Source organism: Pan paniscus, chromosome 20 (genome assembly GCF_029289425.2).
Source record: "Pan paniscus chromosome 20, NHGRI_mPanPan1-v2.0_pri, whole genome shotgun sequence".
Taxonomy (NCBI): domain Eukaryota; kingdom Metazoa; phylum Chordata; class Mammalia; order Primates; family Hominidae; genus Pan; species Pan paniscus.
This window is the reverse complement of record NC_073269.2, coordinates 33906100-33978188: the sequence shown is the minus strand read 5'-3', so window position 1 is coordinate 33978188 and position 72089 is coordinate 33906100. Positions and strand designations below refer to the sequence as shown.

At 38.7% G+C, this 72089-nt stretch overlaps 1 protein-coding gene across 1 annotated transcript; it reads right to left on the bottom strand.

The window, feature by feature from the left end:
• Positions 1-19435: 19435 nt before the first annotated feature.
• Positions 19436-67398, bottom strand: LOC100989696 (cyclin-Y-like protein 2). The gene is given in 12 exon segments (XM_008969296.3): positions 19436-19546; positions 20615-20777; positions 29332-29478; positions 29480-29496; positions 33753-33872; positions 34668-34719; positions 38078-38113; positions 40885-40909; positions 40912-40984; positions 45713-45747; positions 47973-48047; positions 67188-67398. Coding segments are annotated over 12 exon segments (1065 nt in total).
• Positions 67399-72089: the final 4691 nt, after the last annotated feature.

The following is a 72089-nucleotide window of genomic DNA, read 5'->3' as shown; positions in this document are numbered from 1 at the left end:
TCCCCAACAGACCAGGAGCTTAACTCTAAAATCCAGGAAGCTTTCTGCAGAGCCATTCAGCCCAGCCCATACTGATTAAGAACAAGCACTCATTAATATTTCCCATAATGATGCCTTTTCAAATTAGAGCCTGAGTATTTGCTGCTACCGTATATCCAGCATAATCTCATTTGAAAGACTGCATCAACAGACCCTAATTTGGGCATTTTAAAGTAAACACAAAGTAGCAATGTCACATCAACTAATAACTCTGCAGAAATTACAGAGATACTAGCATTGCAGTGGGAAAGAAGAGCCATACACACTCTTTACCCTCCCTCTCCATTCTCCCTATCCCACAAGTGACCAACAGAGTCTGTGGAGAGTGGCAGCTCTGGTCTCCTGCCCTGTCTTGCCCACAACTGGCATGTTGGTGCCCATGGTGGGCCCTCAGCATGAGTGGCAACAAGACAGAGCCAGCAAGTACCCTACAGGCCATTGAGTTGCTGCTGAATTAATAGGCTGGCAACAGGTAGTTGCAAAAAGATTTGCCACTGAGTTTGATGAGACAGCTTTCTATGCCTAAGAGAGCCATGGCACAAGGAAGCCTTTCTGCCAAGAGACCATGACCTCCCTTGGTGTCTTGGCTACTTATGTCCAACACATTAAGAAGCTGTTTCCAAGAGTAAAATAAAGCAGTCAAGCCCAGCGGGGACCTGGTGAGAGCATCGTCTGTGTCTTGGGTGGGAGGGTCTTGGACAAGGCTGCAGGAGGCCAGCCTCTGCTCTCAAGTGCTTGAGATCCTGGGTGAGAGGCAGGTGAGCATTGGGTCCTCCGTAATGCAGGTGGCAGGGAGAGTGACAGGGGGTGTCAGCAGGAACACAGAAGCGCACAGGCAGGAGTCAATGCAGTGGAACTTGGTCCAGGGAACAAAGCTTCCTGCAGCTGAGTCTTGAGAAGTGAGTAGGATTTCCACAGGCCAGGAGGCTATGCCAGGCAGGGGCAATGATGCCAGCAATGACGAGGGACCTCTGTCTGGGGTGTGTTCCCAGGTGAAGCAACCAAGCTTCATTTCTGTAGGCAGGAAGAGCCTACAGTGACTGATCAGAGGCATGGCTGTGAGAAGAGCATTTGCGAGGGCTCTGAGAGCAGCGCTTTCTATTAATCACTTTTTCAATTCATCACTTAACTTCACTGCCTCTTCCAGACCAACGCGTGTGCTAAGCTGTCATTTATTTACTCACAACTTCCACTGAGCACCCGTCTGTGCCTGTGCTGTGCTCTGTCCATGAGGCGAGCACGGGCTCTTTCCAAGGTCATGTGGGTGTGAATGACCTTTGGGCCTCACGCACCTTGCTCAGCTCCTGGTCCAGAGTAGACACCTACAATTATGTGCTGAAAAAATATCTTCATATCAGGTCTTCAGATCATCAGTCAGACAATCTGACCCATCACTTAAGGTTCTCTTCCTCATCTTGTTACCCACATGGCAGGTGGGTTCAATGGCTTGGCAGGTGACGTCCAATGACCACAGCCAAGGCGGGTTCAACAAGGGGATTTTATGTGGCAAGTAAGGAGGACATCATGGATAGTTTTTAAGCAGCGCCTCCCAGAACAAAGGTGAAAGCTGGGCTTTTACTGGGCTGGCGAGCTGAGTCATTAATCGTAGAGATGGAGTAAAGGGTGTCACTGGTCATGTTCCACATACCTCGCATGTATAAAAAATGGTAAATGGGCTGGGTGTGGTGACTCACGCCTGTAATCTCAGCACTTTGGGAGGCTGAGGCAGGCAGATCATGAGGTCAGGAATTGTAGAGACCAGCCTGGCCAACATAGTGCAACCCCGTATTTACTAAAAATACAAAAATTAGCTGGGTGTGGTGGCATGTGCCTGTAGTCCTGGCTACTTGGGAGGCTGAGGCAGGAGAATCATTTGAACCGGGGAGGCGTAGATTGCAGTGAACCGAGACCACACCATTGCGCTCCAGCCTGTGTTACAGAGCAAGACCCCATCTCAAAAAAAAAAAAAAAAAAAAAAAAGTGAATGAGCTCCTCCCTCCCTGGGTGGGGATTTTAGTACGCTAACAAGGGGAGTTCTCCAAAGTTTATCTCCAATGCAGGCAACTCTGGGTCAAACCCATTCTTGTTTTCCAGGGCTGAGATTCCTCTTGGAAATTTTTGAAACAACTCTGGATGCAGTCGTTACCAGTGGGTGCTTGTTCACAGTGCATGCACAGAAACCTGTGGACCATGGGTTAGGCTCTTGCAAGACTTCCCTGAAAGATTAGACCTGGTCACTAACAACATTTGTCTGCATTTCCCCTTGACAAGAAAGTCAACTGTGTGACCAAGCCAGGCTCTCCAACCAGTCTAGATTCAGAATGGTTCCTGGAAGAGAAAGCTTAGGAGTCGCAGCTTGAAAGGTACTTCAGAGATGTTGTATTTGTCTTCCAGCCATCTATTCTCCCTTCTGCTGGTGCCAGCACCTCGATTTGCCTTGATGAATCGTCCTCCTGTTGGTCTCAGACAATGTGGGTCTGGTGCCCAGCTCCTTCCTGTACACACCAGCTTGAGCAGTTGACAGCTGACTCAAGATGACAACTTTGCCATCCCATGACCCTCGAGGCTGCTTCAGGACCATGCATATTAAATAGGTCAGTCTACTATGGACCAATCCCACACATTTTTCTAGAACTGGGAAACGGGACATTGTCTTGTCTTAGGAATTGAAGCCAGTAAGGCCTCTGTGGTGGACTCCCCAAGAATTTGGCCAAGCAGCAAAAATAGAACCAGGAGATGGAGATGGCCAGGGTCTGATTAGAGTTGGGGAAAGGCTTTAGGTGGCTCTCCTGATGTGGCAGTTTCTAAAGAATAAGGATAGTTTTAGGTAATAAGAAAGAGACCTCTGGCTAAGCTGTAGTGCCAAGCATGCTGTCTGGTTACCAGAAGCATGGCTGACCAAAACTTTCTTCCAGAGTGGCCCTGGGAAATATTAGTGGGGGATTTACTGAAGGAAGAACTACACTGAGAGACTTCCATCCCAAAGTTGCAGCAATGGCAGATTTGGGCAAAAATAATAGAAAAAAAAAAGAAAAGAAAAAACAGTGTAGTGTGTCTCAAATTATTCCACCTCTCTCCATCTCTATCACCACTACAAGCGTTTAGTCCACTGTTGCCTCGCCCTGAAAGACCTCCTCAGTTTTCATCCACATCCTCCTGTCTTCCATTCTCCACAGTGCATCCAGAATCATCTTTTTAAAATACACATTCCGTTAAGTCACTTTCCTGCTTAAAATCCTCTGATGACTTCTCATTCAAATGAGACTAAAATCCAAATTCCTTACCAAGGCCTGTTTGGCCCTAAAAGACTTGTTCCCAATCTCCTCCTCTACCTCATCTCATGTGACTAAAACCCAGCCCCGATGGCCTTTATTTTGTTTTTCAAAGACATCAAGCTCCTTCTGACCCTATGGCTTTGTTCTTGTGGTCCCTGTCACCTGGAATATACTCTCTCATACTTTCCTCATAGCTGAATTCTCAACCTTCTGTCCCAGCTAAAACGCCACCTCCTCAAAGAGTTCTTCTCCACCTCAATTAGTTTTTAACCTGGGTAACTCTGATAAATTGTTTTGTGACATTCAAAAATGTAACCATAGTGGCTCTAAATAATTGAAAGTCAGCTATGCAAAAATAGAGATTTTGTCTTTCCTTGTCAACAGCAGTTTTTTGAGGTCTTAGAAAGAGTTCCATATTCAGTTAGTATTTGTTAGATAAGTGGCTGGAGGCTGACTGGATGGCTAAATGGTGATTGGACAAACAATGGTGATTGTCTACGCAATGTAGTTCCTACACGCTACTGAAAGCAGCCACCCTCAACCAGAATCACTGGACTTAGGAAAGTTTGAAACCAAAGAATCTCCAGCTCTTAGAGCCACAGAGCACTTGGCAAGAAACAGGCTTCTCAGCAGACTACCATCAAGTGTAGAAGCAGACAATTCAGGTGAGAGCCAGCACCTTCCATTGCAATGACATTAAATCTGCTGGTAGGTGCTGCAATAAACATATGTGTGCATGTGTCTTTATAGGAGCATGATTTATAATCCTTTGGGTATATACCCAGTAATGGGATGGCTAGGTCAAATAGTATTTCTAGTTCTAGATCCTTGAGGAATCCCCACACTGTCTTCCACAATGGTTGAACTAGTTTACAGTCCCACCAACAGCGTAAAAGTGTTCCTATTTCTCCACATCCTCCCCAGCACCTGTTGTTTCCTGACTTTTTAATGATCGCCATTCTAACTGGTGTGAGATGGTACCCTAGAACTTAAAGTATAAAAAAAAATCTGGTAGGAACAAGTGCAAGGCGCCTTAGTTACTCATACCTACTTGCATTGAGATGATGACTAACTTCCAAATTGCCATGTTATGCAACATGTCTTATTTTCCTTCACATGGGATGGGTGATGTGCTGATGGCATGACAACTGCTACCAGCAAAAACCTTTGCATTTTGCTAAACTAAGCTTCATAAATGAAGGAGAAATGCTAAGAAAAGCAAATGCTAAGGGAATTTGTCACCATTAGACTGGACTTACAAGAAATACTAAAAAGAGTTCTAAAGATAAATATGAAAGAACAAAATTTGCCATCATAAAAGCACACGTAAGTAAAAAGTTCACAGATCCTATAAAGCAATTCTACAACTGTTGCTACAAAACAACCAGGTAACATTACAACAACAACAGAATCTCACATATCAATATTACCTTTTAATGTAAATGGCCTAAATGTTCCAATTAAAATATACAGAGTGGCAAATTGTATAGAAAAAGTAAGATTCAAACATTTGCTGCATACAGGAGATGCATCTTAGAGGTAAAGACAACCAAGCCTCAAAGAAAACTGATGGGAAAAGATATATCATACAAATGGAAAACCAAAATGAGCAGAAATAGCCATACTTATATGACATAAAACAGACTTTAAATCAACAGCAGTAAAAAAAGACAAAGGAGATTATTATATAATGATAAAGGGCTCAATTCAACAATAAGATATAACTATCTAAATATGAACCCAACACTGAAACATTCATATTTATTAAACAAATGCTGATAGAAAAGAGATAGACAGTAATACAATAAGAGACTAACGCCCTTCTGACAACACTGACAACAGAATATCTGAAATTAACAACATAATGTTGCACTGCAACAAGTTTAAAAAACAAAAACAAACAAAGCCTAAACGTAGTGGATGAAAAGAAAGAACAAAGATCAGAGCAAAACCAATGGGATTGAGAACAAAAAAAGATAAAAGGATCAACAAAATGACAAGTTTGTTTCTTGAAAAGATAAACAAAATTGACAGATTGCTAGCTACACTAAACAAGAAAGAGAAAATTCAAATAAACACAACCAGGAAAGATAAAGGTGACAATACACCTGATATCACAGAAATACACAAGATCACTAAAGACTACTGTGAGCATCTCTAAGCACACAAACTAGGAAACCTAAAGGAAGTGAATAAATTCTGGAAGCATACAACCTCAAAAATAAACCAGGAAGAAACAAATCCTAAACAGACCAATAACATTTAATGAAATTTAATCAGTAGAAAAAAAATCTCCCAACAACAAAAAACAAGACCAGGCAGATTCATAAATTTTTCCAGATATACAGAGAAGAGCTGAAACTATTTTGCAGAAACTATTCCAGAAAATTGAGGAAGAGAGATTCTTCCTCAACTCATTCTATGCAACCAGTATTGCTGTAATATCAACATCAGGCAAGAACACAACAACAAAAACTACAGACCAGTATCTTTGATGAACAAAAATCCAAAGATCCTCAACAAAATTAGCAAACCAAATTCAACAGCACATCAAAAATATAATATATTATAATCAAGTGGGTTTTATCTCAGGGATTCAAGATGGCTTACCATATCCAAATCAATAAATGTGATTCACCACATAAACAAAATTAAAAACAAAATCATATGATTATCCCAATAGCTGTAGAAAAAGTATTTGATAAAATCTAATATCCCTTCATGATTAAAAATAATCTTAACAAATTAGCATAGAAGAAATATATCTCCAAATAATAAAAGACACATATAACACACCATAGCCAACATCATACTGAATGGGAATAAGGTGAAAGAATTTCCGTGAAGAGGTGGAACTGGTCAACCATTCTATTTAACTTAGTATGTCAATTCCTGACCAGAGCAATTAGGCAATAAAAAGAATTAAATAGCAAAAAACTGGAAAGGAAGAAGTAAAATTTTCTCTGTTTGCAGATGTCATAATAATAAACATAGAAAAATGTTACAGCTCCACCAAAAACTATTAAGACTAATAAATAAGTTCAATAAACTTACAGAATAATCACATAAAACATTAATGTAAACATGATTAACAAACATAACTTGTTTTTCTATACACAAATAACAAACTATCCAAAATAAATTAAGAAAACAATCCAAAGACAATAGCATCAGAAAGAATACATATGAATAAATTTATCCGAGGAGGTGAAAGATTTGTACATTGAAAACTATAAAACAGAGATAAAAATCTTAAGAAAAACATAAATAAATGGTGTGTATCTTATGTTTACAAATTTGAAAACTTGTTAGTGTTAAAATGTCTATACCACCCAAAGTGATCTACAGATTGAATCTAATCTTTACCAAAATTCCAATGGAATTTTTCACAAATATAGAAAAACAATCTTTGTATGAGGTCACAAAAGACTCCAAATAGGGCAAACTTGAGGAAGAGAAGAAAGCAGAAGGCAGCACACTTCTTGATTTCAAGCTTTACTATAAGGTTATAGTTAACAAAACGGTATGCTACTGGAATTTTAAAAAGACACAAGGACCAATGGAACAGAATAGAGAACCCAGAATACAGAGTCATCTGCAAACAGAAATAATTTGACTTCCCCTTTTTCACTTTGGATGCCTTTTATTTATTTCTCTTGATGACTGCTCTAGCTTAGACTTTTAGCACTATGTTTAAAAGAAGTTGTGAGAGTATGAATTCTTGTTCCAGTTATCAAAAGAAATAATTTGAGCTTTTGCCCATCAGTACGATGTTAGCTGTGGGTTTGCCATAGAAAGTTCATATTAGTTTGAGTCATATTTCTTTGACGCCTAGTTTGTTGAAGGTTTTTATCATAAGGGATGTTGAAATTTATCAAAAGTTCTTGCTGCATCTATCAAAACGATCATTTTTTTTGTTTTCAATTCTGTTTATGTGGCAAATTCTGTTTATTTATTTGCATATGTTGAGCCAGTCCTGTATCCAAGATATAAAGCCTACATAATCATGGTGAATTAACTTTTGAATTTGGTGCTGGATTTTGTTTGCTAGTATTTTGTTGAGGATTTTTGCATCTATGTTAATCAGAACATTGAATTTTATGTGTGTGTGTGTGTATGTCTTTGGCAGATTTTTATTACCAAAATGATGCTGGCTTCATAGAATAAGAATGATTTGAGTAAACTAGGTAGAGTTGGTCAAATATGATGGGAGAAAGACCACGACAACAAACAAACCCAACAATATGATTACTGAGCACTCTAATGGTAAGGAGAAATTAAGGCCAGCTGGTTGTTAATCTTTTCCTAGAAGCAGGAAGAAACAACTCACCTTCTTGGTTGAAAGCGAGCTGAAATTCCAGGAAGTAGTTGCCTGCACTATTTTGTCACAGAAGCAGAAAACTTGTCTTCCCTTTTTGGAAGCAAGTAAAACTCCAGGAAGAAGTTGTACAGCAAAATAAACTTCAGATCTTGACCAAATTTTGGGAAATCAAAAATTCTCTGGAGTGGGGAGATAGCTCAAACTGGTACCAAGCATTGATTTGTCAAAGGTCAGGGACACCTCCACTCAGAATCCTCTATGGTTACCAACTTGTAAAGCAAAAAGTATCTGAGACAGGTCTCAATCAATTGAGAAACTTTATTTTGCCAAAGTTAAGGATGTGCACCAAGGAGCCTCTCTCATTGCTAGCACAGCAGTCTGAGATCCAACTGCAAGGCGGCAGGGAGCCTGGGGGAGGGGAACCTGCCATTGCTGAGCCTTGAGTAGGTAAACAAAGCTGCCTGGGAGCTTGAACTGGGTGTATCCCACCACAACTCAAGGAGGCCTGCCTGCCTCTGTAGACTCCACCTCTGGGGGCAGGGCATAGCCGAACAAAAGGCAGCAGAAACCTCTGCAGACTTAAAGGATGCATCCATGAAACAACTTCGGGAGGGCCTGATAAACAGTCTTGCTCTGTCGCCCAGGCTTGAGTGTAGTTGTGCCATCTCGGTTCACTGCAAGCTCCGGCCTCCTGGGTTCATGCCATTCTCCTGCTTCAGCCTCCTGAGTAGCTGGCTACAGGCGCCTGCCACCACACCTGGCTATTTTTTGTATTTTTAGTAGAGACGGGGGTTTCACCGTGTTAGCCAGGATGGTCTCGATTTCCTGACCTCGTGATCTGCCTGCCTCGGCCTCCCAAAGTGCTGGGATTACAGGCGTGAGCCACTGTGCCGGGCCATAGCTTGCTTTTATACATGGCATAATACATCCATCAATACATGTAAGATTAACATTGATTCAATCTGGAAGGATGGGATGAGTCAAAGTGGTGGGGGAGGGGGTGCTTTTAGGTCCTAGGTAGATTTAAAAATTTTCTGATTGGCAATTTGTTGAAAGAGGTATTATTAGTAGTAAGGAATGTCTGAGTTCCAATAAGGGATTGCAGAGACCAAGGTTTTATTAGGCAGAGGAAGCCTCAATAAGCAGGCCTCAGAGAGAATACATTGTAAATGTTTCTTATCAGACTTAAGGTCTGTGTTTATGTTAATGCTGCAAAGGTAGTGTAGTGCTACCTCTAGCACTACACTGTTTCTTTCCTTCTGAGAAAGCCTGTGTTTTGATGAACACACACATACACACACACACATACACACACACACACACACACACAGAGAGAACTTCTTTGCTATTAGATAATTTGGTTTGCTTTACTAAACTGTTCAACCATTCCTTCATTCATATTTGAAAGCCTATATAATGATACACACACACACATAGACACAAACAGAGATTTCTTTGCTATTAGAATTTTTTAAAAAATTTGTTTAAGCATTCATTCATGAAGGATTTGAGGTGATTACTGGACAAGAGAGTGGCAGTGCATCAGCAAGCAAAATACCAATGACCAAGATTGAGTGAGTGCTAAATTTAGAAAGATAAAATTGCTACTGCAATTAACATTTGAGGAAACCTACCTGGAAAAACACCTGGAGTCTAGGCATTTGGATTTAATTTACACCAAAATTGGAAAAGTAATGTTTAAGCCTAGGTCAATTTGTACTTCGTGGATATTGAGTAGATAAATGTATACTTTCCACAGGCAATTTGAACATTTTTTATGGGGAACAGCGGGGGTTGAGGGAAAAAGTTAGCACTATAGTTTTAAGGACTCTCAAAAGCTCTTAACATTTATATATATATATGTATATATATGCCTGCTCTTACACAACTCATCCTCTGAATCATAATTAAAATTTCAGTGGCCACAACAAAACCTACTACACATAGCTACAGAACTTTAGCCTATCTTATTTATTCTTCGAGGAAGAAGCCCCTTACTCGTATTTTGAAACAGATTGCCTGTCTGGGCAACAGTTCCTCTTCTATTTTTCAGATGAGAATCTCTGGTCACCTTGAACTTTCCACTCATCTAGTATGTATTCCCACAATGTATGTAGACTGCCCTGCCTCCTTCAGTTATGCTGCCTAATTTGGGTGTTCCCCCTTTTCTTTGTGGAGAAATCTAGAAATGATGCACGGTTACCTAATACTGTGGAATGAAGTAGATAAAACTGATTTATTTATTTTTAGATTTTTAAAAAAAATTTTGGCAACATGCTAAACCTAAGAACAATTAATTCACTCAGAAATAAGACAGTTTTAGAAAACATGCTAACCCCAAGGGCAGGCAGTACAAATCATGGTCTTTGGGATCTAGTTCCAGACTAACTTTCAGAGGCACTTAAAGAAAATTCTCATCCCTGCTATCCCTCTATTCCCTCATTCCCTGAAAGACACAAAGATAAAGGCCATCTGCTTCCCTGAAGTCTACCATCAGCCTCCCTAGGGAAGAGAAGCTGGATTTACAGCCACCCCCTATTTCCATCCATATAATTTGCATTTGATTATGAAAACAAGTTTTACTCATAAAAATATTTGTAAAATAAAAGGTTATGGGGTGGTACAGCAACTCCTTTACAGCTAGCTTTGTAAAAGTGGGGACAGACTTAGACACAGTGGAGTTTCATATGGACAGCTTGAGGGCTGTCACTTTCACAGCGTGATTTTCAGCAATGTCTCACTTCGTAGACAAGGGGATGAGAATTCAAATAGGTTATCTAAAGAAAGTAATGGGAACTCTCAGTGAATCAGTTGACCAGATTTTCAGGAGTCTTTTTTTTTTTTTAATTTCACCCATTGTAATCGGGAACCTGTTCTAAAAATACTTTTTAATCATCCTCTTATTTTTCTTCCTTTTCTCCCTCTCACCCCTCTATTCCTTCACTCTCTAGACTACCCTCCAAGCTTATCTAATTATGTTCTTGCTTAAGAAATGTCAGAAGGTAATCTTAGAACAAGTAAGGCATGGAGTCCCTGTGAAATTCTCCTGCTTAGGGGGAGTCACAATTAGTCCACCATATTAAGGCCAAAGTCAAGATAACACCAACCAGGCCTCCAGTTGGGTGATTACCCCTGACAGCCATCGCAACAAAGACACAGATGCTGCACTCCACATGGCTCCCACATGTCTCCCATGGCAAGTTTTTCTTTAAAAACCCTATGGTAATATTTAAAAATCTGTGATGGTATTTTAGAAAGCTAGTTTGCCATCCTTGGGGTTTGCTGGCTCTGATTAAACCTGCTTTTCCTTCCACCAACCCTCACTTCTCATGTCTGGCTTTTAAGTGGTAAGCAGCTGAACCTGAGTCTGGTACAACCTCATATTTTGAAGTTAACTGGGAAATAACCGAAATTAACTGGAAATATTTTTTCTTGGTGCCTTATTGGTATGTGTTTGCAAACTTTTGTCATATTTTCACGTGATCATTGCCAGTGAACTGGTCCTGGGTGTGTGGTGTAACTGATGCATGTACAAGCTTTAAATAACAAGCCCACAGCACTATTTCAAAGTTAGCATTCTTTAGGCTGTTTTGTCCTGTTTTGTCACACACCAAACCTCAATAACAGCATCCATGACCTGCACTCTCCAGTAGAGAATGGAAACCTTAGAGCTAGGACATGCAGTTGCATTTTAATAAAACGGTTATTCTTGCCAAAGGAGCTTCTTTCACTTTTGTGCTCTACAGAAAGACCAAAGGGAGTAGCAGACACAGAACTTTGAATAACTGCTTTCTAACCCAAATGTGTCCAATGAGACAGAAAACAGCACTCATCTCAGCAGGTGTGAGGGAAAGTGGCTGAGAGATGCCTGCCTCTTCTGCATGACCCCTTTTTTCTCCAAAACCCAATCAAGTCATCCTGGAAAATAAATCTTAACTGCATTAAGGGGAAATGGCTTTGTATGAACAGACTACCAAGACATTACAGAAGCATGAGGGTAGGCAGGTGGGAAGTAACTCACCTGACTCAAAACTCCCAAAAGTTTCTAGTAGCTTGATGACAATTACAATATTTATTTTAGCCAGATTAATGTTCATCTGTGGTATATCATTTTACAACAATGTGACTTCATAGCCTAAGCAACATAGCAAAACTCTGTCTCTACTAAAAATAAAAAAATTAGCTGGGCATGGTGGTGTGCACCTGTAGTCAAAGCTACTTGGGACGCTGAGATAAGAGGATTGTTTGACCCTGGGAGGTCAAGGCTGCAGTGAGCCATGATCATGCCACTGCACTCCAGCCTGGGTGACAGAGCAAGACCCTGTCTCAAAAACAAAACAAAACAAAATAAAACAAAACCATAAAACAATATGACTTCATGTTTCTAAAAACTGAATGTATAGTATATATGCTTTGTAGATGGGTGTGTATCTACAGAGTATATATGATATAGATGAAATATTTTGTGACTTTTGATATGAGGTTGGTACAGGTGGATTTATTAGTGAGCCAAATGAAGCACATACCAAGTCAACGGTTCAAGTCCAGGCATCCAATGCTCTTTATGATTTCTATACATGTATCGTACCCATCCCATGCAGTGTAGTCACTGTCATGCTAACTCCAGAACTTACATGTCAGAGTCAGTGATGTATTTGTAGATAATCAACTTTGAACACTTAAATTTTTACTGGCAGATGATAATTATAAATCTGAATACTAACAATAACAATAACAACAAAACCCAGAGCATCTTGATTAGGAATTTTTTGTTTTGTTCCTCGGAGTCAGTGGAATGACGATGTGGTTATGTTAGTCTCAAAATGTTTAATTAGTTGATACTGTTATTGCAAAAATTTTTGTATGTATTCTGTCTGTAGCAAGGAAAAAATAAGTTTGAGCTTTTTTAAAAATCAAATATAAAGACTAGTTATGACAAAAAGTGTTTTTGTTCCTTTATTCTCAATTAATATAGATTAATTTTAAAATGCATTAAAGCAATAGTGAAGAAAATAAAAAGATGCCATGGAAGTCTTTTTCTCTTCATGTTTCTATGAAGAAATACACTGCTTTTTAAGAATATCTGGGGAGAGATGTAGATTTTAACTTTATAATCAGATTTTTCAGATGTACTTAAATATAAGCAGAAAAATTTTATAAACAAGTAAAATTAAGCAAATTCTAATCACCAGAAGCAGAACTAATTAAAACATGTTTTAATCGAAAATACTTCCTAGGTTTCTCCTGCCAATCTTAATTATTCACTTGAAGAAATAAAGAGAGACATGAAAAAAAGTTATTTCCTGAGATTGCCTTCTATTTTATGAGCCCTTCATTTACACTGAAATCATCTGAATAGACATGGTGCTCTTTTGTGTGTCTGGCTGGAGGACAGAAACTTCTACAACTTTTTAATTCAGCAGTTGTATCCGTAATTTGCTGTCAACCTCTAAAGTCAGGGAGCCCAGATGAGAACGTAGAAACTGATTGAAAGTTGGTTTCTCCCTTAAAATCTAGAAGGATGCTTAGTGAGCCTGAGAGTACTGTCAGACCACCTTCTGCTGATTGCTGCTTTGGCAAAATAAAGATTAGCCACCAATCTACCAAATGCCACCTCATTTTAATGCCTGGTATATCCACATTCTCCATCAATGATCCCAGACATAAGTGTGTGGGAGACACAACTGTGTGAGTAATTAGGAGATTAAAATGTTTGGGGGAGGCAACATAAATCCAGGAAGAGGTGAATTAGCAATATGGGAGCATGGAATTCTATGTCAAGGTGGGTGACATGGGTGGGTGCTGTCACTTCATTCAATTGGTACATAAGGCAGTTGGGAGAGGCAGATTAGAAAATATAATAGTTGAGCTGAATCCTCAGAGAAGAGCAACTGTCCCTTCCATGTTCAGGACTTTACAGTCAGCACATCTTCCCCATGCTTTCTCATTGCTCATTCATCCCCAGTGGAAAAGCAGGGGAGGCAAAGTCCGTATGCTGAAGCAGAAAGACTGTTTGTTGGACTTAGAAAGTTAAAGAAATAGGTAGGCCTAGGATAATATTATTGGCAATAATGCTGCTTTTAACGCTTTACCTGCAGAGCTTTTTAGCTCACCGTGGATAGAAATAGGGTTGATGGAGAGTGGTTATGAGCATAGACTTGGGAGCCAGGCTGATTAGGAATTCAAGTCCCAGCTCCACCTTTTCTGAGCAGTGTGATCCTGGACGCCTCAGCTCCTACTATTTCAGCTTTCTCATCAGGGAAAAAGCAGATAATAATAGTACTTACATGATAGAATTCAGAAGGTTTAACAGATTAACTCAGGTTAAGTTAGGTAGGTGAAACAAGGGAGAAGCAACTGTTCAGACATGGAATTAAAGGGAATTGACAAGAGGAGGATTTAAAATTTGAGGCTGTATAAGAATCATTTAGGTTGCCTCTTAAAAATTTAGATTCCCAGGCCTCAGGCCCAGGCATTGAGACTCAGTAGTTCTGGGGCCCAAGAGGCCATTTTATAAAAGTAAATTTACAAAAAGTCGCCAAAATAACTCAGAGTTTCTGAATACCATTGCCAGTTTTCCCCTGATGTGAACATCTTATTAACATGGCACATTTGTTAAAACTAAAGTCAGTGTTGACACATTACTAGTAACTCCAGACGTCATCAGATTTCCCACTCAAGTTCTTTATCTGTTCCAGGATCAAATCCAGGATACCACACTGGACTTAGAAAATCTTCATTTTTCATAAGCTCTTTCAGTGGAAGAGAGGCAGGGGAGATGAGGACCACATTTTGAGAAAACACTCAGACATTCAGAGAACCAAACCAAAATTGCTACCTCCTCAAGTTGGGGAGGTAAGTGCAATTTTAAGGAAGATAATTGATGGAGCAGGTGTAAATAAAAGGTTAATTTTAGAGTTAGAAGTGGAATGCTTTCCATTAGATGGGAGGGGGTTACCTTCAGAACAAGGAATTTAATGCCAGAGGAAATAGTAGGTTTTGGAAGGTGGGGGTGCAACCTCAACCTCAGTCTAGATTGAGAATACATGACGAGGGTTGTGAGTAGGACAGGAGAATAGGTAAGTGCAGCAAGTTGGGAAGAGCTGCTTTGGAGAACACAGGATTCACATAAGTGATGTTACAAGGGGTCAGTTAGTCTGTAAGCCACATACAGCCTCCATGCTCTGGAACCTGGTGCTAATAATGCTTTGGCAGTGGGTCATAATGACCAACATCAAACATTGCAGAAAAAGCAAGGATAATGCTGGAAGAATTTTGTTTAAAGAGGGTCCTAAGGGTCTTGGGTGAAGCAGCTGGTGAAAGAGAAGGTGGAAAAACACTTGAAGCTCTACCTGTGGAAGAGTCAGTTATCACACCAAGGAGGCACAGGAGCCACCAGCTCGGGCTGACAGGTAAGAGTTTGTAGAATAGACAAGGTGGAGAAGACAAAGCGATTTTTCTTACAAGAAGGTAGCAGCCTAATTTGAGAGTCAGTGGAGGTCTTTTGAAGAAGATACTACTGGTATTTTATTAAAGACCTTAAATTCTAGTACTATCACTGAATTTTCCTAATCACATTAAAATTGCTTAGCTCCCTTACAGCAGTTGTAAGAATCACCTAACCTGTTCCTCTTTAAAGAATATTAACGTTATTTCATTGGACTCAAGATTCTCATAATTTTTATTCTATTTCACTTTCCCAGTTAGTTTTTCTTCTTGTACCCTGGAGATCCTAAACCACAAGCTGATATTCTTAAAATTTATTTCACATTAAGTGCATGTTCTGACACTTGCCGAACACATTTAAAATAGTTGAATGGAAATTGCCTTAGAAACTTGTGTTATAGGGGTGCAGACTTCACTGAAGGGCTCCTACATCTTTTGCCTTGCCTGCTGGCACAATGTCAGGCCCAATCAGGTCTGGAAGTGGCTGTTGAGTAGATTTAAGTTTAATCCTTAACTTGATAGATTCTGGGCGTACTCTACAGATCCTTCGTAGAAACTAGCACTTACCTGGGAGATTTCTCTGCCATCTGTGAAATGATTTTCCAAGTAGTTTCATACTCAACAATGCTGTGTGAAGGAACAGTCAGGCCACAGTCATCTTAAATGTGCTTAGGGAGAAGCCTTTGCTGATGAAAAATTCAAGCTAACTTGCATACTGCAGCTAAACTAGTTTCCAGAAACACTGCATGAGCTGAATACAGTTCATGCAGGAACAAAGAATGATTTGATTTTTGGTTAAAATTGGCTTTGGCATTTTTTTTTAAAATCAAGAAATAGAGTATTTAGAAATGTAAAAAAACTAGGTCAAAAATGAACCTTGAATTGTGATAAAATTGGGATTTAGTGTTGTTGGATTTTAATAACATGTGGGCATATAGGTTACATAAAGAGGAAATGTGAAGGAAAGGGCCGGGATAAGATTTCTCCAGAAACACTGAGCTCTAAGCAGTCACCTTAGGGTGAACCACATGAAATTGCCATTAGACAACCATTTTTGACTTATAAGAGTGGCAATTTCACTTGGTTCAAATGTATATTTCAAATCTTTGTCTTTTCCTTGTAATGATATAAAAGTTCAGTTCACAATATACTGGAGTTAAAATTTCACTGGTGGCTATATTACAACAGTTGAAATATTTCCTAGATATCAAACTCTAAGAAAACTGCCATAGTTGCCACTGTACTAGCAGCTTGGTTTCCATGCTCAGCACGGATGATAAGCCACACATGCAGACTCTTTTAGATAGTTCACAGTTCCAGCTACTTTGGCTGAGGTTCACACTGCGAGGTTCTGGGGATGCTACTCCCTGCCACCTCACATTCTCACATAACATTTGTCAGAAAACCTACCCACTTTCAGTGACATTTATATTCTTATCCTAAGTTGACCCAATTTCCCAATTATCAAAATGACTGTGTTGCCTTCTAGAATTCAAGCCAAAGGGGAGAGCAATGTTACTGATTTTTATTCTACTGACTTACTCCTGAAGTCACAAATTCATGTCCAGTGCTTCTCTCCCAAACTGTTTTTGAACCTTTGACCACTCATATATGTCAGGATTTCTGCTTATTGTCATATTATATGCTGCAAACTTTCTTATAAACAGTAATTTATAAATATTTTCTTTTAAGTTAAATGAGATCATTGATTTTAGTCAGCACTTTATCAAGATAAGGTGATAAGTTATTTAAAGATTTTACCTTAGGTACTAAAGAATTAAAAATTTAGTGAGAATCACTGAAGCTGAGTGGCTAGACTCTTAGTTCTAAAAAACAACCTAACTGATTTGATATATTTTTAACTAAAATGTAAGCTTGAAAACAGTGTGCGAAAGTCAAATTATGTGGTTTGTCACCCTCTGTACAGCAACGCTAATTCTACTTTTTATACTTCCAATTTTTTTTCTGTGTAACTGAATACCTCCAACACCTCTTGTTCTAATTCTGTACTATTTCTGGAAATCCTTTCTCTTTTGTATATTTACATAATTTTATATCCTAATAAGCATATTATGCTTTTTTCTCACAGGCACAATAACCATTTATTCAAAGATGCCATCTAATGCACTATGCCACTAAGTACTGTGGATGGACAGTGATTTTAAGTGTAACAAATTATCTTCACTTTGAAAAGAGCTTAAGAGAGAGAAAACAAATATTACATCTTAAACAGAGGCATGAATCAAACCAACTTATGAACGGCGAAAGCAACTTATCAAAATGTCTTCAGACATATCAAGACTGACTTAAACCATGTAAGTTAGGCAGATATGTAACATAATGTAAATACAAGTGTTATGAACACATTGGTCACATTTTAATTAAAACAGTTTATCAGGTTTTATTTTAATGTAAACATGAGAAATAAAAACCACATAAATTATAGATAGCATTTATCATTTGAAAATAAAACTGCAATAAATACTTAAATCTCCAAGCTCTAAACTCCATAAATAATAATTTCTGAGGAAGTAAGATTTCTAAGGTTTATGGAAGTTCTTTTTTCTAAACAGCAGGACATGAAATATAATACCTGTAGCCAGGCTAACAGGTGGGATAATAAAATGTTTAATCACCTGCTACTATTAGGGTCCAATTCCTTCTAATCTGTTACATGTAAATTAACACTGATCATATTCTTCCTTTACCACATGTAGGGAAAATAATTTTAGGTGACCAACGTAGATAACAGCCCTGCTAAGAACTACTTTAAAAGAGAAGAGGGCACTTTATAAAAATACAAGAATTCCAAAAGTCTTAGTGTAATTTTAAGCCTTGATACTTGTAAAAGTATCAATGCTACAAACATTTACAAAACATCATTGGAAAGTTTATTATATTGCTTATACATGTATTTAGTTTTGCAATTCTTTAAAGGCATAGGGTCTCACTATGTTGCCAAGGCTGGAGCGCAATGGCTATTTACAGGCACAATCATAGAGCACTGCTGCCTCCAATGCTAGGCCTCAAGTGATTCTCCCACTTAAGACTCATGAGTAGCTGGAAATACAGGCATGCCCAGCTCCTAAATATTAAGCTTTTAATTTTTTGTTTCAGTATTTCTTGGAGACAGCAGATATTGACTGAAACAAAAAGTTAAAAGCTTAATATTCAATTTTTGCAAAATAAAACCAGAGGCGGTGGTACTACACCTATAGTCCTAGCTACTTGGTAGGCTGACATGGGAGGATTGCTTGAGGCCAGAATTTCCAGGCTGTGGAGTCATGATTGTGCCTCTGAATAGCCATTGCACTCTAGCCTGGGCAACATAGTAAGACCCCATCTTTTATAAAAAAGAAAAAATAAATACTGTGAAACTTTTGAATGGTATTTTATAAAGGTTTATAGCATATATACATAAGCTGCAGTGCACTGGAGGGTCTAAGCACACTACATTAAAACTAGAATCTGCCCTGAAACTTTCAGATCACATCACGTATTATTATTTTTATATCACCACTGGATCGTCATGTGGTTTGGCATTATGAAAATATCTCTCAATACATTTATTTAACAAATAAGAAAACTTATCAGCAAATAAAAAATAAGTAAATAAATAAATAAAATTCACACACACACACAAAAGGATCATTATAGTTTATAAGAAACATACCATGGACCCTAATACAAGTAGGTAACCAATAACTAATAGTTTTTCTTTTGTGACCCCAAACATGCTAAAATGCTAGCAAGTAATGCTTACAAAAGATATGAATGGCAAATGTCCTCCATCAGCTTTTGTTTAAAATGATTGCCAGTGACTAGCAGCTCCGATGGTAAAAGTAGGCAGGTAGAACCCTTCAACACCTGAAAATGAGCGCTCTGCTTCTAGTGGCTTCATGAGTTGTTACAGTCCCATGTTTTAATAGTAATACTGCATTTATTTTAAATGCGTCTGCAGCAATATTGGGGGAAAAGAAAAATAGAAAAGAAACAGAAAATTATGTCTGAAATCTAAAAATTTAAACTATTGTTTTAAAACCCTTACATAGTTCACAGCTATTAGTCCACACACAAAAAAAGATATCTGTGTGTGGGCAAGAAGTCTTCACTTTGGAGTAGTTTTTATACCTGTTTACGTTTAAAAAGACAGAAGAGTGTACGAGAGTTGTTGCACTGCAAAGATCCCATTTTTTTCCTGTGGAGTGCAATCCTAGTTGTCCACAAGCCTCTCAACTTTGAGATCTTTCTTCTTTTGAAAATACTAACTTTTCTAGTTGTTGAGCAGGAGAGGTAATATTTTCCGGTCTTTTTTGATGAGGGGTTCACATGATATAGCCCCTCATTTCTTCCTTCAAGAGATAATGGCTTTAGAGCGCTGAAGATTAATGAAATTATCAGCGCTGAAGGACCTTCTCATGGTAGCACTATAAAAGATTTTGGCGTCTTCCATCCTTGAAATAGCCTAAGAAAGTAAATGAAACAGAAAAGAGGTACAACTTTAAAAAGGGCTCCAGCCTTTTAACAAGCACCATTGATGATAAGCCACACATGCAGATGCTCCTTTAGATAGTTCACAGTTACAGCTCCTTTGGCTGAGGTTCGCACTGCCAGGTTCCGGGGATGCTACTCCCTGCCACCTCACTAAGGTAATCTCCTTTAAGGGCTATGATTAGATTGCTGGAGCAAAGGGAAATTTATAGTTTATTAATCTATTCAGAGTCTACCCCATCTGCAGTAGTTATTATATCCTCAAAGCAAATTTGAATGAAGCAGATGTGTGCAGGAGTGCACTGGAACATCAAAGAGGTCGAACGACTAAAGCAGCAAAAGGCAGAACCTGGCACATTAATTATGGTAGAAGGTATGTTATTCTAAAGTACTTCTAAGGTACCACAGAAAGTACTAATTATAAATATGCATCCATTTCAGTTGTAACTTTGCTCACAACTGAAACCAGAAGTCACAAACCATAAATATTGCTTTGCCCCCCAAAAGTTACCATTTGCAGTAAAACACATGTACTTCTTGCATCAGTACCTGAGACGCTCATACCTTATACAGACTACGTGTAGGTCTCTTGGCTTAAGCACTAATGCTTTGCCTAACAAACATATGGAACTGGCTGCACTGTAATATATACAATAAAAAATGACATAAATTTGCAAACTAAGTAATAAAAAACAGGCAAAAGTGGTAAGTGCATTACATATGCAGATATCATTTAAAATAGAATTGCAAGAAATTATTCATGTATGCTTACTTGAAAGGGCAAAGATTCAAAAAGAATACCACTAAGACTGAATTAAATTTGGTTAAAAATATTCTGAATTATGGTCACAGAAGAGATCTATAATATTTAAATAATGTGGATTCTTGTATAAACCATAAATGATACAGGAAATAAGCTCTTCAGTATGTAAGTTAATTTTGGAGCTTTTCATTTTTCTCATCACTACTTAATCTAATCTAGTCACAGATGTTGGCTTTGGTGGTTGACAGAAAACCCCCCTTAGTGACTTTATCGCCTTACTTCCAGGTTCTGTGCCCTTTCTTTGTTGAGAAGATAAACTGGCAAATGCAAGCTATTGTCCTTTGCCAAGGATCGAAGATCAAAATAGTACTTGGCATAAACACTTCCAGAAACTTCGACGTTATAGTCAGTTAGCTGCAAAAACTGTCTTTCAAGCTCATTCCTGTGGGAGGAGAAACACAAGAAAACCAACATGGGACAATGTTAGTCCACTGGGCTATCTTCAAAAACATTATTCTGATGTAAGAAATGTGATAAAGCAATTATAAGTTCTAGTTCTTTAAGAACACATGAAAAAGCACACACTGGAGAGAAACCCTATATATGTAATAAATATGGGAAAGCCTGGAATTTTCTCAGTTCTCTTTGAAAACTTAGAAAAACTCATACTGGGGAAAAAGCATAAATGTAAAACATGTGATAATAAACTTGATTTTCCCACTTGCTTTTAAAGACATTTTAGGATTTAAAATGGAGAAAAACCACAAAATTTTAAGAAACATGGTAAAGCCTTCAGTTTTTGTCATTTCTCTTTGAAAACATAAAACGATTCAATGAAGAAAAGCCTTATAAATACAAACATATGGTAGTGTTTTACTCGTTCCAGTTCCACCTGAAGACAAGAAAAAACTCATTTCTGAGGTAAAACCTATGAATGTACAGAATGTCAGAATGCCTTTAGTTGATATTCACTCAAAGACCCATGATATTACATGCTGTAGATGGACCTTATAAATATAAAAAAGCACCCTGAATTGGAACCCCAGTAGTTTACAAAATACAAGAAAGTTTTCAGTTTTAACATATTTTTCAAAAGCTGTGTGAAAACTCCCACTAGAAAATAATTTTATAAATGTTGCAAAAATGAAAAGTCTGATGCCAACTGATTATTTTATAATCCTCAAAAATGCACATAAATTTTATACGACTTTTAAATATTTTGTGTTTCTCAGTGGTTCCTTGTTACAGAATCTCTCTGCACTTTATATTTTCACTTCTTTTGCAAGAAAACATTAGGGTGAGAATTTTGTAGATACCCTTCAAACAATACTACATAAGTTTAGTTCATGTCCTAAACATGTAGTGTTTTTTTTCTGTTGTCATTTAATAAAATTTATTTCTATTCATTTAAAAATATAATTCTGAGCTACTAGGATGTCTCTAAATTCTGTTTTGAAACAAATAAAGGCTACCCAGTTGGATTCCTATGCTAATGTCCAAACAAGGCACAGTTGCTTGCAGTCCCTTCTGCATCCAGCACCCTGACTCTGGGATGAGGAGAAAGGTGACCACCTCTTATGCATATGTGCTGCTGACTCGGGGCTCATTCTTGAGAGTTCCCTTAGTGCAGGTGCACAGCTCAGACTCCATGCTCACTCACAAGGCCCCACAATAGTGATCAGATGACAGGAATGATGAATGCCATTTATTAGCTCTGAAGAACTTGCAGACTTTTTCACAAGGATAACAAAAAGAGCTTACTGAAGTCAAAAAACACCAACAAAAGCCATGGGTACATCACCATGGCAACAAATGGATCCATGGAGAGCCACCCTGTTATTTCTGAGGAGGAAAAACTCCCAAACAACAAGGATTGGTCCCAAATACATAAATAAGCTACATTTGATGGGAAAGGGAATCCCCTCCCTCTGCCTCAGTGCATGAGGCTATGTCAAAGGGCATAACGCCAGTTTCTACTCACCTTGAAATTATGAAGGTGAGAAACTGTCACTAGACAGGACAGGAATACTCTTTAAACATTGGAAGGCAGAGAGATTAAAGAAAGACATCTTGGCTAGACTAAACTCACTTTATGATATGACTTCTGGCAGAGCACTGGACTTACACACTCAGTGTTTCTCCTGAGCTGGAAATAAAACCCCAAGGTACTCAGCTTCTGTCACCCACAGACAGAACAGAATGTGGGGGATGAGTTGAAGGCAGTGGGAGAGATAAAGGCTGAGAGCAGCCTTCTGTCACATGATCATAGAGCTGCCCTTGCCTTTTTTTTTTTTTTTTTTTTTTTAAGAAACAGGGTCTCAGTCTGTCACTTAGGCTAAAGTGCAGTGACATGATCCTAGCTAACACCAGCCTCAAACTCCTGGGCTCAAGCAATCCATTTACCTAAGCCTTTCAAGTCACTGGGACTACAGGCTCATGCCACTGAGCTGGGCTAATTTAAAGGAAAAATTCAATTAAAGACAGGGTCTTTGTTGCCCAAGCTGGTCTCAAACTTCTGTGCTCAAGTGATCCTCTTACCTTGGCCTCCAAAAGTGCTGGAATTATAGGTGTGAGCCAGTGTACCTGGCTTCTTGTTAAATGTTTAAACAAATGAATATAAAATAATATAGAACCACTTTCACAGTAATCCCTGTAAAGACTTAATTGTATAAAAACAATCAATACCTGAAAAACATATTTAGTTTCTCGGTTTTAAAGTTTTAATATCTTATCCACTGGCTAAGTCAACAAATGTTTGATGTTCTCTGGAAGAGCAGTTAAAATATGAGCAGAGATGTAGTTTTCTCATTTGTTTGATTGAAAACCCATCTGAAACTATTTCCAACATCAATTTCCTGTTCATATGACCATAAGGCTATAGAAATGTAAATCAGACAATGTTTTAATAATCAGCTAATCAGGACTTTTGTATTTATTTATTTTATATTATCTCACATTTTTCCATGAACACACTTTGACTGTGTAGAAATACAATATTTTATTAAATTATTACACCTATTAATAGAGGTTTAGTTACTGAAGATAAGCATATGCCTACAGGATATGGATCTTCTTAGTTTTTTCTGTTTATTTTTTTTAAATGACTGAACAGCATACCCTTTACAGGCACAGCAAATTTTCTTAAGAGCAGCTGCTCAGTTTAACTGATATTTTGAAGGAAAATATATTCCAAAAAGACATGAAGATGTTGAAGAGTTTTAAGAAAAACCCAATAGACACTCATTTTTAAATGGTCCAATTTACAGTCAAAACAAGATTATTATGCATAATCAACAGCAGGGAGACAAGGTAAATGTATATTCAACACTTTGTTGTAATGCTTTCCAGTTTCCAAAGATCATAAACAAAAGCAGCCTTTTCAGAGCATAGCTTCTGATGCTTCCACATTCACAAACAGCATTGTGTAGAACTGGTTTTCCTACAGCAGGCCTCTGACACCACTGCTCCTGGAGCTCACATCTGTGAGAACTTGCACATTCCCTGACCTTGTAACTACAACTAGAGCCCAGCCAGCTTAGTTGCAAGTTTTGAGAATAACTTAGCTGCAATTATAGCAAAGCTGTGTTCATAATGACAAATTTTGTCTCCTTTGAGAAATCAGTCTGAAGACTGATGACAGTAGTGATCAAAGTCAGTTTAGTGTCTGGAACTTTCAAAGTACTTCTGTTTCAAATTAATTTTCTGCCACATCTTTTGCTAAAATGGCTACTAGCAACATCACCATCATCACTCTTTTATACTATCAGCAAAGTGGTCATTTTCACCAACAGCCATTTCAACAGCAACCAACAGTCACTAGCCTTTTGTTAGTCACAACATCCTCACTTCAGTTGTATATACATAGTGTAGTAATTCTGAATGATAGCCTTTTTTGGGGGGGGGGCGGGGGATGAAGTCTCGCTCTGTCACCCAGGCTGGAGCGCAGTGGTGAGATCTTGGCTCACTGCAAGCTCCGCCTCCTGGGTTCACGGCATTCTCTTTCCTCAGCCTCCCAAGTAGCTGGGACTACAGGTGCCCACCACCATGCCCGGCTAATTTTTTGTATTTTTAGTAGAGATGGGATTTGACTGTGTTAGCCAGGATGGTCTCGATCTCCTGACCCCATGATCCGTCTGCCTCGGCCTCCCAAAGTGCTGGGATTACAGGCGTAAGCCACCGAGCCTGGCCGAATGATAGTCTTTTTTAAAAATTGTGCATACATGATAGCTTTATATATTCATAGGTTATATAGGATATTTTGATACAGGCCAACGATGTGTACTAATCCTACCAAGGTAAATGAAGTATCCATCACACATTTATCCTTTGTGTTACAAATAATCTAATTATAATCTTTTCATTATTGTTAAATGTACAATTAAATAATTACTGACTATAGTCACCCTGTTGTGCTATCAAATACTAGATCTTATTCTAAATACATTTTTGTACCCACTAACAATTACTTCTTATTCCCCATCCCCTATACTACCTTTACCAGCCTCTGGTAACAATTCTTCTACTCTCTATCTGCACAAGTAAAATTGTTTCAACATTTAGCTCCCATAAAAAGTGATAACATGGGAAGTTTGTCTTTCTGTGCCTGGGTTATTTCACTTAACATAATACGTTAATACTCCATTTCATTATACTCCATTTCCATCCATGTTGTTATTGCAAATAACAGAATCTCATTATTTTTTAAGACTGAATAGTATTCCATTGTGTACATGTACCTTTTCTTTATCCACTCATCTGTTGATGGACACTCGGGATGCTTCTAAATCTTAGCTATTGTAAATAGTGCTGCAACATACATGAGAGTGCAGGTATCTCTTATCTCTGATATACTGATTTCCTTTCTTTTGTGTATATAGCCAGCAGTGGGATTGCTGGATCATATTGTAGCTTTATTTTTAGTTTTGAGGACCCCCAAACTGTTCTCCATAGGGGTTGTACTAACTTACATTCCCACTAACAGTGTACGAGGGTTCCCTTTTCCCCATATCCTTGCCAGCGTTTGTTATTGCGTGTCTTTTGGATAAAAGTAATTCTGAGTGAGGTGAGATGGATCTCTCACTGTAGTGTTGGTTTGAATTTCTCTGATGATTAATAACGTTGAGTATCTTTTCATATATCTGTTTGCCATTTGCATGTATTTTTTAAAGTTTTGAAACAGAGTCTCACCCTATTACCCAGGTTGGAGAGTGGCACAATCACAGCTCACCACAGCCTTGACCTCCTGAGCTCAGGTAATTTTCCCATCTAGGCCTCCCTTGTAGCAGGAACCAGAAGCATTTGCCATCAGCAGCTAATGTGTCTTCTTTTGAGAAATGTCTATTCAGATCTTTTGCCCATTTTTAAATCAGATTATTAGTTTTTTTCCTACAGAGTTGCTTGCACTTCTCATATATTCTGGTAATTAATCCCTTGACAGATAGTTTGCAAATATCTTTTCCCAGTCTGTGGGTTGTCTCTTCACTTTGTTGTTTCCTTTGCTGTGCATAAGCTTTTTAACTTGATGTGACTTCATTTGCCTATTTTTGTTTTGGCTGCCTGTGCTTACGGAGTATTAAAAAATCTTTTTCCAGTCCAATGTCTTCAAGAATATTCCTAATCTCTTATTTTAGTTTCATAGTTTGAGGTCTTAAATTTAAATCTTCAATGTGTTTTGATTTGATTTTTGTATAAGATGAGAAAAACTAGTTTCATTCTTCTGCATATGGATATCCAGTTTCCCCAGCACCATTTATTGAAGAGACCATCCTTTCCCCATTGTGTATTACTGGCATCTTTGTTGAAAGTGAGTTCACTGTGGACTTATGGATTTGTTTCTGCGTTCTCTCTTCTATCTCATTGGTCTATGTGTCTGTTCTCATGCCAGTGCCATGCTGTTCTGGTTACTATAGTTGTAGAGTATCATTTGAAGTCAAACAATGTGACTCCTTCTGTTTTGTTTTTTTCGTTTTTTCCTGAGAATAGCTTTGAATATTCTGTGTCTTTTGTGGTTCCATATAAATTTTAGGATTGTCTTTTCTATTTCTATGTCTATGAAGAATGTCATTGGTTCTTGCAGATATGTAGAGGTAGCACATTAGTGATCTTGGATTTGATCTGGAAGAATTCTCTGCATTAGCAGCCAGAGACTCATTTCTTCTCTTACTTTCCCCCAAACAAAAAGAGTCTCTGTGTGCTGAGCTTCCTGGAGTTCGAAGATGAGTGATACAAGCACCCTTGTGGCCACTACACCTGGGACAGCACTGGGTCTGATCTGAAGCCCACACAGCACTGTGACTGCCCAAGGCCTCTACTGTAACAACTCCCTGGCTGCCAGCTACTTTGCTGTAAGCCCCAAGGCTCTACAATTAGCAGGTAGTGAAGCCAGAGAACCTTCTGTCCTTCACTTAAGTGTAGTAAGTTACCCCGGCCCCTGGATGGGTTCAGAGGTGCTGTCTGGGGGCTAGGGCTGGGGTTATAAACCTTAGAAATCCACCTGGTGCTCTATTTGACTGTGACTGAGCTGGCACTAAAACCATCAAACCCCTTTCCACTCTTCCCTCCCCATTACCCAGGCAGAATAGCCTGTCCCCATGTTCACCAGCATCACAATCCCTTGGGGTGTACTGCCAGGTCACCACTGATGTTCACTAAGGCCCAAGGGCTCTCAGTCAGCTTGTGGTGAATGCTGCCTGGCCTGGAACTCACTCTTCAGGGAAGTGGGCTCCCCTCTGGCCCAGGGAAAGCCCAGAGATGCCATCCAAGAGCCAAGGCCTGAATCAGGGACCCCAACAGCCCACTTGGTGCTTTTCCCCACTGTGGCTGCTCTGGTGTCTAAGCTCAAGACAAAGTCCTCTGTACTCTTCCCTCAGATTTTCTCAAGCAGAAGTTGTCTCTCCTCATAACCACCACAGTTTGGAATGTGCTGGGTCACACATGAAGCCAGCAGATCTCTGAGGCTCACTAAAGACCCATGACATGTACTACCTGCTTACCACTGCTGATTATTCAGGGTCCAAGAGCTCTTTAGTCAGAAAGTGATGAATCCTGCCCTTACTGACTCCTTCCCTTCAAGACAGCAGGTTCCCTTCTGGCCCAGGGTTTGTCTAGAGGTATTATCCAAAAGCTAGGACCCAAAATGGGAGCCTCATAACTCTGACCAGTGCCCTCTCCTACTGTGGCTGAGCTAGTATCCAAGTTGCAAGACAAAGTCCTCTTTACTCTTTACTCTTCTCAAGCAGAAGAAAGAGGTCTCTGTCAGAGCTGTGAGCTACACTGCCTAGGGTTGAAGGAGGGGTGGTACAGCACTCCCTGGGCTGCCCCATCTGCTGTCTCTCTAGGTCACATGCCCCCCAAATACACCTGCTCCAAGCCCAGCACAACACTCAGACTTGCCTAAGAGTTGCAGTCCTTGTGGCCTAGACAGTCTTTCAAGTTTATTAAGGACCCCAGAATACTTTATCCCACAGCAGTGAGGCTTTCCACAACTCAGTTTTCAGCCACTGGGATGGGTGATTCCCTTCAGGCTAGGGCTAGAAATGTTCCATCCATGGGTGGGCACTGGCTGAGTTTAGCCCAGTTTTGCTTTCTGCTATGACAACGCAGCACTGAGTTCAATGCAAAGTCTCACACTGCTGTGCTCTCCCTTCCCCAAGCATGCAGATTCTCTTCTTGTCACATGGCCAATGCTAGGACATAAGGGAGGGCTGGCATCAGCAACTCAAGACTGTCTTTCCTACTGTGTTCACTGCCTTTTTCAGTGATACAAAGTTTAAACCAGGTACTATAATTATTTAGCTATTTTTAGTTCTAATAAAGGTGTTTTTTATTTAGATAGTTACTCAATTTGTTATGAGGAGAACAATTGGCAGAGACTTCTAATCAGCCATCGAGCTCCACCTTTGTGATCACATACATTCTGGATGGCAGTCTTATCTGGAGTAATGGGCAAATGTAAAAAAACAAACTCTTGCCACTGCCTGTCATGACATTGATCTTCATATGCTGCTCAATGACAGCAACAGGTGTTCCTTTATATTTTCTTAAGTGTCACCCACATAGCTATTCTCACTGTCCTGTGGACATTGCTAGAGTGTTTGGTGGAAATGCCTCCCTAGCTCACCCTGCTTACAAGTTCCAAGGCTCTTCCCTTTACAACAGTCGTAAGGCCAGACTGGAAGAAAGCCCCCATGAAGCCCATGTTTCAGTATCATGTTGGCACCGTCTATGAGCAACCCCATGACTCAGCAAGATTTCTCACACTCTCCTTGGTAACTCAAGTCCCACAGATTGCTGCTGTGGTTGTATGAGTGCCCCAGGAGCCTCTTGAGTGTGGTGGGCATTGTGTGATGCCTGGGCAATTTTTTGCATACTGCCTCAAGGAAACACTGGAGCTGCAAACTCATCAACCCAATTTCTAAACACATGCAACACTCCTAATGGGGAGGGCACAGGGATCTGTGGCTATTCTGCATCTCAAGATTTCTATAAAAAACCAGACATTTAAATAACAGTGAGAAAACATCAGCAAAAGCAAATACACAATGTGTGACTGAGGCTGAGGCTATAACTTCTCCATAGTCCAGAGGCCCTAGACCTTAAGAGTGGCCAATTATTTCAACAGCCAGTCATGTGTCCCTTAAAAAGAGACTGGAACTTACAGACAGCTTCTAAAAAGCCATAAAGATATTTACTGTACCGTGCTGTTCTTTCTGGTAGTGCACTTGTGAAGTATTTGCCAAAAACCACCAGAAAAATACTTTTCCATGTATGAGCAGAGCAGATTATTACAAAACAGTAACTCACCAAGACCTAGTCATTAACAGTGAAAAGATATGAACTTTTATACTAAAGCTGGATAGAAAGAAGTATGTGGTTTTATGTGTTTTCCTTATCTGCACACTGTAGCCTTTAAAAATATGTCTTAAAGTGTTACATTTATGGGAGCAAATAAGGTAATGAAAATGGTTAGAAAGTTCACAAAAACCTTAGAAACTCACATGCCTTCAATGCTAGTGTTCACAAAGAGCCTGCAGTGTTCCCTATTCCATATAGTCACATCTTTCCAAACTTTGGAGGTGAGAAGAATGGCTCCCATGACAATCCTCTTCCAGTTGGTCGGGCAAAGGTCTATCTCCGCATAACTTGAGTCTTTCTATGTAAATCTGCAAAATAGAGCACTGGCCTTTGATTTAGTTCACTTTAAGTGCTGTGATAAGAACTCTTTTGAATGACAGATTTCTTCTGGTTTTGACCAGAAAGTGTCTTTTATTCTTATGCTCTACATACTTTACTTGGTCAGGCAAAGCAAGAGACCACATTACAATCATAGGTCAGATACTTCTGCTGCCTACTCTGCCTATGGGAATTTCCAGCCCAATTTCGGTGACAAGAATGCCTGCATATGTCAGCCAAGGCCACCATGAAGAGAGGCAGTGTCATCATCTTCACACTCATAAAAGGCAGCACACACTAAGGACCAGTGTGGATTGAAGTTGTTCAGGAAATACTCAAGTGCCTACCAAATGTAATGTCTCATACCTAGCTGGGAGGTAGATAGAAATTCTACAGGCATGTCAAGCTTGAATATATAAAACCCATGTGATAGTGAGCAAATGTTAATCTCCTTTTCACAAAAACTAACCCTTTTTGTGGTGCTAGCTTAAAAAACTGCTGGTCAAGAGAGCCTCCCAGTGGCCGCTGTGCAGAGCAGCATGGCAGGTGCAGATCTCAGAGGTTGTAAAACATTCTCAATATTCAGTTGCTTGATAAAAAACACATGTGTATAAAAGAATGGTCCTCCTCTCAGCCCCTATTTTCCCATCTTCATGATCACTTCATGAAAATTTATTCTCTCTTACATCCTGCAACTTAGTCAATTCTGTTGGTTTAAAGGTGGAAGCAGCTGCCAGTTTCTGCATCCCTGGGATTCCTCTAAGCCTGCCGAGTAGTTTGTGAGACAATCTCATGAATTAGCACATGTTTGATAGTTTACATTTATCAAACATCTGCTTTACAAAGAATTGGGCAAAGTGAACAGCTGAGTAAAGATTAAAGGTGAGCTGTGAGGAGGTGTTACCTCAGAGGGTGCTCTGCAGAAGAGTATGTCTGCGAGCTACCTGAACTCTTTATGTCAAAACAAAGGGAAAAAGTTTATTTTATACGAGTTTATTTCTTGTCTGAAGGTTATGATCATCAGCTCAGATGTAGAAGTGTTTTCCCCACTGATGCCAACTTTTCTCAGTGCAGTTGATCCCATTCCACTTTTGCAGAACACTGTTCCTACAATCGCCTCTTTTTGAAGATTTTGTGCCTCTCTACTAGCGACTTTCCCCAATCTAACTGTGTTTCCTTTGTTCCCATCTCACTCCCCACTACTCCTCCAGCTGTGTCATCTCATTGGTGCTCACAGCACCATGCCCTCATGCCAGCTCCTCATCTTCCATCTCTCCTTAATGTACACTGCCTGCCCCACTGACATTACTCTTCCAACACTTCTCTTGCCTAGGTTTCTGGTGCCTTCACACTTACAAACTGGAAGTCTCCAGCCCAACAGTCAACTCCCCAAGCCTTTTCTAATCTTGTACAGGACATTGCCATCTGCCTAGCTGCTGGGGCCAAATACCTGCATTTGAGTTACCCTTCTGCAATGTCTCCAATGCCTGTTATGTCTGCCTTCACTGGTAGTCTGCCTGGGTTGATTATGAGCCACAATCTCTCATTGCTCACCTGTATCACTCTAATTGCTTTTTAGCCCTCTTCTCTGCCTCCAATCTGCCTCCCAACCATGGCCTACTTTCCCCAAAGCAGTCACCATAACCTCTTTATTAACAGCACTCACTTCCCTGCTCAAGATCTACATGAGTCCCCTATCAAACTGGAATAAAACCTTAACATCTTCCTATGGAAGATGTTTTATGGAAGAAGGTTTTATGGAATAAAACCTTAACATCTTCAGGCCTATGGCCTGAAGCCAAAAGGCCCTGTGAGCTGTGGCCCTGCCTGTGTGGCCTTATCTCCACTGCTTCCCTTATTCCTCACTCTGACCACACTGGTCACCTTGCTGTTTGTTCTGTGAACACATGTGAAACTCATTCCTGTCTCTGCTGCCTGTAATGCCAGCACTCCTTCCCTTCGTTGCTTTGGGCAGGTCACTGTTCAAATGTTGGCTCTCTAGAGAGACTCTTCCTTATCATTCTATCTAAAGTACTGAGCACCCCAACACTCTGAATCCCTTTATCCTGCTTCCTCTTCCTGCTATTTGACACTACCTGAAAAACTACTTGTGTCTCACTAGAACATAAGCTCATAAAGGCAAGAACTGTGTTCAACCTGTCCTCCCTCCTACCCCAGCACTTAGAAGAGTGACACAGAGTCAGTATCCAGTGAGTGTTTATGGAATGAGTCACTTCTCGGCAGCATTCAGCACTGTGACCACAGCCTCTTTTAACTCTTTTATTATCCTTTCCTGCTTTTCCTCCTCCCATTCTAGTAGCTACTCCTTTGGGAGCCTGTCCTTTACTCACTATAAGTCCTTACAGACCTATCGTCTCTCAATTTTCTTTATCTTTTTTAAGACAGGGTCTAACTTTGTTGCCCGAGCTGCAGTGCTGTGGCATGATCATGATTCACTGCAGTCTCCACCTCCTGGCTCAAGTAATCTCCCTGCCTCTGTCTACCATGTACCTGGGGCCACAGGCAAGTGCCATAATGGCTGGCTAATTTCTTTCTTTTTTTGTAGAGATGGGGCCTCACCTTATTGCCAAGGCTATTCTAGAACTCCTAAGCTCAAGCAATCCTCTTGTTGTGGCCTCCCACAGTGCTGGGATTACAAGGGTGAACCACCACACCTGGCTTTATTTTTTCTTTTCTTAAGATATGGGTTCTCACCATGTGGCCTAGGCTGGACTCAAACTACTGGGCTCAAGTAATCCCCCCCAGCTCAGCCTCCCAAGTAGCTGGGACTAAAAGTATGAACCCACCATGCCTGGCTTGTCCAATTTTATTCTACACACTTACTCTGCATTTGAACAGCTGCTATTACTCTTCACTCTGCATCTCTACCACAAATTCATGCTCTAGTCCTGTATATCCAAATGATGACTAGACACTGCTATACTCTGCTATCTAAAAGGCACATCTAGCTTAGCCTGAGTACAAAACTCTCCCTTTTCCAATCCAGCTTTCCCCCCAGCATCATCTATCTCTCTAAATCTGGAAGCACCACTCCTGCTTCCCTCCAGCATGTGCTAAGAGTTCCAAATGACTTGCAGCTCCTCGAAAAGGCCTGTGTCTGGTCCAGCACCCATTGAGGGCTTTGACTCAAGGGCACATCAGAAGCCTTCTCTCCTAAACTCTAATTGAATGGTAAATAAGTAAGTATTGACCTAAGTATTCTTTCCTTCCCAGCCATGCAGTTGACTTTCCTCTATAGGTTGGCTGTGAAGAGGGGTAAAACAATTTCAACAATTTGAATAGAATTTATTATTAACATTTTTACAATAGGAATTCTGTAGGGATGATGTAAATGTAAGGAAACAGCTATGGCTTGGAAGACTAACGAGCAAAGCTTGTGTCCCAGGTGTACTGGAACCACATTCCTGGGCAATTTCATAAGCAGGCACAAGTGATCAGTAGGGGTAGATTAAGACTCATGGCCCAAGGAACAAAGACGACACGGCAGCAGCTGTCAATCACAACCTGCATGAGAACTGCCTGAGGAATGCAGCCTGGGACTCAACTCAGAGCTCCACTGGAATCCGTCTCCGCCCATGGACCAGATGGTTTTGTTACTGCTCCCCATCCCAACACCTCCGCCTGCCTTGCATGTGTGCACACTGCATATGCACTGATGTGTGGGGGGGACATCAGAAATCTCTCCCGCTGCTTTTAATAGCAATGGTTCTATTATGAAAAACGCAATGGCAACATTTTAAGCTGTAATGATGATTCAACTCGAATGTGTGTATTTACTTTACTTTCATAAGTTTCTCCTAAAGTTTGTATAATAATTTCAGAAGCAAACTTTTTTTTTTTATTTTATTTTTTAGGCAGAGTTTTGCTGTGTCACCCAGGCTGGAGTGCAATGGGGAGATCTTGGTTCATTGCAACCTCTGCCTCCCGGATTCAAGCAATTCTCCTGCCTCAGCCTCCTGATTAGCTGGGATTACAGGCATCCCCCACCACACCTGGCTAATTTTTATAATTTTAGTAGAGTTGGGTTTTCGCCATGTTGGCCAGGCTGGTTTCAAACTCCTGACCTCAGGTGATCTACCCGCCTCAGCCTCCCCGCAAAGTGTTGAAATTACAGGTGTGAGCCACCACGCCCAGCCCAGAAGCCAACTTTTATTTAAAAACAGCACCATACCCTGTGTACAAGTACCAACTTCTAAAAATGCTTTATAAATAAGAAATATCTTACCAAAGTTACTATTGCAAATTCAGCTGTTAGGTTTGTGGCTTTAAAAAGAACATGGACAAATCTGTAAATAAACTTGTGTTCAGGAACATACTCAAAGTATTCCTTTGGCATCTTTTCTTGCTGAAAGAAGAAAGGATGTGATGTAAGTATCCGTTGGAAAAAAAAATGAAGTATTCTTAAGACAGCAATATTCATACTTGTGCCTGTGTGTCACTTAGAACAATTTGGATTGGGGAGATGTCTTTTAGTTTCTAAAATACGAACAGTGGAATCTTAAGATACTATAATGATTCAATAGTCATCAACATTCAGTGAAAAAAATGGGCTCAAGCTCAGAAAATTTTTATGTTCCTTTCTACTCTTTTTCCCATAGAATTCTATAAAAATGTAAACTACTTTTAGGCTTTAAAGTCTTACTTACTGACAATAATTCATTCTCCTCTGCAACAAACTTTGAAAAAACACATTTAGTTTTCTGTAGCCATAAGGCTCTAAGGTTGCACTATTCAATACAACGGTCACTAGCCACATGTGGCTATTATGTACCTGAGGAAGTACACTTTTAATTTGTACACCATTTATTTAAATTTACATTGTTTTTTATTTCTATTCACAGAAATCATGTATATGTGTTAAAGGCATTTACAAAAATGTATATTGTTTGATGCTACTGACAATTATCTTTTTAAAAGATACATTTTCTGTTATTTGGATTATATATTTACTCTCATTAGCTCACTAATTAACCAGAGCTGCAGGTCATTTCTTATTCCAGCACATCCTTTTTATAACACTTCTTAAATAAGACGATTAGATGCAACATGGCATGGGGAAGAATACTTAAAAATGTCTTTGACTTCAGTGTGAAACAAACACAAGTCTATGAGAAAAATACGGCCTCAATAAAAGTGATACAGTGAGTGGATGTAATTGCTCGTCAAACATATCGAGGGATTTATCTGCATCTCTATAAAGTAAAAATGTGCATTTAAGAAATTAATTCAGAAATGATTAATATATTTACTAAACATATCTGTTTAGTAAAATAATGCCTCCTGTGTGTTTTGCTGTTTTGCTTCACCAAGGCAAACTGTTTTACAAATCCTTCTCCTGGAGCCTGACCTTCAGAGGGTCTCCTGGACTCTTCTTACTCAGCACATCAAGTCCTGTGAAGTCTTTTATTACAGTAACAAGTCAGAATTGCCAGTAAGTACTGACCCTCCCTAACAGGCCATGGTAACGAACCTGTTGTATTTTCAGTCCTCTAACCTGACATTGGAACACAAGAATGTTTTAGAAAGCAGTAGTAATGGGCAATAAAGTCTTTAGAACTTTAGTAAATGTGAATATGGCCGGGCGCAGCGGCTCATGCCTGTAATTCCAGCACTTTGGGAGGCCAAGGCAGGCAGCTCATGAGGTCAGGAGATCGAGACCATCCTAGCCAACATAGTGAAACACCGTCTCTACAACAAATACAAAAAAAAAAAAAAAAATTGGCTGGGCATGATGGCACATGCCTGTAGTCCCAGCTACTCAGGAGGCTGAGACAGGAGAATCGCTTGAACCCAGGAGGCGGAGGTTGCAGTGAGCCAAGATAGTGCCACTGCACTCCAGCCTGGGTGACAGAGAGAGACTCCGTCTCAAAAAAAATAAAAAATAAATAAAATAAAATAAAATAAATAAATAAATGTGAATGAGATTCAGATTCCCTAGTCTTTTTCTCTTAATAATTACTAATTAAAAAGTATTAATAATAATATAATAATGACTATCAATTACTGATAATAGTATAATTATTCTCTTTATCATCATTTTCTCTGTATTAGATTCTCATGATATATTTATTTATTTTAAGTAGTTTGAATTAAAAACTTAATCTGTCTTTTTATTTTCAAACAGGCCAGTCTTTGATGAACTTAAGAGGTTAATACAACTAATACATTTTGCCTGTTTAATAAACCAGTGGTTCTTGCAATGTGCTCTGTGGACCTCTGGAGATCCCCTAGACCATTTTTCATGAGGCCCAAGCAGTCAAAACTGTTCTGATAAAAATACTATTTCAGCCTGAGATATGGAATCAACATAAATGCCCATCAATATTAGACTGTATAAAAAATGTGGTACATATATACCATGGAATACTATGCAGGTCATTTTTCATGAGGCCCAAGCAGTCAAAACTGTTCTGATAAAAATACTATTTCAGCCTGAGAAAGCTGATTAAAAATAAAAAATAAATTAAAATAGTTTTTAAAAGGATATGAAGGCATTGCCTGCTTTCTCACTGTGACACTTGCCATGATTTTATAAAAGCAAAAGTGGGTGAAATAGCTGGTTTTTCAGCATAAATCAAGGTTTCTCAGCATAAATCAAGGTGATCAAATTACACTAGAAGTCATTCTATTCTCCACAGCCCCTTACAGTTAAAAAAGAGAGCCTGATTTAGTTAAGAATGTCTTTGATGAAGCAGTAAAAATTAATGGTATTATTAAATCTTTGCCTTCCTATTTAATACTCTGAATAAGTGGAAAGTTAACAAGAAGCACTTCTTCTTACTGCAGTATGGTTGTGTTAAGAAAAAGAAACAATGATTTAAATGTAAACTGAATAATCACTTTTTTAAATAAAATATTGTTTTTATTTAAAAGTACAACTGACTATCATTCTCAAAAATGAATAAAGTAAGCCTTTTACATCAATGAAAAATAAGTGTTCCCCTATTGGTGAAAGTGTAAATTAGTTCAACCATTGTGGAAGACAGTCTGGAGATTCCCCAAAGACCTACAGACAGAATTACCATTCAACTGACCAATCCCATTACTGGCTATATACCTAAAAGAATATAAATCATTCTATTATAAAGTCACACGCACACATAGGCTTACTGTAGCACTATTCACAAAAGCAAAGATATGAAATCAACATAAATGCCCATCAATGTTAGACTGTATAGAGAAAATGTGGTACATATATACCATGGAATACTATGCAGTCATAAAAAGAACAAGATCATGTCCTTTGCAGGAATATGAATGGAGCTGGAGGCCATCATCCTTAGCAAACTAACACAAGAATAGAAAACCAAATATCACATGTTCTCATTGGTAAGTGAGAGCTAAATGATGGGAACACATTAACACATAGAGGAGAACAACACACACTGAAATCTTTTGGAGGGTAGAAGGTGAGAAGAGGAAGAGAATCAGAAAAAATAACTAATGGGTACTAGGCTTAATACCCGGGCAAAGAAATAATATGTACAACAAATCCCCATGACACAAGTTCACCTATGTAACAAACCTGCACATATACCCATGAACTTAATATAAAAGTTAAACAAAAAAAGAGAATAACTGTTCTCAATGATAATAGTCAAGCTTTCAGGCTAAAACCCAGAACTTTGGAAAACACACTCCTACCGTAAACTCGACAGCTTCTCAATACTTAAAGAGCTCTTAATAAGACATGGTGATACTAACAAAAGTGAGTTTTTGACACAACAAAACATAAACCATTATTTCCCAAATAACCAATGCATACTATTATACAAGCAAGCATGGGGGAAAGACCCATTTACTGCACAAGAAAAATCAGTGAGTATTGATGGAATAAATGTATTGATATGCAAAATTCCCCTGTAACTAAGAAACTAGTTACAGGGGAGTTTTGAGGTAGTATTAAAGAACACTCACAATTATCTAAAAGCATTAAAGATACACCTTTTAGTAACTATATATTTGCAAAAAGCTTGATCATCTTATTGCTTCTCTAAAAATATTGTGAAGGGAATCCATCTGTCTTCTATTATGCCAAACTTTAGAGGTTTGCAATAATATCAATGCATGACACACTTTTTTTATTGTAGAGAAGTTATTTTTCTTTAAAAAATGCTATTTATGTTAACGATACAGTTTTCAGAAAATATTTTTGTTGTCACAACCTGGGTTATTGCTTACTACTGACATCTAGTGGGTAAAGGCCATCAATGCTGCTAAACTTCCTGTAACGCACCAACAAAGCATTTATTTCCTCACAACAGCTCAAAGTATCAATAGTGCTGAGGTAGTAAAATCCAAGCCAGAAGCAGATTTTTTAAAAATCTCAATTTTAATTTCTTACACAGTATATAAACACAGATTCTTTGGGATTCTCAATAAGTTAGGACTTAAAGAGTCTCAAGGGTGAAAGAGAACACAAATAATATGCTTCAATATTTCAGTAGGCACAATACAGCTTATGGTGTCTATAGCTATGAACTAACACTGAGATTGATATTATAAAAAGTAATGAGTTGGAATAACAAGAAAGGTTTTAAAAGAGCTCACCTTTTCTTCATGTGATAATATATTGCTAAGGCCACACTACGGAAAGAGAAAAAATCATAACAATGGATTTTATCATTTGTTGGGCCTAAAAACTTTTTTTTAAAAGGGGGGAGGAAGAAATTATCCCAGTGGCCCTGAAATTCAAATCTTCTACTTCAGAACAGTACCATTAGGGCACTATATTCTTGTTTTAGTTTTTTGTCTTTTAAAAAAAATACGAGGATCAAAATGCTAGGCAATATACTGTTAGAAGACATGTTTCTGTTGATGATTATAATATATAAATAATAACATATTTCCCTGTTAGATGCTCTTCTACCCACAAAACCTTTCATCCCATGCAATTTATACCTGTGTGTACATATGCTTAAATTTAAGACATACAGTAGTGTTTTTTTTTAAGTTGTTAGGCCCTGCACTTTAGTTGATTTAATTAACTATCTCCTACCCATCCGTGTTTTATTATTTCCTAAAAATTAATGATAAAAGTGTTTTATACCAAATTAAATCATTTACAATAACTTTTGCATAATTCATGTTAGTAAACCTAGGTACACACAAAATCAGTGATAGCTTTCTGAAAATAAGCAGTGCTAATGATAATGCAGCATAACACTACACAGTATAATATTAAGGGCAGGTACTTTCAATTAGTTTAAATGAAATATTTATGAACAAGTAAAACTCTTCAGATATATGTTACTGTATTCTTAAGTTGTCTACAGACACTGTGTATTAGGAAACATAAGTTATGTTTTTCCATGTGCCCACAGCATCTAAAATGAGGCTCAAATAATTGAAGGAAGGCAAATCTGAATTTAACAATAGGTCTATATAATATTAGCATGTTTTTAAAAGCCTGTAACATTAGTATCTAAGATGGCTATGTCTATAGTGCTTCAAGAAGTTTTTAATCTCTAAAATAATTTTAAGATCACACAATGTGAAGTTACCTGCTGAAAAGGACCAATGATCTAAATGACATTGAATCCAACACCATTTTACAGATAAGAAAAAGAATGTTTAAAATTGACTTGCCCAAGGTCCCACCAAATAGGAGCAGCTTGTTGTCCTAAATTCAAATCAGGCAGTAGCTCTCAAACTTTGCTGCACATTGGAATCACCTGAAGAGCTTTAAAAACTGCCTTCTTTTTAACATGAGACATTTTGATTTAATTAGCATTGTGTATAACTTTGAACATCAGGGTGGTTGTTAAAATTTCCCAAGTGATTCCAATGTACAGCAGCGTTTCCGAATGATTGGGTTGGGGTTCAAAGCAGAATCTTCTGAGATGCTTTTATCCATATAAGAATGCCTCACATCCATCCCTATTTTCTTAAAAGGCTTCTGAGTGCCTAGAGTTGAAGGAGAGGTGGAGGTAGGAAGAGGCATGTGATTGCAGACATATATTTTAAGAAAACTTGCGTAAGTAATCAAATGTGGTCCATGCATTCCATTGAGAACAATGCTCTACTCACCTATATAAAACATTTTCCAAAATCTGTTCATAAACCAATTTTGCCCTATTAATTTGCTCAATAAACCTTTGTGTTACCAATAGTGAATATACCAAGTGATAATTTCTCAAACTTGCTGACAGAAAATTAAAACTTACTACACTTCCAAACGTAGAATTCTAAAAATTAGAATGATGGAGGAAAAAAACATAAACTTTATGAATACTTGTTTGAGCAAGATTAATCTTTAAAACTACTTTTGAATTGTATACTAACATATTACAATCTTTTGAATAGAAGCCAGGGACTCTAGCCAAAGTACAGTAATTTTTTTTCCCAAGGGTTTAGAGACTTGGCTGAATACAGAAATTTAGGGATTACTTAATAGGTCACAAAACTTAAGACTTTAGACAGAGTTTGAGTCAAGTTTTTGCTGAAACACAATTTTATCTCAACCACTGTTAGAGGTGAGATAGAAAAGTGACATTATCATGAGTGTAAACTTCCTACTTTTAATTAAAATAGAAGTTACTGACAATTGGTTTGGCTAGGAAAGCTAGTGCATTAGAAACAAAATTGTTTATAAGCTAGCTATGTTTATAGAATGAAAAGTAAAACTGACAACCATCCTCTTGTGAAGAAAAAGAAGTACAATGAAAGATAAAGACATTAATATTCTAAATTAGCACTTTCCAAACTGTGTTCTAAAACTGTGTTCCAAAAATTAAACGCTCATAATCCAAGCAGATGATAATGATGTTCTCTAGATAACCCCAACAGAGCTGGTGTTGTTGTTGTTGCTTTTAAAATAAACTTGAAAGGCTCGTCTTAGGTTGTTCTAAAAGTGCATCTTCACTTGTGCCCTATGAGGTGTTCATGCAAAATGAAGGGAAGTCAAATGCAGATACACTACGGTGCCAGTAGAGAAAAAATTGTTCCTTCTTCCAAGATTAATGTCAAAACTAGTACACATTGATTGGTTTAGGCCTGTGACTCATAAGAAACCTTTTTTTGGGGGGAAAACATCCTATAAAGGACACCTATCTTACTCATTGTATTCAACATTGTCATAAGGCATAAAAGCATCAAATAAATAACTGTACTTTTCCAGGGATTGATTATTTGCTAACTAATTTTCCCTTCCAACGTGAAGTCTAAAGTTAAAGGAGAAACTGAAAATTAGTATTTTTTTGAAAACTAATATATAGAATCAGAAATCAATATATAGTTGACACCAGTTTCTTAAACTGATTGCCCAAAAGGACAATCAAACGGCTGAAATAACCGAGGATGGCTAGGATGATCTTAGAATAAGGGGCTGTGTCCCTTGACATCATAGTTGTACTCACGATTTTACTATGATTGTAAGATGAGCTGGCTGGCTGTGCTGTCATCTAGGTATATGGTTGAACACGAGCTGTACTTTTTAGTAAAATGCTTAGTAGATACCTGAAGGGGAAGGGAAATAGAAGAAAACATCACAGTAAGTTAAACCTATAAAGTGTATTTTTTCCCATTGGTTAAAATGTCAAATGACAAAGTACTAAGGTACTTCTTACACTTAGTGAACTGAGTGTGGACTTACGTGCACTGCATGGGAAACCCATTGGAGGCTCTTAAATTCAATAGAGGATGTTTGAGAAATGGGTTATAAAAGGCTGCCCTTAATATGGTACCTATCATCAGACCTGGCAAGCGTCTATTGTGAATTCCCCTTCTTTATAAATGAGAAATGTTTAAGATGTCAGTGTTTTTAAAGCAATATAAAGCAGCTGAGATTTTCTATTATTTACTTACTGCAATAAGCTGTAATGCATTAAATAATATTGGCACAAGAGCATTTTATTGCAATGAATGAAGACTAATGCTACATTACTAAGTTACTAATCCTAAATGTAATATTCCAGGAGACAGTGGGACAAAACAAGTGTTTTAGATTCAGGGGCTCTGTGTGCCAGGGCTGCTCCATAACCAACAACAGAGAAAGCCATAGCATTCTCTAGTCCTGTTTTCTTACATAGAAGATAAAAAGACTATCACTTTAATATTCTCTCACATCCTGAAAACAGATAACAAAGACAACTCTACGAATTTAACTTTCACTTCATGTTTCAATAAGACTGCCAGGACATCACTCAAATGAGACTCTCGGAGAATACTTTCCATTCATTTCCAAAGTTGATTCATTTTATTCTACAAGTCATTCGACCTGCGCATAGGCATTTTCCTGCCACACAGTTTCCTGCTGCTCTCTGCCTAGGATTATTTTTCTTTGTCCCAGCAAACTTGACCCCATTTACCCTCTGGGATTCCTTTGCCAGCAACCACACCACAAAATATTTCCATTTTTGTAAACTAGTCAGTCTAATTCACAACTTGTCACATGATACCAATTCTTACAGAGTATTCCCCTCATAAGAAAGTAGGTCTTTCCAAGGAAGGGAGAGTCCTTTCTTCTCTACCTGGAGATGCTGAGCACAGAATTTTGGACAAGTTTAAAAGTTCAACAAGTGCTTAACAATTAATTAAATCAGTTCCAATTTGGAAGATAAATCTTACTATATTTAATTATATCAAATACAGTAACAATTTACCATTTATAGGTATTATTTCAGGTAGTCAAAACTAGAAAGGAACAAATTATCTTCATTCAGTCAGCATAAATACCAAGAATATAAAATTTTACAAACTTTAACACAAAATGGAAGGTGTTACTTAGTATTCTTAAGGTTGAATAATGAAGACTAGAAAATCATCATACCTCATAGTTTAGTAAGCCAAAACCAAAACATTACCATCAAAGGTCCAGTATCTGTTGAACTCCTATACTGACTTTTTTTCATTGTACCTGCTGCCTTTTGTTTTAGCCCATTGAAAATTCTAAAGTTTACTTCTGTCTCTCTCCTTTTTGGGAGGACAAATTTTAGGTATTTTTCAAAGAATTAACTTTTTTTTTGAGACAGTGTCTCACTTTGCTGCCCAGGCCGGAGTGCAATGGCACAATCAGAGCTAACAGCAGCCTCAAACTCCTGGGCTCAAGTAATCCTCTGCCTTAACCTGCTGAGTAGGTGAGACAACAGGGACATGCCACCATGCCTGGCTAATTTGTTTTTTAATGTTTTTGTAGTGATGCAGTCTTGCTATGTTGACCACGCTAAAAATGAACACATTTTAATTTAATACTTCTAACACTTTGGGCATTAATGAAAACAGCTCCATTTATAGTGTGAAGTAATGGAACAATATGGCAGGGTATAAAATTTGAATAGGAATACTAAACAAGGGCTGGCCACAGTGGTTCACACCTATAATCCCAGCACTTTGAGAGACCAAGGCAGGCAGATCACTTGAGGTCAGGAGTTTGAGACCTGCCTGGTCAACATGGTGAAACCCTGTCTCTACTAAAATTTAGCCGGGTACAGTGGTGGGCGCCTGTAATCCCAGTTACTCAGGAGGCTGAGGTGGGAGAATCGCTTGAACCTGGGACGTGGAGATTGCAGTGAGGTAAGATTGTACCACTGCACTCCAGCCTGAATGATAGAGTGAGACCTTGTCTCAGAAATAAAAAGAAAATTTAAAAAGGCCCCGGTAGAAAAGTGTAATAAGTTTATTATAAATATATAAGTAAAATTCTCTGGATTAATATTAATTATATTGAAATTAAATTATAATTTACACTTTAAATATAGGTCATAAATTTGTTTTAAATATAATAGATTGACCATAAATTTATTCCCTCTCTCCTGAAATTTCATTAGAATTACTAATATAACTCAAGTTATATGCAGGACCAATAGGGAAGATTGACACTGATGATTTTTAATACATGCTGAATTATAAAAAGTAGATAATGGAGTGGTAACTGGCATGGTAGCACAACTTTGGTGCCTACAAGAAGTGACTGGAACAGAAACAAGCAAGCCAGTTTGTCTTCCAGAACCCAAGGCAGACTTCAACTTAGAGAGAAATGGCACCTCTGAAAGTAGGGTGAAGCATAAAATAAAAGCCAGCGAGGTCAGTTGAAAATCTATGGTTAGATCCCCAAGTCCACCTGTCCTTGCATCTTACAAGGAATTTAAATGTGTGTTCTCTGGATATATAAAACCTGAAATTTCTGGGCTCAGAGATACCATAGCTAAAACCTGAGAGATGGAAAAAAAACTGTACAGCAAGAAGCAGAACTCCACCTCTGCTTCTGGAAAGCAAGTAGCCATGCTTTTACATTCCAGGCAGAAAATTGGGAGAGCCTTCTCAGAAGGAATGGAATGGTCCCAGAGTAAAGATCCCCAGATAATACACTGAAGTCCCCCAGATGAAATGCTGGCTTCATTTCCAAAACCTCACAGTGAGTCTCCTTAGTGAACAGAAGTCCTGCTTCCAGTGAAAGCCAAGGAACACCATTCAAGAGAGATCAAAACAACAGGAAAAAATAATTCATGGGACCAGTAAAAATTTTGGAGCAAAACTTTAAAAAAATACCCTCAACAAGAGAAACATGAGAAATATTAAACTATAAAGTAAAAAATATCCAAGAAGTAGAATGAAAAGACAAACTGGAAAATAGGAGGGGGTGGGGGGATTAAAAACCAATGTGGATACAGGAGTCTAAGCAGCCCAGCATCTGAATAACAAGAATATCAGAAAAAATTAACAGAGAAAATAGAGAAGAAAAGAAATTCTCTAGAAGAGATAATCTGAAGACTTAGTAGCCCCAATAAAGGGAAAAGATCCCCACACCAAGCTGCATTACAAAATTTCAGAATCCCAGAGAGAAAGAAGGTCCTAAAAAGCTTCTAGAGATATGTAAAACCCGGTTACAAATAATGTATCACACAATGGCAACAGATTAAAAAACAATACTATAATGAGAACACAATTACAAAATACCTTTAGAACCGGAACATTTAGTGTCAACCTAAATTTTTTTTTTTTTGGCTAATAGTGTATTCAGAAGTAATTTGTATAACAATAACACAAAGAAGAGGATAGAGAACAGAGCTATTTAGAAGCAAGATTTTATATACTACTGAAATTAACTTGGTATTAATTCTAACTACATTGTTATAAATTGAGTTATTTCTATTAGTATGCATTTTAGTTGTTTTCAACCTAAAATTTTATACTATATCAAAGAAGAAGGGTTTTAAGACTGGCTGGGTCTCTAAACATGTTCCCATGTGCCCTTTCCCAGGAAAATGTGCTCTAGTACAACTAGAGAAGATAACAAGGCAGAAGGAAACACAGAATCTAGGACTCAGGGAATCTCACAGAAGAGGGCAGTTAAGTGAGATCTCAGAAGACTTTCAAGAGATAGCTTAGAAAAACAAGCATGTAGCACATCTAGGAAAGCCACTCTACACTGAACTAGGATTACAAAAGGCCAAGGAAAATTGCCCCAAGAGAAATATAAAACAGATGTATTTGAGCTGATGAATATTTTTGATATGCATGTGACAAATGTTACAACACTTGGGGTAAGAATAACTGTTAGAGACAGGCAAATGAATACAGTCAGACAATTAATTCTATGCTAAAAATTACAGGATGTGAAAGCAGAGAGACCAGCCAACGGCTACTTACTGCACTTGGCTGGGTAAACTAACATAGGCCAGGAAAAGGATTATCTGGGAGAAGTGAAGAAGTGCTCAGATGCCAGAACTGTTTAAAGGAATGAAGGATACATAATGAAGATGCACAGCTGAAACACCGTATGACTTAGCAGTAAATAATACTGGCATAAGCAGAATCATGTAAATATTACTGATTTAATAAAAATGTGCTACAATTGGACAAAGCAGTGGGAAAAAAATAATGTCATGGTATACCCAGAAAGCTGTGCTTTTACCTGCTATACCAGAAAGTCAATAGACAGTGTGGAAAATTAACTTAGTTATTCTAATTTTGTTGTTTGATTTATTTTAAGATTAAATAAAGATCTTTATACCAACCACATTCTTAAAATTTAACTTGCATGTCAGATCCTTTAAAAGGTGGACACACCAAGCTAAAGACTTTTCTGCATAAATCTGATACTTGGAAAGATAGAAGAGATTTACAAAGTCCACAAAGAGAGTTCCATGCTAATAGCACTGGGTCCTCATTTTATTTTTAAGGAATCAAGATAGACATATTTTCCTTCAAACTATGAATTTCTTAACTTTGTGACTATTTACTTACATGGTTCATGTGGTTGCTCTTTCTCTTTTCTTGAACTAAGAATAAAAAAAATCAGTTCTGATACAAATATAAAATAAAATAGTTGCTAATATCTGATTGATTATCTCTATGTAAATGAGACAAAATTCCATTTAAAAATAATTTCCAACTATTTATAACTTAAATTATAGGGCCTAATAAATCTTATAAAGTAAAATCTAAAAACTTGGCTTTACTTTTTGTCCTAACAGATATTCTATTACATTCATAACCAGGCATGGTGGCATGCGCCTGTTATCCCAGCTACTTGAGAGGCTGAGGCAGGAGAATTACTTGAACCAGGAGGCGGAGGTTGCAGTGAGCCAAGACCGCACCATTGCACTCGAGCTGTGGGCGACAGAGCAAGACTCCATCTCGGGGTAAAAAAAATATCTATCTATCTATCTGTCAATCTATCTATCTATCTATCATCTATCATCTATTCTATTACAGTCAAATGAAAGAATGCTCATGTACAAAAAAAGGGGCATAACAAATTAAGCCAGATGAGAAATTTAGCTAATAAATAAGTTTAACAACTGTTGCATATATGAGCCATGATTCATTGGTATTTTCTCACTCTGCATTTACACATGGCTTACTTTAATTACTAGAATCTAAGAGCTAGCAGCTCTAAGAACTAGTTCCTGGCAAGGTACAAATCTGTAGATGCACCAGAATCCCTGTAAGCATCTCAAACCACTTGTTGGTCATCTACTAATATGTCACTAACAAAAAAATGTGTCTTTGCACAACTGGAAAGTAACCTATCTTACATTTAAATTTTAAAATGAGTATGCAAACTTAATTGGACATAGTATCTGCAGCAAACAAAATCATTATTTTTTTCTAACAAAGGCCAGAATAATAAAAGCTCCAAGAGGGACTTGGGCCATGCTTTGTTTCCTACACTGCCTCCTCCTTTGATGCTGGAAGGCCTTAAAAGCAAACATTCCTACCACTGAAGACTTGAGGGACAGGAAATAGCCTTCAGTGCTTCCACACACTCTGTGAGAAGCCCATGGCTCTGGAAGGAACTGATAAATACAATTCTGATATGGTTTAGATATTTCGCCCCCCTCCAGATGTCATATGAGAATGTGACCCCCAATGTTGGAGACAGGGCCTCCTGGGAGGTTTTGGGGTAATGGTGGTGGATTCCTTATGAATGGCTTGGTGCCATCCTCACAATAATGAGCAAATTCTCATTCTGGTAATTTACATAAGAGCTAGTTAAGAGTGTGGCACCTTCCCCCTTCCCCTCTCTCTTGCTCCCTCTCTCATGTGAAACCACCTGCTCTCCCTTTGCCTTCCATTATGATTGTAAGCTTGCTGAGGCCCTCAGCAGAAGCAGGTGTTGAAGCTATGTTCATAAAGCCTGCAGAACTAGGACCCAATTAAACTTTTTTAAAAAATAAATTACCCAGACTCAGGTATTTCTTTATAGCAATGCAAAAATGGACAAACACCAGTCCTGACCAGAGATGACTGACTTAAGGCAGGCAAAATCCACACAAACCATAAAAGCACAATTAGAAACCCAAATTTTATTGTGCTGCATTACTTCAAATATTATTATAGAACCCTCATTTATATTCTTGCTGTTGAAATCAACTAAAAAACTTGGTTGTATATGGCTTTTTAATCAAATAAACTAGGATTTAACATAACATTTAAAATATAAGCAGGAGTACTGGATGTTTAAATTTATATTACATTAACAGGAAAAGTTTAATAGCTTAAAAGTTTTGAGTAGCATAAACTTGAATGTGATAAGCTTATATGGTTAAAGCACTGTATAAGAGGAGGCTGAAATCACAAATTCAATCCCCATTGATGAACAAATGGTTTTTTTATTTGTTTAAATAAAGACCAAGCTGAAGCCTAAATTCTATCATTCATCATTAAAATGAACTTTTTGGAGCAAGGGAAAAAAGGGCGAAAGACAAAAAATATGAATAAAAAATTATGAATAAAGATAAATCTATGACTACTCTTAAATCACATGACAAATGGTGTTGCCAAAAGGTAGCAAAATGTATAAACAGAAAGTTTACATGTTTTCACTCACACAGTAACAACTAAAGAGAAGTATTTCACACATTAAAATAGGACAAGTGAATATATGAAAAGTTGAAAATTTTAAACCAATGTAAGTTTCTCTAAATACTTTCTATAATACACTCATTATGACAGAGAGTTTTCAGTCGTCTTCTTGGTGGAAAAAACAGTGTCGTCTCACCATATGTTTGAGATTTTTGCAAGAAGATTGTGCTTGCCCTTGGATCATCAGAAGGGTTTGGCTCCAAAGCTCTATCTACAGAGAAAAAAAAATGTGATAATTTATGCGAATAGAAAAAATGATTTTTAAAGTAGCTACACATTCATTTCAATCACTTTAAATAGTCCTGAAAAAAGTTTCTAGTAATAAATATGAAGGAAATAAAGGCAAAAATATAATAATTCTACTTGGGAATGCAAAATTATAGCCTCTCTGTATACATATGGAATAAAACTGGGCTATGTCAAGGACTTTCAAAGAGACTAAAACTAAATAATCTAATGCAAAAGAGGAGTCATATACATGCCCTGCTCCTTCTGCTGCAAAACTCTGCTCCTTAGTTCAGCTAAAACCAGGTTCTTGTCACACGACCAAGAAAGATTAGGCTCAAGGACACATTGAAGGGTGAGTAGAACAGAATTTATTTGGCAAAAAGGAACAAAAAATCTCAGAAAAGCGAGAGGGGATCCTTCCAGCGGGCTCCCAACTCACAGACTGAATACCAGGCCACCACACACAAGCTGAAGAGGCCAGGCTCCTCCCCACTGCACAAGATGCAAACTTCCCGTGACCCCACCCCATTCTCCCAGTGCACAGGCAGGTAACAGATTCTCCGGACACCCTCCCCCTCATCTGCCTCCTGCATCTACCACTTCTACTTATCAAATAAAAATATAATCACTTGCCTCTCTACTGATATTCGCAGCACATTTTAGGAATAGGCTCAAGCAGCAACTGATGCTGTGGGAAATTACTGTCAGACACGAGCTCAATATATCAAACATGCTAAAATAAAGAGCTGTTTTTTGGCCACTATCCCTCAGAAAATAACATGGCTAATTCATTTACTTATCTGCGATTTATTCAGGGGCAATTCATCATGGCAGATTTAAGCGGACTGCATAAAATGTTCAATGCTCTAATCTATAAGGACACTTTCATGTCAGAAAATGATTTTTAACTTTTGCCCTCCATTTCCAAAGCTAAAATCTCACTTCTTTCCAACACATGATTCATTTGGGACTTCATCAAGAATGCTTTTGAAACAGATCTTACTTAGACCTTCTTCTAAAAAATGTTGGCCCTATGTATGTCAAGGTAGGTCTGTTTACAGTCCACCTTGCACCAAAGTGAGATAATCCATTTAGGCAAGACTAAAAATAATATTCTTGAATTTTTATTAAACAAACTTTGTCATCATATAATAAAAGTTGTAATAAGGGAAAACAATAAAAACCTATGACACTCCTCAGCACTGTCCATCTCAACCCACTTATCTTAAGTAATCTTGTAAGAAACTAGATGAAGATCCACTCAGAGTAATAATTAAGGCAATATCTTCCAAATCACATATTAGTAACTGTTCTACTTTTTAAAAAGGGGTTTAGTGGGCAAATCACAATCCACTCTATCCCTTGCTTTTACAAAATCAAAGTGCACAGTGGTACAGTAAAAACTAATCAGCCTGTTAGTGAATACTGTCCAACTCAGCATTTCACAAATTTATCTACCCAGGATCCTTTTCTTCCCTCCAAATAAAGTGGTTAGAATCTAGTATAAAAATAATTTAGGAGTTTCTGATTTAGCAGAAATCCGAATCATCCATTTTAATAATACTGCCATCTCACTAGAATATTACATAGCTAAAAAATCTGTTTTTTTTCTCCATGATTTGAAGTTCACTGGGAGAAAACTATTGTTATGTAAAAAACTTACACAAAAGTCATTTTCAAGTTTTTTTCCCACATATTTGAAAATTTGATGATATAATGTTAGCTATGTGGAAAAATAAAATTGTTTGTGCACAACATGACAGGAAGAGACTTGTATAGCCGTCCCTAACCTAAAGCTTCTGAAAAAGTCCATGACTACTTTGTATCAAAAAAGCAAATATATTATCATTTGAGTGTGAAACATAACAAGTAATGTTTGCAGAACTCATATAATGTTTCAGTACCTGTGTCATAATGTTTAATTTGGAATTTTCCATGGAAGCCCAGGAAAATTATGTACAAGATTCAAAAAGTAGCAGGCTTACGCCCATACACATATACCCCACACATAAAACCAAGATGTGCTATTGTGTATTTCAATACAAAAATCAAGAAGAAATGAAAACATACAGGAAATAAAACAAGATCAGCCCAAGTAACAAGCTGTCACTCTCCCATTCCTGGGGTTTTAGGCATCTGACCAAGGAGTTGGCCAGTCAATCGCAGTTCATCTGGGACTTCCGAAGAACTAGAGGAGAAAGGATGAACTGGCTCACAGGACTGGTAGCTGACCAGGAGTTGCCAGTGGCTCCCATTGCCATCAAGAGAAGGGTATTTTCAGGAGAGATCAACAGAGAAGAGCATAACTGAGATAGGTTCTGGGGATATCATTTGATTCCTTGGTCAAGCAGTGCCTCACTGACTCCTGTTAACTCCCTGGCTATGTAAGTTAATTTTTCAATAAACTTTTTTAACTATTTTGAGGTAGATTTTCTTCAACTGGCAACTGTAAGAGACTTGGTTAGTCAGCACTGCTGATAGTACTGATGATTACACTAAAGGCAGGAATAGGTAAAAGTCTCTTGCTTACTTCTTTAAGAAATGTCTTATCAAGAACAGAAATTTGCAAGAGCCAAAATAATGCCTTGTTTAAAACTCACAACCATTACTTTTTGTTTTCCTTATGCATGGTAAAAAAAAATAGCTCTAAGCAGTACACCATTTATGTTTTATTTTCTTACAAATGACCTTGACCCCTTTGGAAAATATTGGCTCATCAAGTGTTATTCCTATACTTTACTTAGCCAATGCCCTATTGTCGGTGATTTAGGCATTTACAAAGTTTTGTTCTTATGAGGAAAACCTTCATGTATAGTATCTTGTACTTTTTCTTAGAGATCCTCAGGAAAGATTTTCAAAAGTGGAATGACTAGAACAAAGGTGAGATTGTTTTCATGAATCAATATATAGTGCTAAGTTGCTTTCTAAAGAAGATATGGGCATATTAGGGCACAGTGCTTCAAATCACACCAGTTTTAGCTTCTAGTTCAGCTTTGGATACTTAAAAAAATTCCTACTGATGTGAAGGAGGAACACTATTGAGGCTCTAACTTATATTTGTTTATTAGATTATACACTTTGACCATTTTTCCATAGTTAACAATATTATTTCCACTTTGATGAGTTTCATATCACTTGTACATACTGTATGTACTGAATTCACTAGGAATTTACTAGTGTTTATTTGCATGGGGTTTTCAGAAAATATTCATTTTATGTCTGTAGCCTACCACAATTTTCTATATAACTTGTAATTTCTGCTGATGACAAATACCACATATTGCTATTTTATAGAATGGACACTTAAGCCATTAGACAGAAACTTAAACACATACACTGTTATTTCTGCATTCTCCATTAACTCTTTTCCCAAGAGCCTAAGGAGACTCTGAGAAATCACACTACTCTTTTTTCATTGTCACAAAAGACTGCCAACTATTAAATAAAATATTAGGCCCCATAAACAGGCACATGCAGAGATTTAGAGACATCCAGAGGATAAAAACACAATAACTACACAACTTTATGTGAATGCCTTCAAAATTATTTTTGTAACCTCCTAAAATGTTTGAAACTAGGAAACTAGGAAAATAATTTTGATCTCATGTTTAGGGGTTATAACTATCACTGTATTTTAAGACCCAGTGTTTTTGTATTATCAATTTAAGTTACAACGTGATCTGGCAGCATAATAGAATGATGGGGAAACGTGTGACTTAAAAAACAGTTATGCTCAGGTCTAAATGTAAACATCCCTCAGAGGAAGGAATCTGTAGACTCGCTGACACTGAATACCGGTTTTTCTCTAAGATTCTATTAGTCGTAAGATCTATCTCAATTGTAAAGATGTTAAAAATGTAACAAAACAATGTATGCAATTTAGAATAAGTAAGATGCATTATTAAAGGCCAAAGGTATTAAAGTTATGCAACTGTAAACTTATGTAAAACTTGTAAAATTTTGCAAGAAATAATTTTTCCTGTCAAAATATTAAAAGGGAGAGGGCAGTAATGAAGGAATTAACTGACAGAAGGAGCATATTCAGAGAAAGAGATTAATTTCAACATATTACTTTCATATATCCCAATTAAATAAAATACGTCAACACTTTCTGAGCCAACTGCTGAGCATCTGTTTATGTAAAGACTTACTGCATTTACTGACCTGCTCTATCATCCCTATACTGTACCTGGTATTAGTTTTATGGCCCATAAAAACATTCCAAGTCTCTCAATTATGATGCAGTTTGAGATTTTATCTAAGGCCAGACTTTTCATGCATCAGATGCTACCTACCTGATAGCCTTGAGCTGGCCTACCTGTATCACCTGGGGGCACACGTGGAGCTCCTTTGTGCCCATCTCAGGCTCACTCATGCCTTGGTTCTGCTTTCCCAGGTCGGACAACCCCACCTTGGGCTTCCTAACCACTGCTGTTCTCCATGTCAGTTCTCAGTCTTGCCATAACTTTTTAACTCCTTGATCTGTTTTAGTGACTGTGACTGAGCTGTGACATTTCACATTAGGTAGTATACTTCCCCCTTTATATGTTTCTTTTTTTTTTTTGACAGAGTCTTGCACTGTCACCCATGCTGGAGTGCAGTGGCATGATCTCAGCTCACTGCAAGCTCCACCTCCCAGGTTCACGCCATTCTTCTGCCTCAGCCTCCCGAGTAGCTGGGACTACAGGCGCCCTCCACCACACCTGGCTATTTTTTTGTATTTTTAGTAGAGATGGGGTTTCACCTTGTTAGCCAGGATGGTCTTGATCTCCTGACCTCATGATCCACCCACCTCGGCCTCCTAAAGTGCTGGGATTACAGGCGTGAGCGACTGCGCCTGGCCTATATATGTCTTAAGAGCACTTAACTCTACTTCTTAGGCTTTTAAGAACATTTCTGAGCCAGCTGTGGTGACTCATGCCTCTAATCCCAATACTTTGGGAGGTTAATGTGGGAGAATTGCTTGACACCAGGAGTTTGAGACCAGGCAGGACAACACAGTGAGACCCTCATCTCTATAAAACATATTTTGAAAATTAGCCAGGCATAGTGGTACACGCTTATAGCCATAGCTACTTCAGATGCTCTGAGGTGGGAGAATTGCTTGAGCCCAGGAGTTCAAGGCTGCAGTGAGCTACAGTCATGCCACTGCACTCCAGCCTGAGTGAGAGCAATAATCTGTCTTTAAAAGAAAAGAACACTTCTGGGTTATAAGTACCTCCTTTTCATTTCTCACCATTGACTATTACAGTTTTAACTGTAAAGCCTAATTACTTTAATAAACTTTAAGAAAGTAAAATAAAAAGGGTATTCAAATAAACTCATGAATCATTCTATAAATTCTAGTCTTATGTAGAATTTACACTTTCAGTTTACCAAGTCTTATATATCCAAACCTTGAAAAACCTAATTTGTACTTCTCAGGGGCCTTGTCCTCACATGTAAAACAAGTATAATTCTTATATCAACAAATTCAAAATATTATGAGGATCAAATGAAATGCAAGAGCAATCTATATGCTAAAAAATGAACAATAAATTACAAAGAAAAGCTTTCACAAATTAACTGAAAAGCAAAAAATGAATGGTTAGCATTCACTGGAAAACCAATGCCAAAATAACATCTTGAGCAAATATGCACTTTGTCTACCCACTGAAGTTAAGGGAAAAACTGTCACACATCATCATCAAGAATCCCTTCCAGTGTTGTTTTTTTTTTTTTTACAGTAAGCAAATACATGTTTCCCCTGCCTTCTTTTATGTATATTACTGTACATTCTCCTCCTTGCTTTTTTTTTTTTTTTTTTGAGATGGAGTCTTGCTCTGTTGCCCAGGCTGGAGTGCAGTGGTGCAATCTCAGCTCACTGCAAGCTCCACCTATCGGGTTCACGCCATTCTCCTGCCTCAGCCTCCCAAGTAGCTGGGACTACAGGTGCCTGCCACCAGGTCTGGCTAATTTTTTGTATTTTTAGTAGAGATGAGGTTTCACTGTATTAGCCATGATGGTCTCGATCTCCTAACCTCATGATCTGCCCACCTTGGCCTCCCAAAGTGCAGGATTACAGGTGTGAACCACTGCACCCAGCCCCTCATTGCTTTTTTTTACATAATATAACGTGGGAATCACTCCACAGCAGTAAAGAGAGATTTCATTCCTTTTACAACTCCATAGTTCTCCTTTGCATTGTTGTATCAGTTTATTTTACCAGTCCCTTTCTAGACATTTGAGTTATCTACAATATTTTGCTATTGAAAATAATAGAACAAAAATTTTGTGTTTATGTTATTTTATATTCATGGATACACCTTCAGGAAAAATTATTCACAGTAGAATTTCTGGATTAAATGCATTTACAGGGGATCTGTTCCAAGATGGTCAAATAGGAACAGCTCTGGGCTGCAGCTCCCAGCGTGATCGACGCAGAAGATGGGTGATTTCTGCATTTCCAACAGAGGTACCTGGTTCATCTCATTGGCACTGGTTGGACAGTGGGTGCAGCTCACGGAGGGTGGGCCAAAGCAGGGCGGGGCATCACCTCACCCAGGAAGCTCAAGGGGCTGGGGTATTTCCCTTTCCAAGCCAAGGGAAGCCATGACAGACTGTACCTGGAAAAATGGGACACTCCTGCCCAAATACTGTGCTTTTCCCAAGGTCTTAGCAACCGGCAGACAAGGAGATTCTCTCCCATGCCTGGCTTGGTGGGTCCCACACCCACGGAGCCTTGCTCACTGCTAGCACAGCAGTCTGAGATCGAACTGTGAGGCAGCAGCATGGCTGGGGAAGGGCGTCCGCCGTTGCTGAGGCTTGAGTAGGTAAATAAAGTGGCTGGAAGCTTGAACTGGGTGGAGTCCACTTCAGCTCAGTAAGGCCTACTGCCTCTATAGACTCCACCTCTGTGGGCAGGGCATAGCTGAACAAAAGGCAGCAGACAGCTTCTGCAGGCTTAAATGTCTCTGTCTGACAGCTCTGAAGAGAGCAGTGGTTGTCCCAGCATGACGTTTGTGCTCTGAGAACAGACAGACTGCCTCCTCAAGTGGGTCCCTGACCCCTGTGTAGCCTAACTTGGAGACCCCTCCCAGTAGGGGCTGACTGACACCTCATACAGCCAGGTGCCCCTCTGAGACAAAGCTTCCAGAGGAAGGATTAGGCAGCAATATTTGCTGCTCTGCAATATTTGTTGTTCTGCAGCCTCCACTGGTGATACTCAGGCAAACAGAGTCTGGAGTGGACCTCCAGCAAACTCCAACAGACCTGCAGCTGAGGGAACTGACTATCAGAAGGAAAACTAACACAGAGAAAGGAATAGCACCAACATAAACAAAAAGGACATCTACACCAAAACCCTACCTGTAGGTCACCAGCATCAAACACCAAAGGAAGATAAAACCACAAAGATGGGGAGAAACCAGAACAGAAAAGCTGAAAATTCTAAAAACCAGAGTGCCTCTTATCTTCCAAAAGATTGCTGCTCCTTGCCAGCAATGGGACAAAGCTGGACAGAGAATGACTTTGATGAATTGACGGAAGTAGGCTTCAGAAGGTCGGTAATAACAAACTTCTCTGAGCTAAAGGAGCATGTTCAAACCCATTGCAAGGAAGCTAAAAACCTTGAAAAAAGGTTAGACAAATGGCTAAGTGTAGAGAAGACCTTAAATGACCTGATGGGGTCAAAAACTATGGCACAAGAACTTAGTGATGCATGCACAAGCTCCAATAGCCAATTCGATCAAGAGGATGGAAGGGTATCAGTGACTGAAGATCAAATTAATGAAATAAAGAGAGAAGACAAGGTTAGAGAAAAAAGAGTAAAAAGAAATGAACAAAGCCTTCAAGAAATATGGGACTATGTGAAGAGACCAAATCTATGTTTGATTGGTGTACCTGAAAGTGACAGGGAGAAGGAACCAAGCTGGAAAACATTCTTCAGGATATCATCCATGAGAATTTCCCCAACCTAGAAAGGCAAGCCAACATTCAAATTCAGGAAATACAGAAAACGCCACAAAGATACTCTTCGAGAAGAGCAACTCCAAGACACATAATTGCCAGATTCACCAAAGTTGAAATGAAGGAAAAAATGTTAAGGGCAGCCAGAGACAAAGGTCAGGTTACCCACAAAGGGAAGCCCATCAGACTAACAGCTGATCTCTCAGCAGAAATTCTACAAGCCAGAAGAGAGTGGGGGCCAATATTCAACATTCTTAAAGAAAAGAATTTTCAACCCAGAATTTCATATCCAGCCAAACTAAGCTTCATAAGTGAAGGAGAAATAAAATCCTTTAGAGACAAGCAAATGCTGAGAGAGATTGTCACCATCCAGCCTGCCTTACAAGAGCTCCTGAAGAAAGCACTAAACATGGAAAGAATTAACCAGTACCAGCTACCACAAAAACATGCCAATTGTAAAGACCATTGATGCTATGAAGAAACTGCATCAACTAATGATGCAAAATAAACCAGCTAACATCATAATGACAGGAACAAATTCACACATAACAATATTAACCTTAAATGTAAATAGGCTAAATGCCCCAATTAAAAGACACAGACTGGCAAATTGGATAAAGAGTCAAGACCCATCAGTGTGCTGTATCCAGGAAACCCATCTCATGTGCGGAGGCACACAAAGGATCAAAATAAAGGGATGGAGGAAGATCTACCAAGGAAATGGAAAGCAAAAAAAGCAGCGGTTGCAATCCTAGTCTCTGATAAAACAGACTTTAAACCAATAAAGATCAAAAGAGACAAAGAAGGCCATTACATAATGGTAAAGGGATCAATTCAACAAGAAGAGCTAACTATCCTATATATGCACCCAATACAGGAGCACCCAGATTCATAAAGCAAGTCCTTAGAGACCTACAAAGAGACTTAGACTCCCACACAATTATAATGGGAGACTTTAAAAGCCCACTGTCAATATTAGACAGATCAACAAGACAGAAGGTTAACAAGGATATCCAGGAATTGAACTCGGCTCTGCACCAAGCAGACCTAACAGACATCTACAGAACTTTCCACCCCAAATCAACAGAATATACATCCTGAGCACCACACGGCACTTATTCTAAAATTGACCCGATAATTGGAAGTAAAGCATTCCTCAGCAAATGTAAAAGAACAGAAATCACAACAAACTGTCTTTCACACGACAGTGCAATCAAATTAGAACTCAGGATTGAGAAACTCACTCAAAACTGCACAACTACATGGAAACTGAAGAAACTGCTCCTGAATGACTACTGAGTAAATAACAAAATGAAGGCAGAAATAAAGATGTTCTTTGAAACCAATGAGAACAGAGACACAATGTACCAGAATATCAGGGACATGTTTAAAGCAGTGTGTAGAGGGAAATTTATAGCACTAAATCCCCACAAGAGAAAGCAGGAAAGCTCTAAAATCGACACCCTAACATCAAGAACTAGAGAAGCAAGAGCAAACAAACTCATAAGCTAGCAGAAGGCAAGAAATAACTAAGATCAGAGGAGAACTGAAAGAGATAGAGACATGAAAAACCCTTGAAAAAATCAATGAATCTAGGAGCTGGTTTTTTGAAAAGATCAACAAAATTAATAGACCACTAGCAAGACTAGTAAAGAAGAAAAGAGAGAAGAATAAAATAGATGCAATAAAAAATGATAAAGGGGATATGACCACTGATCCCACAGAAATACAAACTGCCATCAGAGAATACTAGAAACACCTCTACGCAAACAAACTAAAAAATCTAGAAGAAATGGATAAATTTCTCGACACATACACCCTCTCAAGACTAAACCAGGAAGAAATTGAATCTCTGAATAGACCAATAACAGGCTCTGAAATTGAGGCAATAATTAATAGTCTACCAATAAAAATAGTCCAGGACCATACAGATTCACAGCTGAATTCTACCAGAGGTACAAAGAGGAGGTGGTACCATTCCTTCTGAAACTATTCTAATCAATAGAAAAGGAGACAGTCCTCCATAACTCATGAGGCCAGCATCATCCTGATACCAAAGCCTGGCAGAGACACAACAGAAAAAGAGAATTTCACACCAATATCCCTGATGAACATGGATGTGAAAATCCTCAATAAAATACTGGCAAACCAAATCCAGCAGCACATCAAAAAGCTTATCCACCACGATCAAGTTGGCTTCATCCCTGGGATGCAAGGCTGGTTCAACTTATACAAATCAATAAACGTAATCCATCACATAAACAGAACCAATGACAAAAACCATATGATTATCCCAATAGATACAGAAAAGGCCTTTGACAAAATTCAATAGCCCTTCATGCTAAGAACTCTCAATAAACGAGATATTGATGGAACATATCTCAAAATAATAAGAGGTATTTATGACAAACCCACAGCCAATATCATACTGAATAGGCAAAAACTGGAAGCATTCCCTTTGAAAATCAGCACAAGACAAGGATGCCCTCTCTCACCATTCCTATTCAACACAGTGTTGGAAATTCTGGCCAGGACAATCAGGCAAGAGAAAGAAATAAAGGGTATTCAATTAGGAAAAGAGGAAGTCAAATTGTCCCTGTTTGCAGATGACATGATTATATATTTAGAAAACCTCATCATCTCAACCCAAAATCTCCTTAAGCTGATAAGCAGCTTCAGCAAAGTCTCAGGATACAAAATCAATGTGCAAAAATCACAAGCATTCCTATACACCAATAACAGACAAACAGAGAGCCAAATCATTAGTGAACTCCCATTCACAGTTGCTACAAAGAGAATAAAATACCTAGGAATCCAACTTACAAAGGACGTGAAGGACCTCTTCAAGGAGAACTACAAACCACTGTTCAATGAAATAAAAGAGGACACAAACAAATGGAAGAATACTGGGGGAACCTACCCCCAATATTTTAACGTAGGTCCTTTCTATTCTCTGTAAGTGTTGACTGGCTGAGAAATAAAGAGAGACAGTACAAAGAGAGGAATTTTACAGCTGGGCTGCCAGGGGTGACATCACATATTGGTAGGACCATGATGCCCGCCTGAGTCTCAGACCAGCAAGTTTGTATTAAGGGTTTCAAAAGGGTAGGGGGTGTAAGAACAGGGAGTAGGTACAAAAATCACATGCTTCAACACACAAAAAGCAGAACCACTGATAAGGGTCCAACAAAGATCACATGCTTCTGAAAGAACAGGACAAAGGGCAAAAGGAGAACCACTGATAAGGGTCTGTGTTCAGTGGTGCATGTATTGTCTTGATAAACATCTTAAACAACACAAAACAGGGTTCGAGAGCAGAGAACTGGTCTGATCACAAATTTACCAGGGCGGAGTTTTCCCAGCCCTAGTAAGCCTGAGCGTTCTGCAGGAGACCAGGGCGTATCTCAGTCCTTATCTCAACTGCACAAGACAGACATTCCCAGAGCGGCCATTTATAGACCTCCCCCTCAGAACGCATTCCTTTCCCAGGGTATTAATATTAATATTCCTTGCTAGGAAAGAATTTAGCAATATGTTTCCTACTTGCACGTCTGTTTATAGGCTCTCTGCAAGAAGAAAAATATGGCTCTTTTTGCCCGACCCCACAGGCAGTCAGACCTTATGGTTGTCTTCCTTTGTTCCATAAAAATCACTGTTATTCTAGTGCAGTGGTGCGATCTTGGCTCACTGCAAGCTCCGCCTCCTGGGTTGATGCCATTCTCCTGCCTCAGCCTCCCGAGTAGCTGGGACTACAGCAAACACACGTTTTGCAATCAGTTTTTACAGTTAACACAATTATCACAGTGGTCCTGAGGTGACGTACATCCTCAACTTACAAAGATAACAGGATTAAGAGATTAAAGTACAGACATGCATAAGAAATTATAAAAGTATTATCTGGGAACGGATAAACTTCCATATTAAGATGAAATCTTCACAATTTATGTTGTTCTGCCATGGCTCCAGCCTGTCCCTCCATTCGGGGTCCCTGACTTCCTGCAACAGAAGAACAATCCATGCTCATGGATAGGAAAAATCAATATAGTGAAAATGGCCATACTGCCCAAAGTAATTTATAGATTCAATGCCATCCCCAACAAGCTACCAATGACTTTCTTTACAGAATTGGAAAAAACTACTTTAAAGTTCATATGGAACCAAAAAAGAGCCCACATTGCCAAGAAATCCTAAGCAAAAAGAATAAAGCTGGAGTCACCACACTACCTGGCTTTAAACTATACTACAAGGCTACAGTAACCAAAACAGCATGGTACTGGTGCCAAAACAGATATATAGACCAATGGAACAGAACAGAGGCCTCAGAAATAACACCACACATCTACAGTCATCTGATTTTTGACAAACCTGACAAAAACGAGAAATGAGAAAAGGATTCCCTATTTAATAAGTGGTGCTGGGAAAACTGGCTAGCCATATGCAGAAAACTGAAACTGGATCCCTTCCTTACACCTTACACAAAAGCTAATTCAAGATGGATTAAAGACTTAAATGTTAGACCTAAAACCATAAAAACCCTAGAAGAAAACCTAGGCAATACCATTCAGGACATAGGCATGGGCAAGGACTTCATGACTAAACACCAAAAGCAATGGCAACAAAAGCCAAAATTGACAAATAGGGTCTAATTAAACTAAAGAGCTTCTGCACAGCAAAAGAAACTACCATCAGAGTGAACAGGCAACCTACAGAATAGGAGAAAATTTTTGCAATCTACCCATCTGGCAAAGGGCTAATATCCAGAATCTACAAAGAACTTAAACAAATTTACAAGAAAAAAACAAACGACCCCATCAAAAAGTGGGCAAAGGATATAAACAGACATTTCTCAAAAGAAGACATTTATGTAGCCAACAGACACATGAAAAAATGCTCATCATCACTGGTCATCTGAGAAATGCAACTCAAATCCATGAGATACCATCTCATGCCAGTTAGAATGGTGATCATTAAAAATTCAGGAAACAACAGATGCTGGAGAGGATGCGGAGAAATAGGAACACTTTTATACTGTTGGTGGGACTGTAAACCAGTTCAACCATTGTGGAAGACAGTGTGGCGATTCCTCAAGGATCTAGAACTAGAAATACCATTTGGCCCAGCAATCCCATTACCGGGTATATACCCAAAGGATTATAAATCATTCTACTATAAAAACACATGCACACATATGTTTATTGCAGCACTATTCACAATAGTAAAGACTTGGAACCAACCAAAATGTCCATCAATGATAGATTGAATTAAGAAAATATGGTACATATACACCATGAAATATTATGCAGCCGTAAAAAAGGATGAGTTCATGTCCTTTGTAGGGACATGGATGAAGCTGGAAACCATCATTCTCAGCAAACTATTGCAAGGACAAAAAACCGAACACCGCATGTTCTCACTCATAGGTGGGAATTGAACAACGAGAACACTTGGACACAGGATGGGGAACATCACACACCAGGGCCTGTTGGGGGGTGGGGGCCTGGGAGAGGGATAGCATTAGGAGAAATACCTAAAGTAAATGACGAGTTGGTGGGTGCAGCAAAGCAACATGGTACATGTATACCTATGTATCAAACCTGCATATGGGCACATGTACCCTAGAACTTAAAGTATAATAAAATAAATAAATAAATGCATTTACAATGCTGTAAGATTATGTCAAAGTTTTCTTTATGGAGCTGAGCCACTTTGCATTTCCACCAGCAACATACGGACACAACTTCCTTCACAGCCATACCAAAGAATGTATTGGAAAGTTTTTGAAATTTCTCCCAATAAGAGAGAAACTGCAGCATAGTTTTCATTTGCCTTTCTCTTATGTGTTAAGATGTGTTTAAAGATCATCTGAATTGTTTTGTGACTTGTCTATTGATCACTTTGTTACCTACTTCCAGATTCACTTAATTTCTTCAAGTCAGCCTATTTCAGGTCCTTCTTATTTTTCTGTTCACTGTTGACTCTCATCTGAACCACTCCATCAGCTTCCTAGCTGGTCTGCCTCCTTCCACCCTCACCTGCATCCCAGCATATTCTCACAGAGCAGCTAATCTGATCTTTTTCTTAAAGAAATATCAGTATTCCCTGGGCTATATTCCTCCAATGGCTTCTCATCACAAAGTCTATAATCTTTGTTAACGCTCATATTGCATACAAGGTCTTAACCCACCTGGTCTGCCTTTCACTCTGCTGCAGCCATCCTTGTGTCTTTCTGTAAGGTCTTAACCACCTGGCCTGTCTTTCAATCTGCTGCAGCCACCCTTGTGTTTTTTTGTCCTTTGGTCAAACCAAGTTTGCTTCCATTTAAGGAAATCAAAAGCAGCTATTCCTCTGTGTGGAAGCTCTCCACATCCTCACAAGTTTCCCTTCACTTTTAGAACTGCTCACATGTCACCTAAGGAAACAGCCAACTTCTGCCTCCTTCCCTACTGTAAAACTGCCCTCCTCTTCAATCCATTGCTCTGTTTTACTTTCTTCTAAACATTTCACCACCTCACATTCTTGATTATTCAAGTGCTATTGATCCTAGCTCCCTCTAGAATGTAAGGTTCAGAGTTAGGATGGGCAGTCTGTCTTGTGTAGTACCATTTGCCCTGCATCTGGAACACAAATACTCATTACATATGTTTCAGTATACCTAAAACTAGTTAAGTTCTCCCAGTTTTCCCACATCTTCTAAGATTTCTTCTAGTGCTGTCTCCTGATTGGTCATCTAAGACAGCATCAGAACTCTTAAAGGGGCAGCTATTCAGAACTGCCAGGAACCACAAAAGAGCTACCAAGAATCACAAAAACTTTAATAAGAAATGCTAATGTCCAGTGAAGAGTCAATGGTTAACTTCAGTTTGGCAAAGGAACATTTAATACTAAACTACCCTAACTACAAAATGACTCATCCCATTGATTTATGTTCTGAGACAGAAATATACCATCTGAATTTTATAGGGAGGTACAATGCATCAGTTATCAAAGTACATTTTTTATCTGTGTCCCCATGATCAAACAAAATGGAACTGTGTATGATGTTACTATAAAAGATATACAATCATAAATGACAGGTAAATAAGTAATGCTCCAACCAGTCCATGGTATACCAAGATTCTATTAGAAGGCATGAGGTAGAACAGGGTGCAGGTGCACAGGCATGGAAAGACATCCTGGAGTGCTCTCTAGATGTCAAGCACTGTTTCAGGAACTTATGTCATTATTTCACTGTGTTAGATAAAAGTTAGGAAGCAGCACATATACAGTAATCTTGTTTTTGAAGAAATGTTATATTCACATGCATAAAGATTAAGAAAGAATCAATACCAGAATCATAATGAATATTAGCTTTGAGTATTCTGAGTATAACAAATTACTTTTCTGTATTTTCTGTATGTTTTCCATTAAACACATTGGAAAGGAGGGCTTAAAATAGCTGCTGAAAAGAGGACAAGTCTGTTGCTCAGAGGCTTTTTCACTTCATATTGTCCATTCTTTCCTTCCCTCACCGCTAGGGTAGGGGAAATAAATGGGTCACTGGAGAGCACCTTTACCTCCCAAATTAGTAAAGCTTCTAAAGTCAGAACATAAAAGGCGCATGAAAAATTGGTGAGTAACAGTGAAACTGGATAATAAGATCACAGTACCTTATTTTGTATTACAGTTACTACCTTGAGTTACATTAGCTAGGCTGCTAAATGAAGGTAAGGTAGTAAAAAACACTTTTGAGTAATCTGAAATCTATTCCAGGTTTTTAGAAACAGCTTTCTGAAATGCCTTAAATAAATCTCGTTCTTCTGAAATGTTTCAGGAGAGAAGACAAAAGTAAAGCATAACTTGTGTCTAATTTTTTCTAAACAACTGAAATAATTTAATTCCTCATTGAAAAAAAACCAAAATGTTTCACATCTAAGTAGAAATTTCTCAGTTTCCAGGAGTACCAATATAAAATTGTCTCAAATAAAGATTTTAAAAGCAAACTTTCAATGTGTCTATACTTTTATCATTTGGTGCTCTGCTGTGTTCCTATGAAAAGTTAATAGGCAATTGATAAAATTGAGATTTTGCTTATTGTTTTATTGAATTCCACACAAATACAATTAAGACAAATTGAAATAAAAATTTAATGGTCATGGTAATCAACACAAAATGAGAAATTCTGTGCTCACGAACTTTTTTTTAAAGCTATTCTGCTGTAACACTCCTTATCACCCTATGCTTAATGCCTGGTTCCTTACCTGCCTCTTGCCACCTTCTCCTGTCCCACACACTCTCAGCTTCAATTCACAGTAACCAAGAGAAATTCTTTAGAATTTATCAACTTGTTTATTTGAATGACAAACCTGAGCTATTTCACTACCTCTACTTTTATTCTTATCCATTGAAATAAATGTATAGACATGAGATAGGGCCAGGCAAGATGGCAGATGCATGTAGTCCCAGCAACTCAGGAGGCTGTGGTGGAAAAGTCTATTGAGCCCAGGCCAGCAATTTGAGGCCAGCATGGGTAACGTAGTCAGACTCTCCTTTATTTAGAAAAAAAATGAAGAGGTAAATGTTGCCTTTGAGTTGTGTAAAATGAACTTTAAATGGAATAAATACTTTTAAAAATCATTTAAAAATCATTTTAAAAGACAGGTCTACTTTACAGGTAAAATATAAGATGTATTCTGGAGTTTTAAAAACTTTACAGAACTAAATTCAGCATATCTATCATTTCCATGTCATTCTGAGGACTTAAAAACCTTAGTTCTGTTTAGTAGCTGTCTTACTAGTCATTTAAGATCTCTTTTTGTTTCGTCATTAGCAATATAGGGAGAACATACAGAGGCCTTATCTGTATTTGGAGGGGACAAATGAGACATACATAAAATGTGTTGTAGGCCGAGTGAGGTGGCTCACGCCTGTAATCCCAGCCCTTTGGGAGGCCGAGGTGGACGGAACACGAGGTCAAGAGATTGAGACCATCCTGGCCAACATGGTGAAACCCTGTCTCTACTAAAAATACAAAAATTAGCTGGGTGTGTTGGCGTGCACCTGTAGTCCCAGCTACTCAGAAGGCCGAGGCAGGAGAATCGCTTGAACCCAGGAGGTGGAGGTTGCAGTGAGCCAAGATCGCACCACTGCACTCCAGCCTGGCAACAAAGTGAGACTCCGTCTCAAAAAAAAAAAAAAAAAAAAAAAAAAAAAGTGAAAAAAATATTGTAAATCCTGAAGAATGACAATAAAGAGTCTATTTTGGGCTGTCATCCAAAACTACTCGTCTACTAACTCATGTATAAAATCACTCAGAGTCTTACCTTACACTTTCAAGCAAAGCAGAAGTTTACACAAGTACTTACGTGCTTTGTGGATAAAGGTATAATCAATTAATTCATATAACGTATTTATTTATTCTATGACAATTCTGAAATATCCTGAAAAGTGAGTATAGTACATCCCAGTTACAAAGTCACATTCATCATGAGTCTTAATTATTCTACCTTTTTAAAAACTGAAGAGCCCAACCAACGTTTATATAGAAGAGCTACAAGACATTTCCTCTAAATTAATGAAATCTCTGACATTTAAATGAAACCAATGAACCAACTGGATTTAAATATCTTTACAATACAGTGTTTTCTATTTTGGAAGATTTAGTTTTTATTCAAGACATATTGTTATCCAGAATTATTTTTACCTAGATTTATCTCTTTCCAAAATTTTAGAGGCAAAATTTTAAATGTTTCCTCTTTTCTACCTCTTCCCATCCCCCTGCCTCTCCCAGAAGTTTAAAGTCTGAAGAACTCCAACTCTATTATCTTTGAACAAGATGCTACTGGCAGGAGGGGGAAAGAGGAACCATGGCAACAAACACTCTTGCATAGTTAAGGTCTGGCATTTTGACTTTCAATCTTTACATTACAAATTGAAGTCCAAACTTATGTTTCATCTCTTTGAAGCTTTTGATCATGAACCGCCCCACCTCTCTTTTAGAACAAGGAGGTAAATGAAGTCTGTTAAGTCACCAGAATAAATGTGGAGACCCATTTTGTGTTAAACTGGGAATTTTCTTTCTTTCTTTTTTTTTTTCGAGACGGAGTCTCGCTCTGTCTCCCAGGCTAGAGTCCAAAGGCACATCTTGGCTCCCTGCAACCTCTGCCTCCCGGGTTCAAGTGATTCTCCTGCCTCAGCCTCCCAAGTAGCTGGGATTACAGGGGCCCACCACCATGCCTGGCTAATATTTATTTATTTATTTATTTATTTATTTATTTTTAGTAGAGACGTGGTTTTGTCATGTTGGCCAGGCTGGTCTCAAACTCTGGACCTCAGGTGATCCACCTGCCTAGGCCTCCCAAAGTGCTCGGATTACAGGCCTGAGCCACCCTGCCCAGCGTAAACTGGGAATTTTAAAGTAAACAGAACTTCATGGGTAAATTCCTTTTGGGGGAAAACACGTTAATTTTTCTGCAGCCCTGGCAGTAACACTTCACATCTTTCCCAATTATTTTAAGCACGCTCCATTTTCTTTCCTTCTGTGTTCAAATTATAGTTAGAAGGAATTAGCAGCTTCTATCAAGGTGACTTAAAACAACCTATTAAGAATACCATGGCAACCTCTATTTTGAATTTAAATAAGAAATTCCAAAATATTTGGGTATGAATTGTCCTGAGTATTAGTATTAGTATTATTTCTTCCATACTCTAATAAATGGAAGGAAGGGAACACTTGGGCACTTACCTGGTTCCTTTACTTAGGCACCATCTGGATAGTTAAAGAGAGAGAATGGGATAGGTACTGGAATGCTGGGGTATTTGAGATATTATTTAGAAGCAAGAGAGAATATATCAAAAAAAAAAAGCCTCAAATAATGCTTCTTATGCCAAAGGATAATAAATAGAGACACAAGCAGGAAAAGGCACAAAGTGGAGGGTCCAATGCCAGCCTGGAAGAATGAGATGAGACAGCAAGAACTAGGCATTTAGGTAGAGAGGAAAAAAATTCACTGGACCCTGTGGGGAAAGACTAAGGGGTGGGAATGCAAGGCAGAGCCAGTCTTTGTGCCTGGTGCCCAGCCCTGGGAAAGCTGGCTACAGGCATGAAGGAGACCTATGTAGAGGATACCTCCCAGGGGACCCTGGGGACAGTGGCAGCCAAAGGTGTGCCAAGAGCAGATGGCATCCATCACCTCCTTACCTTCTGGCATCTCTTGGTCATGGATGTGGTGTACATGGAGGCTCTCAACAGCTTCAAAAGCAAATTCAGTAGGCTCTACAGCAGCAGGCACTGGTGCTACTGGCGTTGTGTTCCCAGTTACTGCCTCACAGATCTCAGGCTCACAGGGCCACACATGCCCCCGGTGCCAGCCCCACTTGGGGCACACACAACAGTTCAATGTGTTCCCCATGGGGGGCCTCTACTCCTCTCTGCCACTACCTGTGCCTTAGCTTGCAGGTTTGGCCTCTCACACCTGCTGCTCTAGGCCAGGGCTTCACTGCGCCTGCAGAGATGGTCTTGCCTGCTGCTCTCCTGCCTGCCCCACAGCTCAGCCTTGGGTGGGGCTCAGGCCAAGGCCTGCACCCCACTGCCTCCCTTGAGCTGACTTGTCTGGGAGGGTGAAGACCAGCTGGCTTTTAAATAGGTTGTGAACCCAACAAACACTGAAGAGACACTACAACTGCCTGAAGAGACAACAAAGGGAGCTGCTCCTCCTTCTGCAATCACCTCCAGACTGAAGCCCACTGACCCAGGGGATCCCAGGCATGTGGCTCACAATGCCCCACCCGGCTGCCCTATCCCACAGTTCACAATGCCCTGCCCAGCTGCTGCCCTGCCCCACAGCTCACAGTGTCCCAGACTGGGCTACCCCACCCTGTCACTTATGATGCTGCTGCTTTCCTGGCCCCTTGTGCAGTGCTATTGGGACTAATGCTTTCATTCATCACAGGCTTTCTGAGCTTTTAGGTCCTGAGGAAAGCACAGGCCGATTTGTTGGTTGAAGCCATCCTCCTCTATAAGTTCTGCAGGAACTTATAGTTAGTAGAATGGGTTCCCAGTTAGCAGAATGGGTCCCATTAGCAAGTTCGTTTTGCCAAGTAGTACATTTTTCATTTGCTCACTGAATTTAGATATGCCTAAATTGTTGAATGTTTTTGTATCTAAACACTCTCCTCCTGTCTTCCAAGGGGTAATTTTTGTCAGAACTTTGTCCATAGCAATTCCTGGGACCCTAGTTCTACTCTCAGTAAGGAGTTATCACTGTGTATCTTGCATGAGATCCCAGGACACATCCTGCCTCCACTTCCTTGTTTATAAAATAGGGAAATAACTTGTCCCCACAAGCTCTGAAATACTGAAACTAGCCCACTCCCTTTTTTCCCCTCTGTGTCTTCCTTCCATGGCAGGGTTTTTCTGATTTAGTTTCTTTGATTATCAATGCACTAAGCATGATTTTCTCATACAAACTTGAGAACCATAAAGTAGAGTACCATAGTCCTAATTCAATAAAGATGAATAGTCAACAACTGGCAAACAGCATGTGCCTGACAGTGTTCCAACTGTGGTATGCTCATTTAACCCTCAGAAATAATCTCATTTTACAAATTTTACAGAATAAATTGAGATGAAGAAGTAAGTAAGCTCCCCAAAGTCACATGACTGCTCAGGGGTAGCCAGGATTTGATTCCAGGTAGTCTACATTCCCCAATTCCCCCAGCCTGATTATCAGGAAGTGAAGGTGGAAGTCGATCTTTTAGAGGAAGTGATATTGTAGGTTCGTATAATTTTTGAAAGAACAACGATTTTTTCATATTGATTTAAAAATGTCTCCCCTTCATTCTTCATTCAGTGGCTGACACTGTCCCCAGGGTCCCCTGGGAGGTATCCTCCACATCGGCCTGTAGCCAGCTTTCCCAGGGCTGGGCACCAGGACCAAAGACTGGCTCTGCCTTGCATTCCCACCCCTTAGTCTTTCCCCACAGGGTCCAGTCAATTTCTTTCCTCCCTACCTAAATGCCCAGTTCTTGCTGTCTCATCTCATTCTTCCAGGCTGGCATTGGACCCTCCATTTTGTGTGTCTTCCTGTTTGTGTCTCTAAATTATCCTTTGGCATAATAATAATTAAGTCCCTTCTACGTGCCAGGCACTGTATATATGAAACAGTCCCCACTCTCAGAGAGTTTAGGCAGATAAGCAAACAAAGGCTTAGAAAGTTCAGTTTTCTGAGACCACACTTCTGGACAGTGCATGAACCTGGGATACAAACCCAGGTCTATTTGATTCCAAATTTGGTGCTGGGGTGGTTTTAACTTTATTCTGAAAACATGAGAATCTTTGAACCATACAAAGGTGAGGCATCACTGTCAGATGTGTGTGCAGTGTGGTCACTCTGAACAATAACAAAGGATTGAAGGAAACAACAGGACCAACTAACAGGCTTCATCTTAAAGAAGAGTAATGTTAAAGGCAGTGGCAGTGATTAAAGCAAAGGGAAAAGTTTTGTGATCATTTGGGAGATAGAATAGGTAGTGCTTGGTAATTATATGTTAAGAAGAGGGGAGATACAGGGAAAACAGAGCTGCTAAGGCTCTGGTGCGGGGGACTGGGGAAACAGTGGTGCCTTTCTCCTAGCAGAGAATGTAGGAAGAAAAATAGGTAAGAAGGAAAAGATAGGTTTTTAGTCTCAGCATCACATTAAAATGGAGCTCTCTAGTCAAGAGTTGGATATAAATCTCTGTAGACTAAGTCCATTTGTGACATCCCAACATATATTTTCAAAAATAATACACATACTAAATCAAACCATTAAGAGTAATTGGGGAAATTCCCTAAAATTTACATGCTAAAAATGTCACCATATTTTAGCGATTACTTTTATGGAGCAACTTTGAATCTATGTTTATAGCAAATGAGACATCTTGTATAAAATAAAGCTATTAAATGAAAACATTTATAATTGTTTTGTCCTCAAACAATAGAGAAGGCAACTGAAGCCATGAGCATGGAGACAATTGCCTTGAGAAGTTGTGTATAGTAAGGGGAATCGGAAAGAAAGACTTGGAGAATAGGGAGATTTACATGGCATTAAGTGAAGCTTGCAAAAGCTAGGCCAAGTCAAGCGACCTGCATATGAATCAGGAATAGCTGCTCCACTGAGTCTTATCAGAATGGAGAGGATGTCTGCTTCTCATTTCTATAACAGCAGGACCCAACGCAGTGCCTGGTCAATAGGCGCTGAATACATATTATCCCAATGCACAGAGTCAAATTTTGCCAGGAGGGCAGGAAAGCTAAACGTTGTCTATGGCAACTTAGTGACAAGGGATGTGCATGAGTGAGCTGGATGTCAGGCAGTGGGGAAAGTGAACTGGAGGTGAGAAAACAATGACACAAACTGAAGGCTTCTCTTCCCAAATATTTCGCTGAGAAGAGAGATGAGGTAGTAAAGCAGATACATGGTAAAGCAAGCCTTTTTATTCTGAGATTTTTAAAAAGGGTGGGTATACTTCTATGTTAAAGGGTAACAGCCAATACAGAAACCTCATTTTTGAAGTCAAGAGAGAAGAAAAAACACAAAAGGGCCCTGAGAAGGCACAAGTGCATGCAGTCCAGATCAAGGAGAGATTAGTTTTGGACTCAGACAAAAGCAAGAAGGGAGAAAGGACCATGTGACTATAGAAATATTTCTGGTAGAGGGGAGGTTTAGGAAGAGCTCTTTCGAAGACCTGTATTTTTCTCTGTTTTAATAGACTTTTCAGAAAACTACTCTGGAAAAAGAAAATTCTGTATAGAGAAGTCTACACTTGTTGATACACCTATCAAGAAAAGCTTGATACACCTAATGAAAACCAAATAATGTTTTCTCTAAAAGGCAGGTAACTTGAAAAGCAATTTGAGCAGAAATCAAGGAGCTCAAGTATAAATAAGTATATAACAAAAGTAAAACATGAGTTTAATTTTTCTCACGAAGAGTTAAATAGCAACAACTTTGGAGGTAGAGTAAAAAATAATTAATAAAATTATATGCATTTGCAAAAAATGTATTTGCAAACCCTATAACCATAAAAGTGGCCATGAAAAGGGCCCAGAGGAATTGTTATCATAGGAAGAAAAGGATCACTTCAAAAAACAGGGAAGGAGTAATGATTAATATTTAATTTATTTCTGTTGAAAAATTTAAATAAAGTTTGAGGACAAGTATAGGTGGTATGTTGAAATGCGGGAGACCACAGTGGAAGGAAAAGAATTCAAGAAAGTTCAGTTTCAGTAACTAACATCTAGTGAAATCCTCAGGATCCAGTGGCTGCATTCTGTGTTAAGAATAATATTGTCTGAAGTCCTAGAATTTTGAACTTGCTAAGCAGGAAAATATTGGAAAGCACTGTTATAAAAACAGCTTTTAAAACATTTTAATGGAAAGGAATATTGAGGTACATTAAAAAAAATCTTATCTTCCTATAACATTGGCAAGGCTGAGGCAGTAAAGATTAAAAAATAGAGTAATGTGATTTGATCAGGAGTTTGATTATGTGAAATAAGCTGAGACCTTGTTTACTCATGACTCCAGAGTGAACTAATTAATTTATTCATTCATTCAATACCCATTTGATACCTGAGCCCTTAGCACATGCCATACACTTTGTGTGAGCACTGGGCATATTGCTTTGACCAACATAAACAAGTTTCTTATTGTTCTGAAACTTATCTTCTAGTAAAGAAGTTAATAGACTGTGTTGTCCTTCACTCCTGCTTGCATTACCTAGGAGGGCTACTGATGTCCAGCTATTGTATTTTCATTCCAGACTGCTTGGTAGATGAAGAGAAGAAGGAGGAAGGATTTATAGAAGGTACACATAGCACAGTGCTTACAAATCACTGGCTTAGTCAAATGGCTATAACAAGCTGCAGGGAAGCTCAGAAAATATAATCACATAGCTAGGGTGATAAATGCAGAAGAAACAATTGGATATGAAAAGGAAACTAGCATGATATGCCACAATCTCTAAGGGAAGATTAGGGAAGTTTCAGCCTAAAGTAAGAATAATCAAAACAAAATTGTATAATCGTTTGCAAGTACATATGAAAAACATACAAAGTTTG